The sequence below is a fragment of the Coregonus clupeaformis genome, chromosome 23 (genome assembly GCF_020615455.1).
Source record: "Coregonus clupeaformis isolate EN_2021a chromosome 23, ASM2061545v1, whole genome shotgun sequence".
Taxonomy (NCBI): Eukaryota; Metazoa; Chordata; class Actinopteri; order Salmoniformes; family Salmonidae; genus Coregonus; species Coregonus clupeaformis.
In genome coordinates this window covers 18,429,051-18,498,981 of record NC_059214.1, presented here as the reverse complement: position 1 = coordinate 18,498,981, position 69,931 = coordinate 18,429,051, and the positions used below count along the sequence as shown (strand labels likewise).

Below are 69,931 nucleotides of genomic sequence, written 5' to 3'. Positions count from 1 at the left end.
AATGAATTTATTTGCAAATTATGGTGGAAGTATTTGGTCAATAACAAAAGTTTCTCAATACTTTGTTATATACCCTTTGGCAATGACACAGGTCAAACGTTTTCTGTAAGTCTTCACAAGGTTTTCACACACTGTTGCTGGTATTTTGGCCCATTCCTCCATGCAGATCTCCTCTAGAGCAGTGATGTTTTGGGGCTGTCGCTGGGCAACACGGACTTTCAACTCCCTCCAAAGATTTTCTATGGGGTTGAGATCTGGAGACTGGCTAGGCCACTCCAGGACCTTGAAATGCTTCTTACGAAGCCACTCCTTCGTTGCCCAGGCGGTGTGTTTGGGATCATTTTCATGCTGAAAGACCCAGCCACGTTTCATCTTCAATGCCCTTGCTGATGGAAGGAGGTTTTCACTCAAAATCTCACGATACATGGCCCCATTCATTCTTTCCTTTACACGGATCAGTCGTCCTGGTCCCTTTGCAGAAAAACAGCCCCAAAGCATGATGTTTCCACCCCCCATGCTTCACAGTAGGTATGGTGTTCTTTGGATGCAACTCAGCATTCTTTGTCCTCCAAACACGACGAGTTGAGTTTTTACCAAAAAGTTCTATTTTGGTTTCATCTGACCATATGACATTCTCCCAATCCTCTTCTGGATCATCCAAATGCACTCTAGCAAACTTCAGACGGGCCTGGACATGTACTGGCTTAAGCAGGGGGACACGTCTGGCACTGCAGGATTTGAGTCCCTGGCGGCGTAGTGTGTTACTGATGGTAGGCTTTGTTACTTTGGTCCCAGCTCTCTGCAGGTCATTCACTAGGTCCCCCCGTGTGGTTCTGGGATTTTTGCTCACCGTTCTTGTGATCATTTTGACCCCACAGGGTGAGATCTTGCGTGGAGCCCCAGATCGAGGGAGATTATCAGTGGTCTTGTATGTCTTCCATTTCCTAATAATTGCTCCCACAGTTGATTTCTTCAAACCAAGCTGCTTACCTATTGCAGATTCAGTCTTCCCAGCCTGGTGCAGGTCTACAATTTTTGTTTCTGGTGTCCTTTGACAGCTCTTTGGTCTTGGCCATAGTGGAGTTTGGAGTGTGACTGTTTGAGGTTGTGGACAGGTGTCTTTTATACTGATAACAAGTTCAAACAGGTGCCATTAATACAGGTAACGAGTGGAGGACAGAGGAGCCTCTTAAAGAAGAAGTTACAGGTCTGTGAGAGCCAGAAATCTTGCTTGTTTGTAGGTGACCAAATACTTATTTTCCACCATAATTTGCAAATAAATTCATTAAAAATCCTACAATGTGATTTTCTGGAGAAAAAAATTCTAAATTTGTCTGTCATAGTTGACGTGTACCTATGATGAAAACTCTCATCTTTTTAAGTGGGAGAACTTGCACAATTGGTGGCTGACTAAATACTTTTTTCCCCCACTGTATGTGTACACAGTGGAGAATAAGATGTTCTTGGAAGGTATCAGTTAGACCGCATGAGGAGGTCATTGCGTTAAGTGGATGGCATTCAATACCTGTGGTATACTGCATGTCTATGGGCATTTAGGTATTGGCACTTCATGACTATAATGTTGGAAGACTGCTTGCAAAATTCTGGTAACTTTCCCAAAATTCACACCCTAGTCAAATAATCCTATAGGATTAGTGATTATTCTATTAGAATCTTATAGGATTTTGTATCCCCTCTATCAGAATCCTATTGGAATGCAATTGGACTACTTTTTTCCCTAGTGGAAATCAAAAGTAATCCTATTGGACCCTATATAATTCTCGCAATTCTATAGGATTTTGTATCACCTCTATCAGAATCCTATTGGAACTGTTTTTCTTAATTGAACCCATTAAATTACAGTTTGTTGTCATTAGTTCCAGTACAATACTACAACATTAATTACAACATTTTCGTTGATCGGAAAAACAACAGTTATACATTAATTTCTGTTTTATTCACCTGTAAGAAAGCCTGTGAGTGACTGATGACATGCATGAGCTCGTAGTGTTAATTAGCCTCACTCAGCTCACCACCAGGCTGTGGCTGTGCAGAGAATCTCAGAACTGTGAGTACAGTATTTGTTTCCTGACGAAGTTGTCAATGTTTTAGTCATATTTTCATAATTGCACAGCATTTTATGCACTCATTTTTATGCTAGCTAAGAAACTACTGTTAGCCACACTTTGCATGTCAACTGACTAGCTAGCTAGCTAAGTTGTAGCCATTTGTAGCCGTTTTTTGAGTCACTGCATTGCTACAGCAGATGAGAAGGGTTATTATGTTTGTTATTGCTAAATATACACTGAGTATACAAAACATTAGGAACACCTTCCTAATATTGAGTTGCACCCCCTTTTGCCCTCAGAACATCCTCAATTCATCGGGGCATGGACTCTACAAGGTGTCGAAAGCGTTCCACAGGGATGCTGGCCCATGTTGACTCCAATGCTTCCCACAGTTGTGTCAAGTTGGCTGGCTGTCCTTTAGGTGGTGGACCATTCTTGATAAACACGGGGAACTGTTAAGCGTGAAAAACCCAGCAGCATTGCAGTTCTTGACACACTCAAACCGGTGCGCCTAGCACCTGCTACCATACCCAGTTCAAAGGCACTTAAATGTTTTGTCTTGCCCATTCACCCTCTGAATGGCACAGATACACAATCCATGTCTCAATTGTCTCACGGCTTAAAAATCCTTCTTTGAACACCTGCTCTTTCCAGTGACATCAATAAGGGATCATAGCTTTCAACTGGATTCACCTGGTCAGTCTATGTAATGGAAAGAGCAGGTGTTCCTAATGTTTTGTACACTCGGTGTATGTGCCTTATTATAGGCAAGTCAACCTAGTTTTCATGATGATCATCAAAATAAATCACATCACATTTTTGGACTCAATCAGCAGTTTTACCTAATTAAGTAGAATATTATTGGAAATGAATGTTGAAAGTTCCATTTATATTCCTAAAATATAAGTAAAAAAATGATGCTGTTGCTGCTTCCCGTTGACAATAACCTTTGATAAATAGCCCACTGTCAAAACACAGTTTTGAAATGTCCAAATCAATAATCAATTGATAGTTTGGGATATATTGAAAACATAAACATAAAAACTACCTACACATACATGTGCCACCATAGAAATCATATTACTACTTAAACAAGCACCTTATGAATTGCATAAGCACCAAAAACCCTGTTCTTTTGACAAGTGGCAATTAATCACTCATATTGATTAGGTGGGAAATCAGGTTGTATGCGCTGTTGAAACTAACACAACTCAAAAACCACATGGAAATTGGAAATATTGTTTATCACTCGTCAGAGGGTAACCTGCTGAAGACAACCAGCTACATTTTGGAGTGATGCATTTTGATTTGGGGGTTGACAAAACGGAAAGGTAAATGCAACACTGTTTTGTTAATCACTCATATCGATATCAATTTGAAATCCATAGAGTGGCGGACAAATGTTTGGGGTGTATGTACTGTTTAAACTAAACTATTCAAGGGCCACACTGAAGGTGAGAATAATTCTCATATCACTGGTTAGAAGAGAATTTGCTGAAGACAGTCATCTAAATTCTAGAATCAACTAATCACAACCCGCCATAGAATATCAACAGTGACAAGGGTTGGCTGTTATTTGAGTTATAGTTTGACTCTTAAATCTATGTATAGGTGTGTGGCCAGTGACTTTTATATAGAGAGCACCCTGAATTTTCCCTGCCATTTGAGTTTGAAAATGATAATAGAATAGTAGAAATAAAAGTCCTAAGACTGCCAGCGTGTATGACAAAATCAATGGTACAAAACCAATGATATTGATCTGTTTTAAGCAATCGATTTTGTGTTTGTACTAGCACCACTAATCTGAGGTAAAAATGATGTGTAATTACCCTCAATTCGATATGGTCAAAACGTGGGGTTGTGTAATGTAGTAACACATTCTGTCCACATACAGGAAATTAGCGCAATATAAAATAGAATATGTACAAATAAATCAACGTACACATTTTGGGATGATAGTGTACATATTTCTCACTAGTTTAAACATTTACAGAGTTAAAAAATGCTCTTATGCACAATTGGATTCCTATGAGATTCTATCCTATAATATTGAATCATAGAATCCTATGGGATTCCAATACAAGAATTCAATTAGAAAAATCCTATCAGATTTTGGAACCAGTCCTATTGGACTCCTATAGGATAAAATCCTATAGAAGAGTTTCCAAAATCTGATTTGGATTTTCGATTGGATTTAAAAAAATTGGAATCCTATAACAAAGGCAGGTTTTCCTGAAATCCTGTTCGGAGAATTTCAGATTTCTTGCTTATTCCCTCCGGATTCTGGGAATCTTCCAGCCAGGATTTCTAAAAAACCTTAGAAATTTGGGAAAGTTACCGTATTTTGCAAAACTACTGTATGTATGGACATTAATTTGACCTTTTTTATGTTTTTTATGAGAGAAAGATCTCCTCGATGACCATTGGGCTCCCGAGTGGTGCTTGAGGCGTCACTACAGAACCCCTGGTTCGATTCCAGGCTGTATCACAACCGGCCGTGATTGGGAGTCCCAAAGGGCGGTGCACAATTGGCACAGCGTTGTCTGGGTTTGGCCGGTATAGGCCGTCATTGTAAATAAGAATTTGTTCTTAGCTGACTTGCCTAGTTGAATAAAGGTAAAATAAATAAAATTCCCTCTCTCACTGAGTTATCTAACTGGCACTACACAAGCTATGTTTGTCTCGCCAGATAGCTTGATCAATATTCTTGTTAGCTGGCCACATTAGAATCAGTCACTGGACCACAATGTATACACAAATATAGTGGAGGAGACACTCCTGTTCCTGTTGAAACAGATACATGTTTCTGTTAGAATGAGGGAATACAGAACATTTTGTAAAAAATACAGACATAAGATTATTAATTTTTATTCTCATTGATTGTACTGATAAAGTGACTCAATAAAAACAATTGTTCACAAAAAAGAAATACAACTGTTGCAGTTCGATACTGGTTAATTTACCAGCATCATTTATTCAAATGAATACTTATTGCTGAAAGCAGTCGCTTCCTTCAGCAACTCAATTTATATTCCATTGCTAATGTCACAAGGAAGACAAAACGTCACCCAACTGCATAAGTACAACAATTGACCGTCCAACCATCCGAATAAAAGAGTAAATCCAATTCATACATCAAGTATCCTCATGTGCTGGAGTTGGCAGTAGAGGAATGGATAAGCCCTCCCACATACTATGTCTTGAGAATATCACTGTTGTCGTGCTTTTGAGGAGTTAGCATTGCATAATACCCGCATGGCTGGTGAGAAACAATCTGTAGATTAAAGCCCAACAGAAGTATGTATTATAACTCCCTACATTTAACCCTTACATTTCCCATCAATGTATTATAAAAACAATTCCCTAATAACGTGAGCTTTATTAATACCAATGAAAAGAACAACAACCATGGTCTCAGTGAATTGGTCTCATGCTCTCTAGTCAACTTTCAAAGTGGATTAATTAAGAATTGACAGTTAGAGATGTAACTCTTTGAAACTGCCCTCATAAACAATTGTCGTACTAGTGGCAAACACATGAAATCTTTACTTTAACAGTGTGCATGAGAAAATAATTGCTTTATTTATAGTTACTGTGAAATTAAGCACGCTTAAAAGCCAGGGAGAGTATGGTTTAATCAGCTCTGTTGATTCATGCTCTCAATTCGCACTGGATGTGAAAGCAAGGCACATTAAATACATTCCCTTATTACTCTATAAATGCAAGTGGCTTACCAGACAAACCACAAGTAATAAATTAAGTCATAAAAACACCAAGTGCACAGACAGATACAGAAATTAAAAGCCAGCATCAAATACAACACTTAATCCCATTCAGCATAATAAAATCATGCAAGACAATAACGTTTCCAGGAAACAATCACATCTACCTACTGTGGAATATTTAAACATGCTTACTGTTTATTTGTTTCAGATTTGATGTCGACTAAATTAATATAATACAAATCTAGCATTTAGAGTCCATTTGAAGGGATAAAATATAGATGTAAATGGCAGTAAAATGCTATCATTTTCCAATTAAGCCTTGCATTGAATTGAACACTTACATTACATAATGTAAACCATAGAATTTGACGAAAGTGCGGTCCAAAATTACAATATCCAGCATACACTATTTGTATAATTGCCTATCTTTTTGATTTTCAGTATCTAAAATGTATAAAAAGGCACGGTAGTACGCTACACAACAAAACTAAGTCGTCAACATACGTTGCACATTCCTTTGCATTGTATCCAACATTCAGTTGTGTGCCCTTGGAGAATGTTAAAAATAACAGTAAAAGCATACATTAGAAAACATTCACAAACGATGTCTAAATACTAAAATAAATCAATACATTGAAATAAATTAAATAATTTCATATCTCAATAAATAATTAAAATAACTATCAAGCATAACCGAAGCAGGTTTGTAAGATTCAAGGCGAAGCATCAAGTACATGTGTGTATCAGCAGAGAAACTGCAATGGAAGGGGTTCAGTGTCTTTGGGTTATGCAGGCCACCCTGGTCCCCAGGTCTGTATACTGCTATACAATATGTGCTTTAGCCAACTCTTCGGACTTCCGTTGTCATATCATACATTACACTTATGATATAATATGATCTGACATGTATGGCACGGCAACATACATGTCAGAGGGGTTCTTTAAAGCACATACAGATGTGGTGACGAGGCTGGAGCGTGGCTATGTGTATCAAGCATCTTAGAGTATGAGTGGTCTAGGGTGTGTGTGTGTGTGTGTGAGAGAGACGCTCTGAGTCATTATCATGCTAGAACATGTTCAGCTCGCCGGCCATCCTGGTTGTAATTGTAAGTCAGCTCATGCCTTAAGTGAGGAAGACCATGCCTACCCATAATACCACCATATCCAGAACCTTCAGCCTCTGGACTCCAATCCAACACTAGAAAACCAGGAAATAAATGGTTCTTCCACAAAAAAAGTACACTAATGAAGATCAAACTAGGTTCTTGGAGCCAATAAACAGTACAAATCATTTGGCCCAGGGGCTGTATGTATCAAGCGTCTGAGGAGGAAGGCTGATCCCCCTGTCCATATAATCGTATTCATTGTGATCGAAAAGGCCAAACTGATCCTAAATCAGCACTTATTTATGAATACGGGTATCTCCTTCTAAAGAGTTTTATTTTCTTTGATTCCAAGCACACAGCATGATCCTTACTAAATGATCATCCATTGATGGCATTGATGAGTTTCATATTTAGTATAACAGGCTAATGTAAAGATTTCCATTCTTTCTCCTAATTAGTTTCAGCAGAGAGTTCATATGATCTTAAGACGTCACGAAAAGTTCACACGTCTGACACATGGAACAAAGGGCTCCGACAAGTCATGCCACCTCAACCTCAAATGAAATCCTCCTTAATACACAGAGCAAAGTCAATGTGATGTATAGAGAACATGCAAATGCTTCCCTATCTCTGGTATGAGACAAACCCATTTTCTAAGAGCAATATGAACATTGGCCTGTATTCATTAAGGGGGAAATTCAGATCCGAGTTACGCATGTGCGAATGGAACTCCATTCCCTTTTTATGCACTTTTCTCTCTATCCGTATTCTGACCTTGAACTTACACGTGAAAAAGCCAAAGCCAGCAAGGTACTGGTTTGGGGTTGAGATCAAAGAAATGGAGGTGTGGCTACAGATGCGCCGTATTCTGACCTTGACTTAATGCCCTCATAATTACACCAACTTTAAGCGTGAGGAAACGATGAATAAGGTCGAGCAACCTGTAGGTTCCAAGTGGAAAAACTGACTTTTCCGATGAAATATAACCCTAATCTCTATGCACTGTAATTTATAAATTGATAAGAACTATTGATAAGAGCTAGGTAAATCAGTAATCCGTTTGGATAAGGGGATTGTAAATATAAATGACAATTGTTTTAGATCTATTCTATGATCGCTGGAGACAAATATTTCAGCAAACTGAAAAGCATGTCAACATGACAGGTATTTCGGCCTCTTTTCCACAGTGAAGTATACAGTAAATAGCTGTGTCGTTCTTCAGAATTGTAATTGTAAGCCTATGGCTTCATAATTTGTGGGGCTGAAATTTGGAGACCCAAGCCAAGGCTGTAGCCTATGGAAACTCGTGGGCACTGAAAGTAGCGCCGAACCTACCACGTTGATTTATGCACTCTAGAAGGTTTTAATTATATGCAGTGACTTTAATTTTTCTTTTTTTTAACCATTGTCAGAAATACCCACATTCATAACAACTCTCACTCTAATGCATTGACTGTTAGTTTCTTTCAATTTGTGGTCTACATTTTGCATCATTCCATTAGTTAGTTAGTGTCGCTAGCAATTTTTAAATGTTTTATTTAACCTTTATTTAACCAGGTAAGCCAGTTGAGAACAAGTTCTCATTTACAACTGCGACCTGGCCAAGATAAAGCAAAGCAGTGCGATAAAAACAACAACACAGAGTTACAATAGTGGATCATATTAGGCTAATGTATTACAAGTTGTGCAATAACTTTGGACATGTAGCCTTTTTGAATCATTGTGGAACGTAGACAATACATAGCAATTTCAACGTTGAGCCTGGCACACGGTTCACGACAACTGGACCATTGTCATCACAGTTCAATAATTAGTGAGGATTAGGGTAGATTTATAGGATTTTGTTCAAGCCATTTTGTACACATTTCTCACCTTCCAATATTTCATGGATTGAACAATTGAATATGGCAACTTTTGGCAAACATTGTATTTTTAGTTCACCAATATATTTAATGCGTAAAGGCTCTCCAACCCTGTTTATGTATGATTCATAAATACTTTCCTAACCCTAAATAATCTACAAAATCAGAATATTTAAATTTACCAATTGGTGCTGAAAAGGAGACGAATACGCGTGTATTTAGATGGCTTTCTTTCAGTCTGTCGAGAAAATTATAATTAAAGGTACACAGTATTTAAAGGGATGGCGTTAGATAAATGTACTGAAAACCCTACTGAATGAATATCAGTTTACAGCGGTTTAATTAAATGTATTCAGTGCGCACAAGGGAGCCACAGCTGCAATGCCTGTTATGCACCTGCATACGGTAAGTCTGAATGCCAACTACTGAGAAGTGCTTAAATCAAAACACATAAAAAGGAATAGATTTCCTAAATCTGAATCGGGGTCTAAGTGTGTAAGAGTAGGAGTGCTGATCTAGGATCAGTTTAGCCTTTAAATCATAATGAATAAGATGACATGGACAGAGGGAAGTTGATCCTAGACTAGCACTCCTACTCTGAGACACTTTGTGAATACGGAACATTGTTTCTAAGAGCAGAGTCCTCAGCGGTGGTAAGTGAACTTTCCATCCCAGACCCTAGTGGCAGAGGAAGACTGACCATGTTTAGGACTAACATAGGAGGAGGATCCCCATAACTGGCCTTCACAGCTCATCTCTTATCTCTTGAGGGACAATTACCATGCCCTTTGCCTTGATCTTGTTTGTTTAACTTGACACAGTGAAGAAAGGGCTGACATTGACCAGAATCCCCTGCATTAATGTGTCTCATGTTCTGCATTCATCATTGTCACCGAGCAGGAGAAGCCTGGCATTGTCAAGAGGAGAGGAGAGAATAGGGAGGGAGCACATCCGTGTGTGTGTGTGTGTGTGTGTGCACTTCACTCTCTCTCGAACAGACACACACGTATACACGTATACACGTATACATGCACGCACTTACGCACACACACATGGACGCGCGCATGCAGGCACACACATCTATTCAAACCATGAACTATTATACACTATAGAAAACCTCAATATATAGTTTTTTAGAGTGGACATCTTTTGGGATAGAGAGAAAATATATATATAGAGACCAAACATTTTTTTATTAGTTGCAGGGATTTGGGATTTAAGAGATTTTTAACACAAAACACCCAACACAGAAATTATTATAATCTGACAAAATTCATATACTGTACCTGCAAGAATTTGTTGAGGTCAACTTCATTGCGAATTTCATGGAGTGTGTCTGCATCTATGTATTTATTGATACTCTGAAACATAGTTTAGAACCGACATCAGTAAACTGGTGCAGTTGCTGTGTCTCCATCTCAAACACCAGAGCTATGAACCACATCGGTATGCATCCCAAATGGCACCCTTTTCCCTTTATAGTGCACTACTTTTGACCAAGGCCAATGGGGCTGAATAGGGTGCCATTTGGGACGCAACCATGGTCTCATCAAGTCACTTCAGCTACAGTAATATCCCGAGTGACACACATCCAGTATATTCATATCATATCTGAGATGAGGCTTCTTATGAATATGTCACCCCAGTATTTGCTCCCTAGCAATGAAACACATTTAATTTAGATATTGTGTTGACAGAAACTCCCACACAACCCCCACAGCCAACCTACTTCTCAATTAGTAGAGAGAAGAGTGGTCTCTTACAGAGGCCTGTCGCCAGATGAATCTTTGTGTACAGTTAATCCATACACTTTCAATGGAATGGATGTGAATAGGTTGGGATTAACAACAGGGGCCCACATTATATACTCTATAGTTATACCCCAGTGGGTTTCAAACCAAACACTACTTGAATGTTTTGCACTACATGCCGTTCAAACTGCAGGAGCTACTACTACTACCACAACGGCAATCAATGATAATCAACATCTGATAATTCACTTGTGCATGGCAAATGCTGCCATATCAACAAAATGAAATAGATTTGTTTTTATTATCACCATTCTATAGTTTTTTATTCCATTTGAAAGTTGTTTTGGGTCCAATGTGTACAATGGCACATTCCATTCCATATTTTACATTTACATTTTAGTCATTTAGTAGACGCTCTTATCCAGAGTGATTTACAGTTAGTGAGTGCATACATTTTTCATACTGGCCCCCCGTGGGAAACGAACCCACAACCCTGGCGTTGCAAGCGCCATGCTCTACCAACTGAGCTACAGGGGACAATGACCATTACCTTAAAGGGCCTGAATTATACTTCAAACATCATTTGACAGTACTATGTCAACTAATACTCATAGTTAGCCCACCTGCTCCTCATGTCTGAGATCAGTCGGAGGGAGCGCTGCTATCGTGTGACTGAGAGACGGAGTATCATGGTTACTGAGCTAAAAGAGGATTGTCAGAGCAGCGCTGCATGGCAGCCCACTACTAAACACACATACTTCAGAGGAGAGAACAAAGGGAAACACAAAATGAGGATCGTTCTTTACCTCTAATACCCGCTGAACATCCACAGTGTTGTGATGAAGCACTTATTTTCTTTGTGAAACTTGTGGAACCTTTTCATATACCTGTTGACAGAAGAAATTAAGTGTTGAGTGGCTATTGGCTCCTTAGCTGGTCTTTTTTTTCCTCATATAATTTCAGGCTTTATTTACACTTTAGTTACAAGGGAACCAGCACCAGCACTACTGACACATATTAGCACACATTCATCACATAGCAGACACTCAGAAACTCACATATAAACAGGTAGCCTGAAATCTACCACGAATACTGTAGCTAGTAGCTACACCTGAATCCATAATTACAGTAAAAACGGGTCAGTTATCCATAGTGGTGAATTAATACTTTCACATTCAATACCGGTTGGCTTTTTGTTTGACTTGGTCATGGATTGGTGAAGGTGCTCTAAGGAATGCAGACAACAATTACTCCACAACTGGGCTAAAGGTTCAGTGGTCCTACTGTAGGAGTAGAATTAGAGGAAGGGTGAGGCCCAATCTGAATCCATGAGAATCAAACAGTATCCAAGCTCTAGTTAGGTATTTCTCTATTAATAGCCTGATACAAACAAAACCTAGACTGGAATAGAAATATCAAAACAATACCTATTTTGTGGATACACAAGTAGTGAATGGCTTTTGTTAGATGCATATGATTACAGTGTGAATGTAGTAACAGCACAGAACAAATCTCAGTAATTAACCTATGGTAATGACCAAAGCCAATTTATGGCCTTTTAAAGATCAAACGTATCCGGGTTAATGTGAGGTTGATCAAATGCATGTGCGGGAATATGAGCGGGAATATCAGTGACTGAATGGGAGAGAGATACTGGGAATGGCACCAGTCAATAGGATTTTTTTTTTTTACATATCAATTGTACAGTAAATTGTAAGAAGGGGTTTAGAAGGAAAGATGTGGTGGTTTGAGTGGAGTGTTGTCTGTGAGATAGGGATGCAAAATTCCAGTAACATTCCCTAAAAAAAAGTAATCTTTGTAAATTATATCCTAAATAGGACTGGTGGAGTTATGTCACACATGCAGCTAACAAAAATATGTTGCTTAGTCCATACATGTTCTTAATGCACCTCTGGTCATTCACTGTTCTGCTCTGTTGATTTGAAGTTAACTCTGGTAATGTTTCCTAAATTCCCAGGTTTTCCAGAAAACCTGGATGGAAATTTTGGGAAAGTTACCGGGATTATGCAACCCTAGATATGATATACATATAAACCTCACTCTCAATGTATAGGAATTCAGATAGAAGGTGCTTGCCCAAGATGGGCCATCCCTTGCCAGTGACATGGGCCATTTTGGCGACCTCGTAGGCCCTCCCTCTGTAGGTAGAGGCCTAACCTAACATAGCAGGCGTAAAAGAAATCGCCTGAGCGGAGTTCCTACATCCGGTTTTCAGCTGAAAAGGAAGCTAGGTTGAATTAGCTGAAAACCGGCTGCATCCGGTTGTTGGCAACTCCGCTAAGCCTAGTAGAGGCCAGATGTTGGGCCACCTGGACACCACAGACACATTTGCAATTCAGTTCAAATCCAAACAGAATGGGCCAATGGTCCCTGGGAAATCTGTTGTATTTAAATAGCACCTTTTGATATTAGATCAATACGATGTATTAACAGTCGAGTCACTCATGGTGGAGATGGCTGCAGAGGAGACAGCATGCTTTGACTATGATACATTATGTGCCAGAACTAAACAAAGAAGAAGTTATTTCAATTCAACCGGTTTTGCTACTTTTTAACTAAAGGTCACACGCTGTGAAAAAATATCAGCATATTGACCTTTTTAAACATTCTGGCAACATCAGGATCATAGATGATGCTTTCTCCCCTCTTCCTCGCTAACGAAGGGTTAAAACTCATTCACACTAAGTCACAGGGGGCTGCAACTCTCTCGGCTTGTCATTTGCAGGTCATTGTACAGTTCATTTGAAGTCTAACATGGCCTGGACTGTCCAGATGTGAGTGTATTGTCAGGTGTACAGAGCCGGAGTGATGCAGTGACAGAGAGAGCGCAAGCTGCACTGTTAGCACTTCTAATCCACTGTGATGAAAGCACCACTGTTTAATTCACTCATTGGGCAAGATTAACACATGTAGCTCATCATTAGGATGTCAGGGTACTGATGGCATCATTTTCATTTGACACCAGCTTCTGGGATTGTCTGGACTCATGTATTTATTAGGGAGCCATGCAATTTAGCTTTACAAATGGGCCTGACTATTCATTAGTATAGTGCTACATATTGATGTCATACAATTATGTCAGACCGTACTTTTGTACTTCAGACCGTAAGTTGGCACCTCAATTAATCATTTCAACTACTTAAGGTTGCCAATTACGGTAAGCAAAATTCCCAGGTTTTCCAGAAATCTTGGTTGTAGGATTCTGGATTTTCTGCTTATTCCTTCCTGATATCGGGCATCTTCCATACAGGATTTATGGAACACCTGGACATTTTAGGAAGTTACCGGAATTTTGCAACCATGCAGCTACTAGTTGTTGTGTCCACCTCCACCTTCATCCCGTAGTCCTGTACATGGTAGGACTCCAGTCTTTAGCTCCCTCTAGCATCAGCCCCACTGTCTTACTGGGGCCAGCAGAAAGGTTATGGGCCTTGACTGCAGCATCCAGGGTCTCCTCCACCATGGAGCGATATGTTGTCCATTTCCCACCTAGACAAGGATTCCAATGGTATTATTACCACACTACCTGTAATAGACTTGTGTTAATATTGTGTTATTACCACTCTACCTGTAATAGACTTGTGTTAATATTGTGTTATTACCACACTACCTGTAATAGACTTGTGTTAAAGGTTGTATCTGAAACAAGGGGTCAGGGAGAAGGAAACCCTTCACCAGGCACCATATTATTGTTATTCCGTGTATTTATTAACATTTGATCACAAAAAAATATACAATATTAATTTTAAACCAACAGTTGAATGTTCTGGACGTTTGGCGTTCTGAAACAATGGACTTGGACGTCACTCTGGGAACCAGTAAATCAACTGCAGCATATTACTATAGCAGAGGCCATAGAAATATCCAGAAAAAGGATGAATATTTTTCATGAAATCGATAGGACATTGCCTAATACCAGAATTTAAGATGGAATTGCCTATTCATTCACATAGGTTTCTGATTCTAGAAATAAATATACATCTCTATTATGAGCATCCACATATGTGACATGCCTGTATGATCAATGGCTTGTGCTTCACATTTGCAACATTGATCATGCAATGCATGTATGCACAGTTGGGAGCTAAATTGGTGGATAAGCTTATCTACTTTGTTGGATAATAATCACAGTTTAAAAATTCATCGTAAACTCATTTAGGCCTACTGGAACACGACAGGCAGCCAAAGGTGGACTACCTGTTTTTGAACTAGTTATTGATAGATTGAAATGACCATAGCATTTATGTTGTCAATACTGCGACCACAATACAGTAGCCTAGAGACGAGGGAGCTCAAGTCTATTACAAGCGGCACCCGGCCCTTCAATCATTTAAACGGCACATTTGATTTTCACAGTTTCTGAAATCAACATATCTGCATCTAGCTATTCATTACAGTAGCTAGCTAGCTAGTTAGCTAAACTAGCGAGTGCTTTGTTAATTTTATTAGAAGTAGCCTACGTTTTGAGAGGTGGAAATGCACGCACATATAGCCCCAGTGCCCAGTGGTCCTGTGGGCTTCCAACTCCTCTATCTCTCTGCCTTGTTCGTGCGCTGTGCTCTCCCTCCAAAAATGGCTTGAATAATAGTCCGAGGAGTTTTCTAGGCAGAGACCATGGCGTGTTTTCTAAGATGAAATCTTGTTAGCTAGCATTCAGACCTTATGACTGTACACTCCCAGTCAGTAGCCTTTTGCCCAAGCGGCAAAAAAGTGTATTTTAATATATTACAAGTATGCTGAAGTATACTTAAATATAAAACAAATACAAATAATATACTTCAAATATGAGATGTACTTTTCTAATATATCTTAAGTATACCATAAATATACTATCATTACACTTCAACATACTTATTAAAAGTGTACTTAAAATTAATAGTTTTTCAGTCTAAGTATAGTACAGTGGGGGGAAAAAGTATTTAGTCTGCCACCAATTGTGCAAGTTCTCCCACTTAAAAAGATGAAAGGCCTGTAATTTTCATCATAGGTACACGTCAACTATTACAGACAAAATGAAAAAAAAATCCAGAAAATCACATTGTAGGATTTTTAATGAATTTATTTGCAAATTATGGTGGAAAATAAGTATTTGGTCAATAACAAAAGTTTCTCAATACTTTGTTATATACCCTTTGTTGGCAATGACACAGGTCAAACGTTTTCTGTAAGTCTTCACAAGGTTTTCACACACTGTTGCTGGTATTTTGGCCCATTCCTCCATGCAGATCTCCTCTAGAGCAGTGATGTTTTGGGGCTGTCGCTGGGCAACACAGACTTTCAACTCCCTCCAAAGATTTTCTATGGGGTTGAGATCTGGAGACTGGCTAGGCCACTCCAGGACCTTGAAATGCTTCTTCACGAAGCCACTCCTTCGTTGCCCGGGCGGTGTGTTTGGGATCATTGTCATGCTGAAAGACCCAGCCACGTTTCATCTTCAATGCCCTTGCTGATGGAAGGAGGTTTTCACTCAAAATCTCACGATACATGGCCCCATTCATTCTTTCCTTTACACGGATCAGTCGTCCTGGTCCCTTTGCAGAAAAACAGCCCCAAAGCATGATGTTTCCACCCCCATGCTTCACAGTAGGTATGGTGTTCTTTGGATGCAACTCAGCATTCTTTGTCCTCCAAACACGACGAGTTGAGTTTTTACCAAAAAGTTATATTTTGGTTTCATCTGACCATATGACATTCTCCCAATCCTCTTCTGGATCATCCAAATGCACTCTAGCAAACTTCAGACAGGCCTGGACATGTACTGGCTTAAGCATGGCACTGCAGGATTTGAGTCCCTGGCGGCGTAGTGTGTTACTGATGGTAGGCTTTGTTACTTTGGTCCCAGCTCTCTGCAGGTCATTCACTAGGTCCCCCCGTATGGTTCTGGGATTTTTGCTCACCGTTCTTGTGATCATTTTGACCCCACGGGGTGAGATCTTGCGTGGAGCCCCAGATCAAGGGAGATTATCAGTGGTCTTGTATGTCTTCCATTTCCTAATAATTGCTCCCACTGTTGATTTCTTCAAACCAAGCTGCTTACCTATTGCAAATGCAGTCTTCCCAGCCTGGTGCAGGTCTACAATTTTGTTTCTGGTGTCCTTTGACAGCTCTTTGGTCTTGGCCATAGTGGAGTTTGGAGTGTGACTGTTTGAGGTTGTGGACAGGTGTCTTTTATACTGATAACAAGTTCAAACAGGTGCCATTAATACAGGTAACGAGTGGAGGACAGAGGAGCCTCTTAAAGAAGAAGTTACAGGTCTGTGAGAGCCAGAAATCTTGCTTGTTTGTAGGTGACCAAATACTTATTTTCCACCATAATTTGCAAATAAAATCATTAAAAATCCTACAATGTGATTTTCTGGTTTTCTTTTTCTCATTTTTTCTGTCATAGTTGACGTGTACCTATGATGAAAATTACAGGCCTCTCTCATCTTTTTAAGTGGGGGAACTTGCACAATTGGTGGCTGACTAAATACTTTTTTCCCCCCACTGTATCTAGGAGATGTAAAAAAATAAAAACTCAGGAAATATATATATATATATTTTTTTTTTTTTTTCTTTACACATTTGACCCTTTTTTGGGGTTGGCACAAAACTACCTTCATACTTCCATTCGTTTTTTTTAAACCACTACCGATGACCTTCAGACGAGTCCCGTGAAAATTGTGGGGGTCGTAGAGCAAAACAGAGAACACCATCGTGTTGGTGAGAATCTCCTCTTTGGTCATAATAGTTTATAGGCCAAACCATTCGGATGCTACAGACGTTGACGTGAGAAGACCGGGATATCTCATGGTCAGACAAACACCGCTCTAGCTCTGCCACCTTTCACCGCAGATGTGGAAGTGCAAAAATAACGATATCTTTAGCTTAAACTGACAGATTTTGATGGGGATTTTTTTGTTACGTAACTTAGATTGACGCACCGGTGCATCAATTGACTCTAGGGGTTTTCAATATGGTGTTATTACCACACTATCCGCAATGGACTAGTTAGTGCTGCAATTCAAGTATAGGCCTATATTATCTCACACAGAGTAAGTGATATGTATAGCATGATTAGCATTGAAACGGTTGAATGTCCAGACTAACCAGCGATGGTGACCAGTCCACTGCCACTGATGTGGACAATATGATTATGTAACTTATGATTCCTGCAGATGGAGTGTCCTTGGAGTTGGGGTCTGTGACCAGCGGACAAATACCACTCCAGGCTGCCAAGACATCTCCTCTCCTCACTGCACAGGACAAAGAGACCAGACAGTAAGACCACACACACACAGACAGACACACACGTATGCACGTACCCACTCGCATGCACGGACACACACAGACATACGTGACACACACTCACCATATGTTTTACTATCCTTGTGGGGACCTAAAATTAATTTCCATTCAAAATCCTATTTTCCCTAACCCTACCTCTTATTCTAACCCTAAACCTAACCCCTAAGCTTAAAATAGCCTTTGTCCTCGTGGGGACGTGGAAAATCCCCACGAGGGAGAGTTTTTCTTGTTTTACTATCCTTGGGGTGACTTTTGGGGATTTCCGATACCCATAAGAATAGTAATACAAGCCCACACACATGTTAGGCTACACACGGCAGGAGAAACACAGCTATGAGAGTGATGGCTATGAGAGTGATGGCTATGAGAGTGATGGCTATGAGAGTGATGGCTATGAGAGTGATGGCTATGAGAGTGATGGCTATGAGAGTGATGGCTATGAGAGTGATGGCTATGAGAGTGATGGCTATGAGAGTGATGGCTATGAGAGTGATGGCTATGAGAGTGATGGATAGCTAGTGAAATCATTGCATGCTGCTACTGCAATCTAGAGGCCTTGCTCTTTCTCTATTCCACCACATCACAGCCCCAGCTAAAGCCTAAATAGCACCTCACTCCTCTACTGCTAGAAAATAAATGAGTTCCAGCTCCTCCCCGACAAAATCTACTCTCTTTATATCGCAGTGCCATATAAATAATTAAATATTAATACGCTGTTGTGTATCGATTGAAAAAAAAATGATGCCACTATAATGGGCTGGTTGATATTTCGGAATAAAAAAATGACAAAGTCGTTATCAAAGGGCATTTTTTAAAAATTTATGACAGCTGAGTAGCTCTGGCGCTGAAGGCCTCACATGGGCAGTAAAAAGGGAGCAGATGAATACAATGCACATTTGTAGCGGCGGTGCAAAGGGAGATCTATGCATGATAAACAACATCTCTGTCTGCATCCCAAATGGCATCTTACTCCCTATTTAGTACACTACTTTAGACCAGGGCCCACAGAACTCTGGTCAAAAGTAGTGCACTATATAGGGAATATGGTGGTATTTGGGACGCAGTCTCTGTCTCCATCTCTGCCTGTATTAACCATGGGGGACCTGCTGGCTGCATTAGAGTTCACCGGCTCAGTCTGACTTAAACTTTGTGGGTATACAGTAAGACTTTTTGGTCCATACCCCAAAGTCTTTCAACTCACACTGAAAACATATACATTTACCCTTCTTCAAAAAATATGACCGTGAACAAAGGAAATATTATTCCACACCAAAATGTGGGTTGTCTGGGATGTGAAGGATACAATATGAAAAAGAGTGCCATTTTTAAATATGAGAGACCATATGAGTTGAACTGATGGGTCTTTTGTTGGGATGAGTCATTATCAGGGAATGGTGTGGAAACATTCCACCAGGCCAGAGAGTCCAGTCAGTCAGTCGGAGAACAAAGCTGGTCCAGTGCTTCAGCTGCAGCAGCAGGCCAGTGGTGTGCTACTGGTACAGAACTGTTACAGTTAGACTTGGTTTCAAATATTGTTTGAAACCTTAAAATACTAGAAGCAATTGCTTTAGCCTGCCTGGAGAGCCAGATGGGCGGCGTTTGCAGCTTTTTGACTATTCTATTGGTTCTATTGTGCCATGCAATCTCAATCATGCCCAGCTAACATATTTTAAATGGTTTCAAATAGTATTTGAACCCAGGTCTGGTGCCAGTAGGGATCTGGAGCTGTCTGCTGGGTGTCACTCAGAGTTGGTGTGACTGTGAGAAGCCATGGAGACCACTCCCTTACGGGAAGGACTGAGGAGACACTGCCTGTCCACTCCAGGCCACTGTGTCTCCACCGAGGTGACACTGCCGCGCAATGTGACAAATCCCCCCTGGAACGATCCACCTCTCCTTTCCTCTGCTGTTCGGATGACTGGAGACTCCCCGTCTGGAGCCACAGCGCGTCCACAGGCAAGGACGGAGAGATGTGACGGAGAAGAGGAGTCGGCTGCCTCATGGCCTCCCGCTCCATCACTTCACACTTGTGTTTTTTCTTACTCAGGCTGCAGGGCCTTCTGCTCCGACTGTGACCACAGGACTTGGGGAGACAGGGTCTCGCCCAGACATACGCCACATGTCAGCCCGGCCGGCCGTCCAGAGCTCAGAGCACGCTGGCTGCAGCCTGGAGCCGCCCGGACGCTGGTCTGAGACCTGAGCCACCATGACACATAGTCCTCCTCCATATAGACAGAGCTACAGTACTGTACAGGTGCCACCTCTCCACTGTCTCGAGGTCTCGGTAGACGTAAAGGAAAGCTGGGCAGCTAATGTGTAGGAAATGTGAAAAAAGCCTTTTGGGCTAATCTTATGCTGGATATAGCAAATGATGATAAATTCAAAATAATGATGGAGAATGCAGTGCTTTGGGATTACTGTGCAATTAGATTGGCTGGCCAAGAGAGGATGTGGAAGCAGACTAGAATCAAGCTAATCAATCAAATAATCTCAACAACCCCTTGTCCACTGAAAACAATTAGACCACTTCTCCAAAATCAATAGCACTTCATTCTGTTTAGATACCCACCAGTCCTTCATTTAATAAAGTCTCCCTGGGTTTTGATAAACCAGTCAGTCGGCAAAGCCATCAGAGGCCCCAAATAAAAATCGCAAATCGAAAACAATATAATTTAATGCGATATTGGTTATTTTTCACTTATTCATTAACAAACCTCCCATGTGGAGGTACAGTATAGGGGAGTAGAAAACAGATAATCTATTTTGTTCCTAAGTGTTTAGGGAAACAACAGGGCAGCAAAGCATTATACTGTAGCTGAAGGAAACAAAATAACCATGGAAGAAATCAAATAGGGTTTCATAAAGTTCCTATAAGAAATCCTCAAAGTGGTGTTGGTTGGTGTCTCCTGTTTCTCGACTGCAGGTCCCATACATAATTAAAGCAGGAATTTGTATCTGTCTGTACTCTGTGCCCTCCTGATGAATTAATATCTGGTGGAAGTCCTACACTGTGCTACACTGCCATCACATTAGCCCATTTGTATCAGTCAGCTGCTTGCTCCATCAGCTATTTGCAAATCTAGAGAGGGAAAAAAATACTGTGAGATTGTCGGACGTGTATTTATTATCATAAATGTATTTTATGAATTAGGTATGATTCTAATGTCAGGGCTATAATGCCGTAAGTGTAAATGTAGAGCACACTGGTGATTCATGGCTTGTGAAGGAAACATGTTTTGACATTGCCAAGCTATAGATTTAGCATGATGATGTATAGAATATGATTTAAATGATCCAGACTTCTGATATCACTGGAGATATAGGCTAATCAAGTTATTTAAGTGATAATGCCCGAGAAGCGAGTGTTTGGAGGATATATTGGCACGGGTGTTGTTAAACTGTGCCAATATATCCTCCCAACACCGGCTTCGAGGGCATTATCACTTTTATACGGGTTACCAACATATTCAAATAATGATTGACATATTTTCATTAAAAACGTTATTAATACTATTTAATCCTTCCACAAGATATAGCCATGACACAAATCTAGGGTTGCTACCCAAGCCGGCTGGTCGTTCGTTCTATCGTTTCGGTTGCCAGAGACGTGACCCAGTCGTTCAGTCTTTTTGTTCTGTATCTATGGACGCCACCCAGTAGTTTGTTCTATATGTTCCATTGCCATACTGGGAACGTTCTTATCCCTTGCTTGCTAGCTAGCCAACTACGGCTAACTTACTCACGTCAAACAGTGCAGCCAGAATAACAACAAAGTAGTTGCATTTGTTTAAGCTGTTTTCTAGTGACATTTATTTGGATACATCCATAACAATGAGCTAATGAGGCACGATTTCGCCTGGCAAAGAAAATGTGCACTCTCGTCAGGACACTGTTGTTCAGAGGAGCTAGCCAACAACACAGCTAACACAATCACATCAAACTGAAGCTGGATAGACAGCAAACTAGTTGCTCTTTGTTTCGTTTTACCTTATTGCAATTGACATTTCTTTGTATATATCCATAAAATTTATGCCAGCTGATTCATGATTTCGACTGGTTGAGAAACGCTGCCTGCCTGTCTGTCTCGTCCCGACACGTTCATTACTATGGGACAGCTGGAGATCGAATTTGAATATTGAAACAATGTTTCAAATGTCGGAGAGACAGACAGCAAGGTTTATACAAATCTCCGCTGTTGAAAGCTAAATGTTTGTCTAAAAGAAATTTGAGATAATATCTAGATGCTTTTTATAGTGGAGATCAAGTTTATAAATTGCCTGGTTGGGCTGATGAGACAGTGGATTGCGCAGTCAGATGGAACAGAGTAAATAATCATTTTAACGTCTTAGATTTAGCCGGTGGTAACTTGTGGAATAGCATTCAGGATTAGACCCACCCGTTGTATAATATATAGATAACCAACATGTGGCATTATTAAACGTTTGTAAAAAAAAAATAGTTATAAATAATAATTATATCGATAGAGATGTTCTATTCCTACCCTGTGAATCCCTCTGAGAAACCATAAGCAGGTGCGTGTAGGGTTGCAAAATCCTAGGTGTTCCAGAAATCTGGAAGATTCCCGGTATCAGGAAGAAATAAGCAGGACATCTAGAATCCTCCAACCAGGACATCTGGGGCTGAGGTAGTGTCACCTTTGACATCGGGGCTGAGGTAGTGTCCGTGGTTCCGGTGATGGTTATCTTCTCCCAGGGCAGGAAGAAGATGACGTGTCCGTCGCTGGTGGCTGGGTCCAGAAGCCACATGTTGTCTGGACTGAAGGTAGGGTGCAGGGGTGTGGTGGACGGGGGTGGTGGTGGAGGTAGAGGGGAGGAAGCAAACAAGAAGACTGCATTAACCTTTGGTCTGCTGGGGGGCGTGAGAGGGCCGACTGGGGGACACCCCATAATCAGGCTCCTGTCAACTCTCTTTCCAGGAGATTAATTCTGCTGGTTTCAATTCCAGCTACGCCGCGGCTCCCGTATAGTTCCAGCCACACCATAGCCCACATATTGTTCTGTTCAAAACACATGCACATGTACTGACTCAATTTAATACAGGAAACGGGAGGGGTAGAGGTGGTAGGAAGGGGGGTAGCTTTGTTCCCCAGCGAACACAAATAACAAGCATCAACAAGAAAACCAGCACTGAGTAGGGAGGAATCCAATCAGAAAGTCAATTTGCAACAGCATCACAGGAAAGTCTGGTTGAGTAGGCCAAAAGCTCTCTTCAAAAATCTGAATGAATCTGGAGATAAACGGCATACAATGCCATCTGTTTGCTTGATTTCACTCATCGAAATGGGCTCTTCGACCTAACAGGAAGTGTGAAGGTACACAAAAGGACCTGATGCTCCTGAACAGAGCCCCTCAGCAGTAAGTACCTGTTCTGAACCATCCATGCAAGAGCTTCTTGTATCTTAAAGAGTCCCTATGTTTTGTCCTGGCTGTCCCCGTCTCCGTGGCTCAGCCGAAGGTGCTAATGAATTGATCAGGCAGGCGCTAGTGATGCAGGAGGGGATGTGACAGAGACAGAAGGGGGCGTCGTTTGTTACCTGTAATAGCCCGGGATGACTATGTGCACCCCAGCACTGGGCTTATAGATGTTGGGGTTCTTCTGATTATCCATTTTCCGCAGTGCGTTGGTAAAAGGTCCTGTGGCATTGATAACACATTTGGCTCTGACATCAAATTCCTGCCCTATGAAAGAAAACAGCATCAATCATCAGGGGCCATTCATCTGTACCCAGTGACAACCGGGATTATTAATTTATCAGCCGTCACCCCTTCCGTAATAGAGTGGCTCGCGTGTGTCCATGGGAGACTTCAGAGGATTGTAATTAATAGGAAACAGACACACCTAATTTCCCTCTCGCCTCTTTGTGTCAAAGTGCAGCCCAAGAGGCAGTGTGTGAGGGAGTGCTTTTAATGCGCACAGGGAAATGTACGTGTCCCAAATGGCATCCTTTCCCCTATTTAGTTAAGTACTTTTGATCAGAAGTAGTGCACTATATATGGATAAGGGTACCATTTGGGATGCAGCCAATGTTTGTTAATATGCTGCCTGATGTTGACAATCCTTTATAATCCATATCAAAGGTAGCATGATGATACTAAATGATCTGTTTTGACAACTTGAATGATGGACTACCCTCCTAATTTGACGTGTCACAGTGTCAAAATGAAAGCAGAGAAATGTTTTACTCGGACATAAAAATGACATTTTATTAGAATTTCAGCTTATAATTCTAACACTTGACACATTATTATTGTAAAAACAAATAGGAATACAATTAACTGAATTCAAGCTAAATACTGAGTCAATGTATTCTTAGTAGCACATTCCTTGAGGTCTCTCTCTCATAAAAGAAAGTGAGACGTTTTTTCTTCAGAAAGAAAGAAAGAAAAGCACACTTCTATCTTTCAAAACATCAGGGGGCAGTCATGTATTGAGATCCTCAAATCTTGGTTACTCATGAAACCCATCTGTTCCCCTTACAGCTTTATTCTTCCAAAGCCACTCCTATGCATGACATTTAAAAGGTAAGTAAGGCCATTTGGAGAACGCTCATTCCGTATTACATTGCTAGCAGATCTGAAAGAGCCCTCTACATCATAAAACCCTTATAAAATATTAAAGCCCCACATTAGATGTGCTATGACTATGTGCAAAATAGCACTGATTAACAGGGGTCCCTAACAGGCAGGCTCTGAGCGTTAGCGCCTCGTGGTGAGTGCTAGGGAACAGAGAGGGAGGCAGTTTTACCTGTGATCACGTCCCTGCAACGCGCTCCACAGACCCTCTCCGTGCCCATCTGAGGATCTGCCCTCTTCAGTAGGTGCACCACTTCAGTGTAATTGGCTATGGCAGCCCTATACCTGGCAGCAGTGAGGGCGATGGCGAGGTTCATTCGAGCATTGTTGTGTTGTCCTGCAGCGGGGGGACAGGAACAAGGGAGAGGATGTGAGTCACCCCCAGCCTGTGACTGGTGGTATGGAAGTGTGTCGGAACCGATATGTCACATCTGTCCCTGTCACTTTGTATCAGTGGGATGGCTGCTCTGGCCACACAAGGAGCACACTTAAAGCCACAGTGGCCATTTGGCCTGTATGTGTGGTGGAGTACGCAGGCCCCGACCTCTCCAACCCCCCTTCCCCTGCACTGGGCTGGGGGGCTCCACAAGAAGAGCAGCGGGCTGGGCTCAAAGTGTTAAACCCACCAAGTCGAGGGCTAGGAGTTTACTAACCTGTTCTTTGATAGCCCATGCCTATTTCTATATACACACCACATGCATGAGACCGCAAGTGTGCCGTCACTGTCTGCAAGCATGACACTAATTTTGTTACATGAAAGATCACTATAATGGGTGTGCTTCATACACATTGTTCAGATTTAATAGGCAGCTCAGTTAGGATACACAGGGGACTAGGTCAAGTGAGGATAGACTCAACTTAAAATCAATCAATAATACTGTTCCTTTTCAAAATGGGTGTAAAACGGGGAAATGATAATGGTAGTGATAATTTCAAATAATAATTTGCAATGTCCCTGGTAGCCATGCTGTCCAATACATCACCATGCCTCCTCAGAATCCTTTAATAAAGAGAGGAATCTGGTATGAAGATTTATGGATTAATCCCTCTCTGGCTTGAGAATATACCCAGATCTATATTCAAGAGTCAGGAGGTCATACTTTTTGTCATTTAAATGAAAGGGTCTAAAAGGTGACAAATGAACAAAGCCTGGTTTCATTAGGAAGAGTTTCTTATGTACATCTTTGAAGATTTATCGCTGGAAAATCCTTTGGTTTAAAGTAGAGAAGAGAATAGAGATGATTAATCACTTTTAATGTTGGTGTCTTGGGCGACTTTCTTTCTATTTGTTATTGCCAGGCGGGGTTCAAGTCCTCATTGTTGGCCTTGAGGGGAAGAGAAGGTTGCTACTTTGCAGGAATGAGCAGGTTCTTTTGTGCCCTGATTTATTTGTGGTTTGAACGACTAGAGGCTAGGTAACTCGTAGGCTCCGCTGGTTAATGCTACCGCATGCTCCGAGCCATTCCAACACTAAGAAAAATAAATACATTGAAAACAAAAAGTAAAACACAAGAAAACAGCAGATTTAAAGGCCACATTTTAGAATGAATTACATACAAGAGTATGCACCCAGCCATGATGTATTAGAAAGACCATAGAATCCACTTCCTCATCTCTGTGGACTGAATATGACCATTAGAGTGTATGGTTGGCTAACGTGCGCTGTGCTGTGGGTGTACACAGCAAATCACATACTTAGGGGCTAGAGTCAGTGTGTCTAATCCTGGATGATTGTTGAGCCCCCTGCTGACCTCTAACCTCATGATTCACAGCTCTCCGCTATGTGCCTGGCTATGCTGCCTGTCACACGTTTGCAGCGCTCAGATTACAGCTACAACATTCACAATGTTAAAATAATCTGATTACAGCTACATTTATCACAATGTTAAATGTGATCTAATTCCAGTTTAAATCAGCTCGTGTAACAAGGGATTATTACTATGGCATACTAATAATAATGGTAATATATTCTTATAATCTGCTAATAAGGATGCTTATAATGATAATACATCAAACAAAAAAATCGGAGAATTAAAGCACAAGCCATCAATAGTGAGCATAGGGAGGCGAGCGTCATGTCTCCCTTGAGGAGCAGCCAGTTGAGTGGAGGCCCAGCCCCCTCCCCTAAAGCGCCTACCTCCTCCTCCGCTATAATCCGCGCCTCCTGGAGGTACAAAACTCAGTGGAGTGAGAGGAACTCCACGACTGGACAAAATGCTGCAAAATGACAGGGACAATCATGACAATGAATTTCATGTCTCCCAGTCATGAGAGAGAGATGCTTGGCTGGGCTGACTTGTCCAATTAAATTGTTGCAGGTACAGCGGGGGGCAGTTATTATCCCAGACGCTTCTGTGAATTACTCCTCTGGCTAAAGGAGAGGAGGGCAACGAAGGGAGGAGAGATAAATACACACAAAGAGACTGTATTTTCTCCAAAAATGCATATGAAAATGATGAAGTGTAATAATTGTCATATATCACCTTATCACAGCTATACTGTAATATTGCATAGGATAGTACTATTCACTGCATCAAATTTGAAATAGATCCATTTCAGTTTGAATATTTTGATCTGTAGCTCATCGTGTGTATGTGTTGTTTCAGAATCTATTTAGTCATTTCTGACTATATCGTATATATTTGTCATGACTCCATAATCTAAGGCTAAGGCATGTGTACATATTGAAACTGCGTGAATATGATGGCTTGAGGAATCCTGAGGAGATGGACTGAAGCAATCAAAGACCAAACCCCAATAAGGAAGGTCAGCTTTGAAAATGTAATTCCCATAATTGTCCCCCAATTGAATAATGGATTTTTTTTTAATGATAGCTTGAGGGGAAAAGTGTATAGCCTAACACATACAATACAACATAATATTTCAATCAAAGTCTTTGTGGCTTTTAATTTTCAGTCTTTTACCAAAACAATCTGATATTTAGAGAACTTTTTGTTTTTAAAAATATATAAAATCATATTAGCTATTTTGCCATTGAAAAAAAACTATTGAAAAGTGTTCTTATAAAACAAATATAAATAGCTTGAGCATAATGCCCCCTCTCCCACTTACTTCTGCTAAATGAGTAAGGTTGACAGATCACTGCTCAGATCGCAGCCACATTCCCTTAGAAATATGTTGCCTTTTTGCAGTACATGGGAATCCACATATCCTCAAATGTTAAATGAAGTCTGACAGATAGCCTGGAGACACCAAGTTGGGAGTTTGAGGCTACAGAGGAGACCTTGAGTAAACAGGACATGCTATGTACACCCTGGCTAACAATCAACATATGCTTTGTTTTTCTGATGCCAACACGAGGCACGTATAGCCTGGAGAAAGATGGGTCCTGGGACTGGTTGGAACTAACAAGGGAATGCCTACTGGCTATTTTCTGCTTTAAACCATGTTATTTCTCATTTGTTTCCGCTCACATAGCCAGGCCAGTAATTACATTGCTGTGCATGAAAAGGGTTATTTCTACGAGGGAACCTAAAAGGCCAAATATTAGGGAGGGTAGATGATAATAAAGATAAAATAATATATAATATGCTCTATATGGGACTATATCATATATGTTAGCGTGACAGAGATATCACTTACAAAACCGGATTCTTAGTGAAAAAGGGGACCTTAAAGGTGCAGGGCTTTTTTTTGCACATAGGACTGATTGGACGACTGAGGTGAAATGGTTTGCAGCATAGTAGACAATGGCGCCCAGAAGTTTGTCTCTCTTCAACATAGGAAAGAGCTCCAGAGCCTTGGTCTTGCTGAGGATATAGCTGCTCTTCAAGCACTGGGCTCTAGCCACCAGGTCGGACATCTTGATCCCTGCCCAGCAGTAGGGAAGCTGCCACCACCTTTCACATTCAGTGGAAAAGGTACAATTAAAGGGGAAATAAACCATTTTAACCTGTTATTCATTATCTCCATCACCATACACTCTTAGAAAAAAGGGTTCCAAAAGGGTTCTTCGACTGTCCCCATAGGAGAACCCTTTTTGGTTCCAGGTAGAACACTTTTGGATTCCATGTAGAATCCTCTGTGGAAAGGGTTCTACACTGAACCCAAAAGGGTTCTACCTGGAACCAAAAGGGTTGTACCTGGAACCAAAAAGGGTTCTTCAAATTCTACACATTTTGCCATGGGGCAAAGAGAATTGCAGTTTTGTAGGTTATCTAATGTTATCATACACATTTTGCCATGAGACTGAGAGAAAATTTTACATTTTTAAAGCTAATTAAAGCTAAAATGTGCGTATGCTGACTGTGATAAAGGCACTGGATTATTGCTAAATGAAGAAATGAAGTAGGCAGTGGCATGGTGCATATGGCTATAGAAACACAGACATATGCCTCAATGCGGTCATATTCATGGCTTATTGGGGGTGTGGCTTTCAGTTAGTTGTTTTTGTTCACCCATCCCATGAGAGTGAATGTCATTTCAGTTCATCTGAATGTCATTCCAGTAAACTGCTTGCTATGAATTCTCTCTCATGGTGTTTTGCATGTTTTTGCTCAATCTGATTGGGTGCCTAACCGGCTGGTACTACATATGTGAAAAAGGCGCATTTCTACTTTCTGTAATCAAAAAGATCATTACAAAAGGTCATAAGAAAGTGGCACTTGATGATGTCATCAAATTCAGATGATTTACTATTAATCAATTAGGTATCACTCTGTACATGGATTTTTGCGTCACACTAAATCAACAATGAATAATACATAATGAGCTTTATGGATTACAATGGAACTAGGAAGGTAGGTTGGTGTAAGATGTGCACTCCTGAGTGTGATGGATATAGGGTCTGTGTTGGCATGATGACTTACACAATACATGGCAGAGTACTGGAAGCCAATCAAGATTTTCCACACCCTTCAGTAATGAGGCACACCTGTACACTCCTTTAAATACCAGAGAAGGATCTTAAATGTCATGTGCAATTAACGCTCATGATACCAGGCAGCACCAATCAAATCAAGCCCCTAAGTTCACACAAGGCTCAGCGAGCCGGGGTGAGATAGTGAGCAGGAACGGTGGACCATCAGCCATTTTACCCTCACCCACGATGGACCTCTCAGCCCCGGGTGATTCTCTTAAGTTCAGCTGAATGACAATAAACTTTATCTCCATCTTCAAAACTTCATGTTTTTACCAAGGGAAAGGTTTACTGCTTCATGTGGTATTTTCGGTGGTGTATGTAGTGAAATTGATCTAAGATGCTGAGATGGGAGGGTGTTCTTACTTGTATAGGGGAGCTTTATGGGTAAAAGTGCAGACATATTGGGCCGATATCCAGGAGGTTGGAATGCTAATGTAGTGCTTCCTTCACCATCATATACTGGAGGAGACATGAAGATCAAAATATATCCAGGGAAAAAAAATCATAGTACAAGCTCAATCGTATCCACATAGCCCTTTCTGAAGACTGGTCATATTTTTTTTCTCTCAACGCCTACTACAATAGTACTGAGGTAACCTTAGAAAAAATACTAAAATACACTGACTGCTATCAGAGTAGCTTATAAAACCATGAAGTGTGAATAAATAACAATTTAATACATTTATGCTAGTGGAGTCCTGTGAAATAACATCAGGTCAATGTATTTCTTTAGAACAACAGATATAAATAAATGGGTCATGTCTTGTTAGGTCAGGGATTGAAATAGTATAATGGTGATTAATCGTTTATTAGTAGAAACATGTAAAAGTTACTGTTGTCATGGATGACCAAAGTTGCCGGCCCAAAACAAATACAGAATGGCATTGCCTTAGTTTGCTTTCCGTTCCCTCCCTGGCATGTAGAGTAGGTGAGAAGCCTGTACTTTGCTGCACTGCTGCTGACTTTGCAGTTACGTTTCCTGCAATCACACTAATTGGCCCCTTCTCCAGCTCACCTCCAAGACCTCAGCATGTTCATACAGATAGGAAAATAAGACTTCCAAAGAAAACACAGGCCTAAAATAATGAGATTCTTCAAGTCCTCTGAAATGTAACAGAAAACTGTGACATTTGAGTTTGAACCTGGGTGACTCTTCTTAACAATACATTGACAAAAGAAGACCCAAATGCTTTATTCCTCCCATTACTTTTCCTGTATTAGCCTAATTCCCATCTTGATAATGACAGGGGCACTAGTTACTCCTTCTCTCTTTCCAAGTTGTAGGAATTCTTTGAAATAACTTCAAAAATCACAGGCACTAACTCAAAGTGAGCATGTCAAGACTTCTTCCGAATGAAAAATGAATCCAGAGGGTAAATAAAGCAATATGACCAGACGGACCAGGAATTCACCGGATAAGTGTCAGCTGCAGAGAAAAAATGAAGCATTTACCTGTTTGTAATCTAATTTCACGATGGCTTTCTGTAGATATCGGACTCCTCCGTGGATGAGCTTGGTGCTCTGGCTGCTGGTCCCAGATGAGAAATCGTCTCGCTCCACCAGGGCAGTTTTAAGATCTGACAGAAGGAAGGGAACCAAGGCAACAGATCAACAGCAAGCTGATATTTGGCTACTTATTGTCCCAAATGTTTAGAATACATCACACATTATTTTCATATGCATGTCCTTCTGCTGTAATAATGCATGATGGGAGAAATATTGTGCAGGCATACATATTCCACTGGGTAAAAACGGCAAGCATTTTCATTAGACTTGACTTTGTGAACCACAAAAACGAGTCAAAATGTTTGGATAATAATTCAAGGACCCAACAAGTAAAGAAGAAAAATAAAAAAAGAATATACACACTTTACTTTGTCATGTTTTTGTCAATATATTGTTATCTAAAAGGAAAGTAGGTCTATATTGCAGGAGAAATTGTCTGACTTCCATAAAATGATTTAACATTGAATCTGCTCGTCACTCCCACCATTGGAGGCTTGTGTTCTGTCCCTGACGGATAGACACAGTAAATCCCAATTTTGAAAAGAAGAAAGGGAAAATAAATGTGGATTAGGAAAGGGGGATGAGGCGGGGGTTTCCAAAACCCCCACTATTTCACCATTAGACAGTCAAAATGGATAAAGGAGAAAAACAGCTTAAAGAAACCTCTAACCAGCAGCATAGATAATTGATTTAGGATGTAATGGTAACTGCAAGAGGAACCCTCATCAGGGGGAACAAAATAGACATCTTTACATTTTTGGTGATTGGACTTTGCCCCCTGGTCTTTTCCAGCGATTCTGCAATTCCATCCTCCGGAGCTGGCCTCTGAAGGGCCTTACAGGCTGAGCCCCAGGGAGACGGCTTGGAGGCAGCTTCAGCACAATGACTAGGAGGTTATGCAACATCAGGATGGAGAATATCCCTCCACCCGATGCTGTGAGGGGGGACTGGAACAAAAGTGTGCCGCCACTCAAAATCCCTGCAAAATGCAGTTAACAACTGCAGCTGCTGTGCTAGCTGAATAAATGGGATTAATCAGAATTTAGAGAGAGAAAATGTGAGACTAATCAAAATAGTTTTGCCTTAATAGTTTGTGTACTAGTAGAGTAATCAGACAATTTCACTATGTTTCTTAGAGGTTATCTTACAATGATCAGTCAAATCATGAGCCCAGAATATTGCCAATGTTGATGATACCCTAAAAGATTATGTATACAGTGCATTTGGAAAGTATTCAGACCCCTTGACGTTACAGCCTTATTCTAAAATGTATTAAATTGTTTTTTTCCCCTCATCAATCTATACACAATACCCCATAATGACAAAGCAAAAACAGGTTTTGCAAATGTATTAAAAATAAAAAAGGAAATATCACATTTACATTAGTATTCAGACCCTTTACTCAGTACTTTGTTGAAGCACCTTTGGCAGCGATTACAGTCTCGAGTCTTCTTGGGTATGACGCTTCAAGCTTGGTTTTCATCAACGATCTCTCTGTACTTTGCTCTGTTCATCTTTCCCTCGATCCTGACTAGTCTCCCAGTCCCTGCTGCTGAAAAACCTCCCCACAGCATGATGCTGCCACCACCATGCTTCAACGTGGGGATTGTGCCAGGTTTCCTCCAGATGTGACCCTTGGCATTCAGGCCAAAGAGTTCAATCTTCGTTTCATCAGACCAGAGAATCTTGTGGTCAGAGAGTCCTTTAGGTGCCTTTTGGCAAACTCCAAGCGGGCTGTCATGTGCCTTATTGAGGAGTGGTTTCCGTCTGGCCACTCTACCATAAAGGCCTGATTGGTGGAGTGCTGCAGAGATGGTTGTCCTTCTGGAAGGTTCTGCCATCTCCACAGAGGAACTCTGGAGCTTTATCAGAGTGACCATCGGGTTCTTGGTCACCTCCCTGACGAAGGCCCTTCTCCCCCGATTGCTCAGTTTGGCCGGGGGCCAGCTCTAGGAAGAGTCTTGGTGGTTCCAAACTTCTTCCATTTAAGAATGATGGAGGCCACTGTGTTCTTGGGGACCTTCAATGTAGCAGAATTGTTTTGGTTCTCTTCCCCAGATTTGTGCCTCAACACAATCCTGTCTCGGCGCTCTACGGACAATTCCTTTGACCTCATGGCTTGGTTTTTGCTCTGACATGCACTGTCAACTGTGGGACCTTATATAGACAGCTGTGTGCCTTTCCAAATCATGTCCAATCAATTGAATTTACCACAGGTGGACTCCAATCAAGTTGTAGAAACATCTCAAGGATGATCAATGGAAAACAGGATGCACCTGAGCTCAATTTCGAGTCTCATTGCAAATGGTCTGAGTACTTATGTAAATAAGATATTTCTGTTTCTTATTTTTTATACATTTGCAAAAATGTCTAAAAACCTGTTTTCGCTTTGTCCTTGTGTGTAGATTGATGAGGGGAAACATTTATTTTATAAATTTTATAATAAGGCTGTAATGTAACAAAATGTGGAAAAAGTCCAGGGGTCTGAATACTTTCCGAATGTACTGTATACACTGAGTGTAAAAAACATTAGGAGCACCTTCCTAATATTGAGGTTGCACCACCCACTTTTGCCATCAGAACTGCCTCAATTCGTCGGGGCATGAACTCTACAAGGCGTCGAACGTGTTCCACAGTGATGCTGGCCCATGTTGACTCCAATGCTTCTCACAGTTGTGTAGAGTTGGCTGGTAGTGGGTCTCTACTCCAAATAGCTCGTTCCATCTCATCCCCACAGATGCTCAATTGGATTGAGATCTAGTGACTGGGCAGGCCACTGTAGTAAGCTGAATTCACTTTCATGTTCGTGGAACCATTCCTGGACAATCCTAGCCTTGTGGCATGGGGCATTATCCTGCTGAAAAAACGATTTGTAGATGGATACACTGCTGCGATGAAGGGATGCACCTGATTGTCAATGATGTTCAGATATCCTGTGTCATTCAAATATTGCTCCACTTTTAACAAGGGGCTTAATGTGTGCCATGAAAACACACCCCACACAATCACACCACCACCACCGGCCTGCAATGTTGACACATGGCATGATGGATGCATGTACTCATGTGGTTTTCTCCATACCCTAGTCCTCCCATCAGCGTAAAACAGCAGGAATCGGGATTCATCAGACCAGGCAATGTTTTTCCAATTCTCCACTGTCCAGTGTTTTCATTCCTTAGCCCACTGCAACCGCAGTTTCTTGTTTTTTTGCTGAAAGAAGTGGAACTCTCTAAGGTCGTTGTCTGCCATATTCCGTTCATGTTGAGGTACGATGAGATGTGCATTCTTTTATGGGTCTTTGGGCACCAATGTTGTACTAGACTGTCAGTTGACTAACTGTAGCTCGTCTGTAGTTCTGCACAATTCGTGTCAGCCTCCTTTGTCCTCTTTCATCAATGACCCGTTTTCGACCACTGGCCTGCCGTTGGCTGAGCGTGAAAAATCCAGCAGCATTGCAGTTATTGACACACGCAAACTGGTGCGCCTGTCACCTACTTCCATACCCCATTCAAAGGCACTTAAATATCTTGTCTTGCCCATTCACACTCTGAATGGCACACATACACAATCCATGTCTCAATTGTCTCAAAGCTTTAAAATCCTCCCCTTCATCTTCACTGATTCACCTGGTCAGTCTACACTATATATACAAAAGTATGTCGACACCCCTTGAAATGAGTGGATTCGGCTATTTCAGCCACACCCGTTGCTGACAGGTGTATAAAATCGAGCACACAGCCATAGAATCTCCATAGACAAAGATTGGCAGTAGAATGGCCTGACTGAAGAGCTCAGTGACTTTCAACGTGGCTCCGTCATAGGATGCCACCTTTCCAACAAGTCAGTTCGTCAAATTTCTGCCCTGCTAGAGCTGCCCCGGTCATATGAGGTACATACTGAAATGGTTTGTCGAGATCGGTGTGGGATGAATAGGACTCACCGACTGCGAGCCAGGCCTAATCGCCAAACTTCAGTGCTCGACCTCATTAATGCTCTTGCGGCTGAATGGAAGCAAGTCCCCGCAGCAATGTTCCAACATCTAGTGTAAAGCCTTCCCAGAAGAGTGCATGCTGTTATAGCAGCATAAGGGGGACCAACTTCATATTAATACCCATGATTTTGGAATGAGATGTTCGACGACTAAGTGTCCACATACATTTGGTCATGTAGTGTATGTCATGGAAAGAGCAGATGTTCCTAATGTTCTGTACACTCAGTGTAAATTCTGGCCTTGCTTCAAGCCAGCAGTTGGCCTATCCTGTGTGTTGCAAATAAATGATCCACATGCAAAAGAAATGCAGGGGAATGGACAGTTAAAGCATTAGGAACAACTGGTAGACTGCAAGTGACAAAGACTGCAAAAGGCAGTTTACTCCGTGTCACGGCGTCTAAGGCACAATCTGAGCACGTGGCTCCTCCCCCTACAATGAGCACATCAAACTCCTGGGTGTTGTGTAAGGCTGTTAGCTGGGCTTGTCTGGACGGGAGCTTGTCTTGGAAGGCCATGTTCATCTGTTCAACCGCCTCCACGTGCGATATCGGGCCTAGACCATCCGCATAAACAAACCAGTCATCCATTTTATTGTCATATGACTCCAGGGGACAGTGCACATTAATACATGTGTTTCATTATTATGCATATGTCTTCACATTTTTTATGATTGATTTTGTAAAAAAGAAACCATGCATTATCTGTAGAAAAAAATGGCAGCCACCACTAAGTAATAAAAAATAATAAATCACATGCTAATTCATAATAAACCCTATACCCCACCTCATTTTCAAATATTGTCAATTTAGATTAATGACAAAATCTACATGCCACATGCATACAGTGCATTCGGAAGGTATTCAGACCCCTTGACTTTTCCCACATTTTGTTAAGTTACAGACTTATTCTAAAATGGATTAAATAAAAAAAATCCCTCATCAATCTACACAAAATACCCCATAATGACAAAGCGAAAACAGGTTGTTAGAAATGTTTGCTAACTTATGAAAAATAAAAAACCTTATTTACATAAGTATTCAGACCATTTGCTATGAGACTCGAAATTGAACTCAGATGCATCCTGTTTCCATTGATCATTCTTGAGATGTTTCTACAACTTGATTGGAGTCCACCTGTGGTAAATTCAATTGATTGGATAAGATTTAGAAAGGCACACACCTGTCTATATAAGGTCCCACAGTTGACAGTGTATGTCAAAGCAAAAACCAAGCCATGAGGTCGAAGGAATTGTATGTAGAGCTCCGAGACAGGATTGTGTCGAGGCACAGATCTGGGGAAGGGTACCAAAAAATGTCTGAAGCATTGAAGGTCTCCAAGAACACAGTGGCCTCCATCATTCATAAATGGAAGAAGTTTGGAACCACCAAGACTCTTCCTAGAGCTGGCCGCCCGGCCAAACTGAGCAATCGGGGGAGAAGGGCTTTGGTCAGGGAGGTGGCCAAGAACCCGATGGTCACCCTGACAGAGCTCCAGAGTTCCTCCGTGGAGATGGGAGAACATTCCAGAAGGACAACCATCTCCGCAGCACTCCACCAATCAGGTTTTATGGTAGAGTGGCCAGACGGAAGCCAATCCTCAGTAAAAGGCACATGACAGCCCGCTTGAGTTTGCCAAAAGGCACCTAAAGGACTCTCAGACCATGAGAAACAAGATTCTCTGGTCTGATGAAACCAAGATTGAACTCTTTGGCCTGAATGCCAAGTGTCTGGAGGAAACCTGGCACCATCCCTAATGTGAAGCATGGTGGTGGCAGCTGTGGGGATGTTTTTCAGTGGCAGGGACTGGGAGACTAGTCAGGATCGAGGGAAAGATGAACGGAGCAAAGTACAGAGAGATCCTTGATGAAAACCTCCTCCAGAGCGCTCAGGACCTCAGAGTGGAGTGAAGGTTCACCTTCCAACAGGACAACGACCCTAAGCACACAGCCAAGACAACGCAGGAGTGGCTTCGGGACAAGTCTCTGAATGTCCTTGAGTGGTCCAGCCAGAGCCCGGACTTGAACCCGATCGAACATCTTTGGAGAGAACAGAAAATAGCTGTGCAGCGATGCGCCCCATCCATCCTGACAGAGCTTGAGAGGATCTGCAGAGAAGAATGGGAGAAACTCCCCAAATACAGGTGTGCCACGCTTGTAACGTCATACCCAAGAAGACTCGAGGCTGTAATTGCTGCCAAAGGTGCTTCCACAAAGTACTGAGTAAAGGGTCTGAATCCTTATGTAAATGTGATATTTCCGTTTTTTAAGAACCTGTTTTTGCTTTGTCATTATGGGTTATTGTGTGTAGATTGATGAGGGAAAAAAACAATTTAATCCATTTTAGAATAAGGCTGTAACGTAACAAAATGTGGAAAAAGTCAAGGGGTCTGAATACTTTCCGAATGCACTGTATGTGTTAAGATAACATTGCACAGTACAAAAAATATATTGCAGAGAAACTAATAAAGAAAAGCTAATACAAAAGCCTAAATAAACAAAAAGTATTCATAGTATAGTACAGTAACAGTAACTATAGAGTATGACCTGATTATCTACAACAAAACAAACAGACAAAAAACTGCAGAAGAGTTCACTCAAAGGTCATCAGTAAGGAGATGTGAAGAACTAGCCTAATTTCTTAGCAGCATGCATAATGAGTGACATTGTATATCACTGCTTCGAAGTTGCTTACCCATTAATGCTTTGGGATGATGACAAGGAGCAAAATGGTATTATAACAAATAAAGAATAAGCAAACCATCTTCTGATATCTCATCATTTCTAAATATAAACGGTATAGGCCTAATACATCAAGACATTTAAATTGAGGTCTACAAGGCCAAATATTACCAAGGTCACCAAAAAGTAACCAAGGTCTCTAAGCCTAGTTGGTTTCTGCACATATTTGACTTGGCTGACATGCAGTTTTCAAGTTTCACTGTAGCATTTCAACAATGTGGACGCTAGAGGCTCACCTGTTTTTCTCTATTTCCGGTCTGCTGTGTAAGGCCATAAAAGGCTACCAAGCCTCAACTTGCTATGACAGCAGTTCCTTTGACTGCCTTTCAGAACGCCATGCTTCCTGCAAGACAAAATAGAACTTTCACTGAGAAGAAAAAAGACAAATACACATAATAATAGACCTAGCCTATCATCATAATAATCTGTCTTTGAAAGCAGTTACAATTAGCCTACCCCTTTTTCTTTGCTTGTTCAGTTTGCTGAATGTTTAGGAAGTTGCTCTCAAGGGCGCTAGTGTTGTGGTCGCTCTTCTACCCTGACCAACAGTGGTGGTTTGGTGTGCGACTTTTTCCTGCTTTCATCGATTTCAACCAGAGCCTGGCCTTTTCAACTGCTGCCAGGACAGCCTCCTCATCAGCACCACAAGTTGGAGTGTGCAGCAGGCACAAGGCGAGAAAATCCTGCCATCCAGCTGCTCAAGGAGAAAGCCATGCAGCTTATGCAAAGCTTGAGCCAATTCCCTCATCCATTCTAGGAGACTTTAGAAGGACCGAAATGGAAACACAGCAAATTATGAAGCAACAGTAAATAGTGGTAGTGGCTCAGAGTCAGACACAATGTTGCCTGATGATTTCATCTATTTCTGGTTCTAATATACAGTGGGGGAAAAAAAGTATTTAGTCAGCCACCAATTGTGCAAGTTCTCCCACTTAAAAAGATGAGAGAGGCCTGTAATTTTCATCATAGGTACACGTCAACTATGACAGACAAAATGAAAAAGAAAATCCAGAAAATCACATTGTAGGATTTTTTATGAATGTATTAGCAAATTATGGTGGAAAATAAGTATTTGGTCAATAACTAAAGTTTCTCAATACTTTGTTATATACCCTTTGTTGACAATGACACAGGTCAAACGTTTTCTGTAAGTCTTCACAAGGTTTTCACACACTGTTGCTGGTATTTTGGCCCATTCCTCCATGCAGATCTCTTCTAGAGCAGTGATGTTTTGGGGCTGTCGCTGGGCAACACAGACTTTCAACTCCCTCCAAAGATTTTCTATGGGGTTGAGATCTGGAGACTGGCTAGGCCACTCCAGGACCTTGAAATGCTTCTTACGAAGCCACTCCTTCGTTGCCCGGGCGGTGTGTTTGGGATCATTGTCATGCTGAAAGACCCAGCCACGTTTCATCTTCAATGCCCTTGCTGATGGAAGGAGGTTTTCACTCAAAATCTCACGATACATGGCCCCATTCATTCTTTCCTTTACACGGATCAGTTGTCCTGGTCCCTTTGCAGAAAAACAGCCCCAAAGCATGATGTTTCCACCCCCATGCTTCACAGTAGGTATGGTGTTCTTTGGATGCAACTCAGCATTCTTTGTCCTCCAAACACGACGAGTTGAGTTTTTACCAAAAAGTTATATTTTGGTTTCATCTGACCATATGACATTCTCCCAATCCTCTTCTGGATCATCCAAATGCACTCTAGCAAACTTCAGACGGGCCTGGACATGTACTGGCTTAAGCAGGGGGACACGTCTGGCACTGCAGGATTTGAGTCCCTGGCGGCGTAGTGTGTTACTGATGGTAGGCTTTGTTACTTTGGTCCCAGCTCTCTGCAGGTCATTCACTAGGTCCCCCGTGTGGTTCTGGGATTTTTGCTCACCGTTCTTGTGATCATTTTGACCCCACGGGGTGAGATCTTGCGTGGAGCCCCAGATCGAGGGAGATTATCAGTGGTCTTGTATGTCTTCCATTTCCTAATAATTGTTCCCACAGTTGATTTCTTCAAACCAAGCTGCTTACCTGTTGCAGATTCAGTCTTCCCAGCCTGGTGCAGGTCTACAATTTTGTTTCTGGTGTCCTTTGACAGCTCTTTGGTCTTGGCCATAGTGGAGTTTGGAGTGTGACTGTTTGAGGTTGTGGACAGGTGACTTTTATACTGATAACAAGTTCAAACAGGTGCCATTAATATAGGTAACGAGTGGAGGACAGAGGAGCCTCTTAAAGAAGAAGTTACAGGTCTGTGAGAGCCAGAAATCTTGCTTGTTTGTAGGTGACCAAATACTTATTTTCCACCATAATATGCATAAATTCATAAAAAATCCTACAATGTGATTTTCTGGATTTCTTTTCCTCATTTTGTCTGTCATAGTTGACGTGTACCTATGATGAAAATTACAGGCCTCTCTCATCTTTTTAAGTGGGAGAACTTGCACAATTGGTGGCTGACTAAATACTTTTTTTCCCCCACTGTAGATCAACTAGAATTAGCCTAGTTAATTGAATAACAGAGACATGATTTGTGAGTAAGACGTAATCGCATCTAATCAAAGCCTGTCAATTTGAAATAGGCCTACAAGTAAATAAACTGTCCTAAACAGGCTAGACCTAAATTCATACAAAGCCTTACAGTGAGAATGAGGCCTAAATGTGCCTGTTTAGATCCCCTTGTCTTCCACAATGATTAGCTAGCTAGATTATTCATCAACAAAAAGATTTACAAAGAAACTATTGGTTTCCCTGATTTTCAATCCAACAGGCAATTGATTGTGGCATCAAGGCCACCTGCAGCTTCAGAATACATTTGAGGGAAAAAACAGCCCAACTAGGAAATATTGCCCCACGACATGAATATGCAGGAACTCGATACCAGCAGTGTCATTACTAATGTTGCTGCCAATTACAGAGCGTGTCATGACACTGTGATTCATGAATATTCATCAGAGACTGATATAGAGGCAGTGCTATGCAAAGGCCTCTATCCCCATTTTACTGTCTCATTGTGAATGGTGAACAGGTACCTCCATCATACCATGGTGGTGCCTTCCAGCTGTACGACAAGCTGTTCCATAAGGCATTGCTAGTTAACAGTATGTTATTTAAAGGTGTATTAAAGTGATGAAGTGCTCCTTGGCTCTAAAGAGCAAGCATTAAAGAATATTAAGTAGACATTTAAGATTGTAACGTGGGAATGTAGAAATGGAAAGAAGACATAGGGCAATGGAATGCCTTTAGGGTGAGACTGCTCGGAAAGTTAAGATTCCATCCAGTCCGTGTCATACAGTTTGTCAGTTCTATCAACAAATATATCAAATAGGCTACTGTGGAAAATGTTTTACCCTGAGCTACTAAACTAGCCTAAATTCATGTATCAGTATGCAACAAAATCCTTTATCTTATTTAAAACTGAGTGACCTGAAACATTGCATTGTAGTAACAATGGCAGATACTGGATAATACTGCCAGTGACGGTTATTACATCAATCGATTACCTGGGTCATTCCATGAAAAGAGTGCCTTTTGTGTCCCTTTGATATTTTAAGTATAAATTGTGCACCAATATTGCATTTTATAAATCCTGTTATATTAAATGAAGTGCCCTTTAATATAGACCACATGGAGAATTCAATCAATCTGATTTTCAATATGAATAAACATTTGCTAAAGTGTAGAAATTCAGCATTTTGACATATCCCTCAGTGCACCCTCTGTGACTTCTAGAAAGATTTTAACCCACTAAATGCCAACATTTCTCCAAGTTTTTTTTTACCGTCATTATAAAGCCCTAGTTATTTTGTTGCTTTTACGAAGTCATTTTTCGAAGATAATTATTTATTTAATGTGATTAGTTGATTAGTATATATTTTTTATTTAAAATAATATGTGCTCTTTATGACAGAATGTTAAAATTAGGTGAAATCAAAAGTTTTTTTGACCACTTCTCAAATGGCACCGAATTGGTGGAACGCACCTACTCATGAGTTGCATGAGCAAGTTACAACTTGTGTACCCTAAAGACGATTTCAATATAATTATGGCTAGCCTACATCTCCCCTCACCCTGACCTGTGTATAATTCTGGGTGGACACTGGGAAAGGCGGCTCACGGCCTGTCGGCAGGGTGACCGTTCGGTGGTGGACTACTCCATGGAGTTCCCGGACGCGGGCTCGAGAGGCAGGATGGGAGGAGGCCGCCCTGGTCGTCCTTTACGCGTAGGGGCTATCAGGGAGGGGATGGAGGACGAACTCTCCTTCAGGGAGCTGCCTGAGCGACTGGACGGCCTCGTCGACCTCTCGGTGTGGGTAGACAATCGGCGTCATGAGAGGGCGCATGAGAGAGGGATGACGCAAGGCACTCTTGTCCAGGATGGAGAAGCAGAGACGTCTGTGCCAGGGACGTTGCCTGTACTGCGGCCAGGCAGGTTACCACTGCGACTCATGCCCGGAGAACCCGGGAAACGGGAGGGCTCGCTAATATCGGGAGGGGTGCTAGCGAGCCGGAACCAAAACCCCAACCCCAGAGACTCCTGGACTTTACTCCCCGTCAGGGTTCAGTGGGCCCGCGCTGCGCGTTGGGCTCATGCACTGGTGGATTCGGGGGCCGCGGGAAACCTGATGGAAGCGGGGCTGGCCCAAGGGTGGAGCGTTCTGTTACTCTCCCTCTCCGAGCCGGTTCTGGTCATGGGCCTGGACGGCCGGCCGGCCGTTGGGGTTGGGCTTCATCACCCGGCGCACTGTCCCCGTGCGTGTCCGGGTGGCAGGGGAGCTATGGGAGGATATCCAGTTTTTCATTGTGGACTCTCAGGAGTGTCCCCTCGTCCTCGGGCACCCCTGGCTGGTCACCCACAAACCCTGGATAGACTGGTCCACGGGGCGGTCCATCCTGTTCCGGTCTCCACCGACCACTCATCAGCCCAATCCACCGTCCCAGACCACCTACCTGTCCTCACCTCTTCCCCAGGTCCTGCACTCTGAACCGCCTACCGCCCTAGCGGCGGTTGCCACCGGGAGGACGGCGGGTACAGACTCTGTAACCGGCTCAGACCTGGCAGGCGTTTCCCGGGAGTATTGGGATCTGGGGGAGGTGTTTAGTAAGAGGCGTGCCAAGGGCCTACCTCCTCAAAGGCCATTCGACTGTGCTATCGATCTCCTGCCGGGCGCCATGCCCACACGAGGGCGATTGTTTTCCTTGTCCCGGCCGGAGACGCTGGCCATGAGGGAGTATATCGACGAGGCACCCGTCCCTCTACCTCTCCCGCGGGTGCAGGCTTCTTCTTCGTGGGGAAAAAGGACGGTGGGCAGCGGCCGTGCATTGATTACCGGCCGCTCAACGACCTCACGGTTAAGAACCGCTACCACTCCCCCTGATAGGCTTGGCCTATCCCCAAGCGCCCCTGGTCCCACATCTCGCTGGATTTCATTTCCGCCCTACCCTCCTCTGATGGATACACAGTCATCCTGGTCGTTTTGGACCGGTTTTCAAAGGCTGCCCACTTCATTCCCCTTCTCAAACTCCCATCGGCCCGGGAGACGGCTAAGTTGGTGGTGCAGCACGTTTTCCGGGTCCGCGGCCTTCCCCAAGACGTGGTGTCGGATCGGGGTCCTCAGTTCGCCTCCAGGTTCTGTCAGCTTGTCTTCCGGCTTCCATCCCCAGTCGAACGGGCAGATGGAGCACACAATACCCTTCTCTGCTCGTCCACCGGCCTGTCCCCCTTTCAGTGCCAATATGGGTACCAATCCACCCTATTCCCGAGCAAGAGGAGGAGGCGGCGGTCCCGTCGGTCCAGGCCCACATCAGTCGCTGTCGCCGCACCTGGAGGCAGGTACGGGCGGCGCTTAAGCGGGCCTCGGTCAGGTCTCAACATCAGGCAAACCACAGGCGTCGCCCAGCCCCGTTTTTTTGCCCGGGACAGAGGGTGTGGTTCTCCATGCGGGATCTTCCCCTCTGCATGGAGTCCAGGAAGCTGTCAGTCAGTGTCCGTCCCTTTCCCCGGCTGTTGCAGGAGGGGGTCACAGTTCCGGAGCGACCCACTAGGTGTCATCCTCCGACAACCTTAGGCACCTCCTCACCCACAGTCTGGACTAATGATTATCTTATTGGTGTCACCTGTGTCTACCTGTTCACGTGTGTATTTATGCCCACACTTCCCTGTGTTCCCTTGCTCCGTTTTCTCTGCTAGTTCTCGATGCCAAACAGTACTAATCAGTGTCTGATCGCAAGACTTATGTACATGTACTTTAGAAGTGTTCTCCCTGTTTCATTGTTGTTTTCAGTCATAGTTAGTATTTCATATGTTTCCTGTAAGGCTGTTTTTGGAGACCAATTTGCTCCTCCTTTATTTTTTTGTGACAAGTCCGTTATTTTGTATCCTGGTTTTGGGACCACCAGTAAAGATCAATGTTTCACCATCTCTGCCTACTACCTACTGTCTATCCTGCACCGCACCTGGGTCACACCTCACACCAACCCTTACACATTTCCATACTAGCTAGGAAATGTACTATAGAAAAGCAATTATGTATCATCATTATCCATTTAGCTAGCTTTGGTCCATGGATAGTGGCTGGTTAGTTAGGCTACTAGCTAGCTAGCCATAATAAACAACTGGTTTATCTAGCTATTATTTACCACTGACACTGACATGGTTGTTATGACAGGGCAGGGCAGCTTCTGTAGCGCATAACTGTAAGTCGCTTTGGATAAAAGCGTCTGCTAAATGGCATATTATATTATATTATATATATTTATACTTTGCTAATAAATACTGTACAGTGTTGCTAGCTAACGTTAGCAGTAAGTGCAATGACATCTTGACCGACATAGTCAAAAGTTGTCACCTCGTATATGTATATGCCATGGGGGATCTTGTGCTAAGAATGAATGAACTTACAGTTCTTCCGATGTCTCTGGCAGCTATCAACCTGCACAGACCCCAGGATCAATGACTGCAAAGCGTGAAAACAGCAACTTGACAGCCTGTTAGGTGACCGGTTGCTAGCAACACCCTCTTGGCAGTCGAACCAGGAAGTAGATCAATTTGATGAGCATCCCAGTAAACCAATCAAACAGAGATTAGAGAGGGTTGTCCAATCATGATCGATCCTATTTTATCTTCGAGCGTGACTGCGCACCGCTTACCTCAGACCGACCCTCTATGTGTGCAGGTAGACTACTGTGTAGTAAGACCATGTCCATGCGCGGTGGTCTATTTGTGTCAGAGGCCGGTTTAACAGATGCTGACCTTGTCAGGGCCAGTGTGCATATAAGCAGTGATGATGGTTCTTGGACAGCATTTGTTTCAGCACCATGGACAGATCACCTTTTTTTTTTACTGTGCATGACAACGCACACTGTTTTCAGCACCATGGACAGCAACTTTTTGTTTTTACAGTCTGTCTATGGACAGAACACACGCATGCGTGCACGCTCGCACACACACACACAGACACAAACACACACACACGGCACAATTGTCATCTAATGAGTTCTAATATACTCCTGGGTCAACAAAAGACACGGTGCAACACGCACGCACGCACGCACGCACACATTTGACCATGATTAGTAATGTCAGTCTAAATTCCATCCACCACAGATAAATAGCTATCATTTTTAGAAAATATATTTGCTCTGATTTGATTATATATGATTAGCTCCCCATGTCCAAATGATTGTCAATTAATTGTGCATATAAATGAGGTACTTAGTTATTCTACAGTAAAATGAGCAATTAAATTGCTAATTGTATTTTCATTTTAAACTTTAATTGGTAACCGGATAACAGTAGATTAAGGAATAGCAGTAGGCTAATAATGTACAGTAACAACTGAGACTTTCAGGATAAAGTTGTTTGACTTTACTGCTCATCCCTGTTAGAAAAATACAACATGCTTGTTGTTATAACATAATGGTGTAGACTAATAAACTACGTTGCATTGGGTAAAAGAGGACATTTTTTCCTTGATTTTAAAAAATAACAATGCATAATAATATGGGAGTATCTGTAGGTATATGCAAAACCTGAAATGCTCCCATTTTGTATGGTCCCACTATCTATAGGATGCCAAGCCTATGATAATTTGAGAAACTTTGCAATTGACTCACCATACAAGAAAACCTTTAATTCACTGTAACTGATGCACTTTAGGCCTACAACAAAGATAGAAGGTGGCATTTTCTTATTCTGTTTTGAACACATATTATGGCTATCAACCTTTTTAGAGGGTAGATTGAATAAGAGGTAGACACCATCTAGTTTTTTCAAGCACTTCCTGCAAATACAATACTGTTTAAAAACAATTTACTTGAGTAACCTAGTCTCATATAGGATCTAGGCCTAGGCTAACAACTTCTGAAATTCCACTGAGCAGGAATACAGCAAAGTCTGCATTTACAAAACATTAGATTTTCCATGTCAGTATAGGTGATTTTATATGCTCCTAAAGTGTACTGTTGTAGCCTTAGTTCATTCAAGTCAGAGGTAAATAGGGATTGGATGATCTATGGGTGATGAACAATAGTGTCCTCTAGAGGTGAGTGCAACCATGAAGTGTTGTTAGGGTTCTCCCCCCACTGTCCATTAGTTATAACTATGTTATGACTATAACAGAGTTCACTGATCATGGACTATGTGTGTTCATAATTCCATGGAAATATTGACTTAGATTAGCAAATAGGTTATGTGTTAGTAAGTATAAGACAATTGAATTGTTGGCCTAGGCCTACTAATTTCCCTCCCAAAGCTGCATAAATTTGTCCCAGAATATCCACCCCCTATCATCATTAGCCTCTGTGGCTGATCCATGCTACTAAAATAAACAGCTGTGGAGTAGGCCTACACTCTTAGAAAAAAGGGTTCTATGCTTGCTTCATATATGGCACCCCTTAAGGTTATTCTATTCCATAAAGAAAGGGTTCTATATATAAACTTTAGGGGGGCTATATATGAAGCAAGAAATATAACCCTTGGTTATATCCTGAACCTTTTTTGCTAAGAGTGTGTAGTGGATACACGTGCATGTAGGTGTAAACTAAAGACCAGCAATACTGTTACAGCACAAGAACAATAGGGACAGGACTATTTCTGGAGGTCTGTTGACTGCGTCAAAGCCTTCGTTTTCTGCATCACTCTCCATTCTGTGATCTCCCTATCGCGTTTCCCTTTCTCGATTAAATGGGCTCACCCATGACAACTGGCTCTGCACACTTAATAATGAGCCCTGCCCACCGTTCTATTGTCTGCTCGTGAGCAGCAGAAAACATGACTGGCGGCTTGTGAAAAAGGTAGGCCACACACCCACGCGATTATGGATTGGTTGGAGTCCAACTGAAATCTACTAGTTGAGTTTAAAGATAGCCAGGAATAATATTGACCCACCGTCCATTAGCCTATAAACAAAGTGGTGAACCGCTCTGGAGACCACCACTAGGGTGATTATGACATGCATGGATAAACAAATCACGGCCACTAAAACATTATCGAATGTTGAGCAAATATTCCACTTGACAAAAAATAAGGCATACGCTATTCATGTTCAAAAACTGCTTATACACATACTGACACATTGCAACAGAGCTTTACCTGTACAATTCGTGTAAATCTATGTGACCTGCTGTGCTTCTTTCCTAGGCTATTTTGAATACCTGGCTGCTGCTACGAAATACCTAAGATGAGACACCTGGTTGGTTGAAGCTAATGATGAGAATGATGTGCAGCACAAACAGGTGATAAACTCAGTCTAAACAGAATGACACAGTAAAGCTTTACATGAATCTATATAGATATTCACATTTTTGTTCATTAACCCTGTTTCCATATGTCAATAATGTTTTCCTATACTTTTTATTGTATACAATCCCTAAGGAGAGCCGTCTCAGGTGCACATATACACAGGCAATGCAACGGACTCAGCGTCTTGACTGGACCATGTTCCAAAAGAGATTGGTGCAGGTCACTGGCGACGCAGATGACGTTGTGATGTGAAACACGTGGGCTGTGGTGCCCAGAGCTCACATAAACAAAGGCACATTGGCAGACAGGGTAGTCGATGGTTGTATCGCGCGCAGTGCTCTGAGGAAGTCGTATAGATTGCTTGGTATTGTAGGCTGTACTCTCCCTCACGCATTGGAGCTTTTTACAGAATTGAAGAAGACTATCTACATGCTTTATGCATGGATTGACAACCACGTTTCTGATGTGAAAGAAGGTAGGTTGGTTTATTTCCATAAGCGTTATGTTTACTTTAATAAGCGGTTTGTGTCTGAATTTTAGTTGTGAGATCTGGCTTCATAATATTGATTGGGAGGCATCGAAACAGTTTTTCTGTAACAGTTTATTTCTCACGTATTGTGTCATGTTGAGAATTGTTACATTTTACATTGACTGTTCAACGTTACTTTGGAAAGGAGAAGTTGCGAAAGTCATTGATGTCAATGCCGTGGAGGGTGGATGTTCAGCGACAACCTTCAAAATTCTTCATTCAAAATGTAATGCTTGTGCATATAACGGGAAACTGCGAAGCAGTGTGTGATTTCAAAGCTCATCTATGCAGTTTTATTATTTAACCTTTATCAATTAGGCTATAGCCTAGGCTATGAGGCTCGCATAAGTAAAATCATAGTGAAAATGTCGGGATATTGTGCTTAATTGCCTAACTTGTTTCTCATGGATTCTTGGAATATACATTGACTTCTCTGATGGCATTGCGTTTTCTAAATGAATATAAGTAAAAGTGATTATTTCTTTAGGGGAAGATTCCAGAAAAGAGACGCTTTCTTGAATCCTGACCCCATAGACCTCCACACAACATTATCCATTTCAAGTGTCACCGAAAAACAGTGCCAAGACGAAAGGTATGAGAGCTTATTCTACAGTATATAATAAATAATGATTATGAATAAATCCCATGTATTCCGAAATTGTCCCGTTTAAAACAATGCGATTGAAATAAGTTATCTGAACATAAGATCAGATCCGCATCAAAATGGTTTCTAATTATTGTTACTTTGTAGATGATATGGCATGTCTATAGTTTGTAGCTTGTAAATTGATTTTAACATCAACATTTTGTCACTTTCGTTTTCAGCCATGCCCTGCGTTCAGGCTCAGTATGGGTCATCACCGCAAGGAGCCAGCCCCGCTTCGCAGAGCTACAGCTACCACACCGCTGGAGAATACAACTGCGACTTCTTAACACCTGAGTTTGTTAAGTTTAGTATGGACCTGACCAACACTGAGATCACAGCTACTACTTCTCTCCCTAGTTTCAGCACATTCATTGACAACTATAGCACCAGCTACGACGTTAAACCGCCCTGTCTATATCAAATGCCCCATTCTGGAGAGCAGTCCTCCATCAAAGTCGAGGACATCCAGATGCACAACTATCATCAGCAGAGCCATTTGCCACCTCAGTCGGAAGAGATGATGGCCCACTCCGGCTCAATTTACTTCAAACCCTCCTCACCTCACGCCCCTACCACACCAAACTTCCAGGTTCAGCCAAATCACATGTGGGAGGACCCTGGGTCCCTCCACAGTTTCCACCAGAACTATGTGGCAGCGACCTCTCATATGATAGACCAGTGCAAAAACCCGGTGTCAAGGCTGTCACTATTTTCCTTCAAACAGTCCCCTCCTGGTACCCCTGTGTCGAGTTGCCAGATGCGATTCGATGGTTCACTGCACGTCTCCATGAACCACGACAACCCAGGGGCACACCGAGGCTTAGACAGCCAGAGCTTCGCGGTACCCAGTGCTCTAAGGAAACAGGCTGGCTTAGCCTTCCCTCACTCCCTTCAGCTCGGCCATGGACACCAGTTGATGGACAGCCAAGTTCATTCGCCCCCGTCCCGAGGATCACCGTCAAACGAGGGTCTGTGCGCAGTGTGTGGGGACAACGCTGCTTGCCAGCATTATGGAGTGAGAACCTGCGAGGGTTGCAAAGGATTTTTTAAGGTATGCTTTTGTTGATTGTGAATTATGCAATTCAATTATTACAAATATTAATTGTATTATTGTTAGGCCTGTTGTTTTTTGTCAGACAATTGTCGTATTGTTATTTTAATATTCCCCTTATTATTGGTGGTGGGAGTAGGCCTAGTAAACAATTATGCTTAGTAAACAATTATGACAATTGTTATAACATTTGGATATAATTTTCATAAAGTCATTAAAAACTCTCAGTGTTGTGAGCTCTTTTTGTGATATGACAGTCTTGTCTGGAGTAGGAAGTGTCACAATATTCCAGATGGTAAAATTGAATGGTCACTTTATTTCGAACCCCGGTTCAATAGCCTCATCTTACCTCTATAAATAGAGGTGGTCTCAGAGGGCCGTAAAAATATGAATGCCCACGGATTTGTATTTACTGAATGTCTACCTCTTCGGTTCCTCGCATATATAACAGCCCAAAACTGGAAGGATGAATGTGCTGTTACAATATCAATCATCCTATATAGCGCAGCTCAATGAGTGCCATCTTTGTATTCATTGTACAGGCGCTGATGTCCATGCTAAAAGCCTGTTGTCTTCACCTTTGCAGCGCACTGTTCAGAAAAATGCCAAATACGTGTGTTTAGCGAACAAAAACTGTCCTGTCGATAAACGCCGAAGAAACCGTTGCCAATACTGCCGTTTCCAGAAGTGCATGGTTGTCGGAATGGTCAAAGAGGGTAAGGACATATTGTGGTCACTTTGATTGTCCGTGTCCGTGCATGGCCATAAAACACCTGCGGTCCTGCGCATAAAGTTTGCGTGTAAAGCAAGTTGAACCTTTACGCACAACAATCAAAGTTAAATACAAGTCTATATTGTCTCTTGTCTTCCTTTCAACACAGTTGTCCGGACTGCTAATCTAAAGGGTCGAAGGGGCCGTCTTCCCTCCAAACCTAAAAGTCCCCAAGACCCCTCACCACCCTCGCCGCCTGTCAGTCTCATAAGTGCCCTTGTTCGGTCCCATGTCGACTCCAACCCGTCCATGTCTGGCTTGGACTATTCAAGGGTGAGTTTACCATTTAATTCCCTTTAAGAAATTGTGTATGAACATAAACACTATGTTGCTGATTTATAGTGTAATTAGAGTGAAAATACAACGTTTGTACAAACCATGTCTGAATGTATTTGATCATGTTTGGATGTGCATTTGTCACACAATTTATGGACTTCAAAAGTTTTGTGCAAGACAGGTCTGGATTCTAAACTTTGTCAGTCTTTTAAGGTGGCATATTTTACCTAAGTAAATCGCTTTGAAACGGAGAACTCAATAAAAAGAAGACATTAATTTAATAGTAAGAAAGCACTCCCCTCCTAGAAATAGGCTTTGCAATTTCACGGGTTATATATTTTAAAGGACCTCATTAAGCCCTGTTGAAATTAAATTCCAGTTTCAGTCTAACCCTGACTACCAAATGACTGGAGACGACACCCAGCACATCCAGCAGTTCTATGATCTCCTGACGGGTTCCATGGAGATTATCCGAGGTTGGGCTGAGAAGATCCCTGGGTTTTCTGATCTTCTGAAGCAGGATCAAGATCTCCTCTTCGAATCAGCCTTCCTGGAACTTTTTGTTCTGCGGCTGGCATACAGGTAAGCCTCTTCCTCTTCGTAATTATGAAATAACCTCGACTATAATTAAGATCAGCCCCCTTCAAGCTCCGTTGCTTTGGCTTTTATTAGCTCCCCAATAATTAGGAGCCTCTTAAATCCCCATTTATTGCGCAAAGTAATTAATTACACTTTGTTATTAATTGCAGGTCCAACCCAGTGGAAGGCAAACTCATTTTTTGCAACGGGGTGGTCTTGCACAGGCTGCAGTGCGTCCGAGGATTTGGGGAATGGATAGACTCGATTGTGGAGTTCTCCTCTAACCTGCAAAGCATGAACATCGACATATCAGCATTCTCCTGCATCGCCGCTCTTGCCATGGTAACAGGTGCGCAGATATATGATATACTTCAATTTAATAATTCTCCCAAATGTTAGACTGTTTAAATGCATTTCTTATATTCACATTTAGGTAATTATGTTGTATTATTTTCATATTACAGAGAGGCATGGGCTTAAGGAACCCAAGAGGGTTGAAGAACTTCAAAACAAGATAGTGAACTGCCTCAAAGACCAAGTGACATTCAATGGCGGAGGCTTGAATCGTCCGAACTACTTGTCAAAACTTTTGGGAAAGCTCCCTGAACTTCGCACGCTATGTACACAAGGTCTGCAGCGTATCTTCTACTTAAAACTCGAAGACTTGGTTCCTCCGCCAGCAATAATTGACAAACTTTTCCTCGACACTCTACCTTTTTAAATGGACTTTAAAACGGACTTTTAATGAGACCTCAAAGAACTTCCACAGACTCTGTTTGAGTCAGCCTAACACATTTTAAAGATTTTATCTCTGAATATTTCCAAGCTCCCTAGTACAATCCCCTAAATTCTGATCAAGGATCCATGAAATGGATACAAAGAAGAGTGAGAAAATTGGTCTCAGAAAACCCGCTGATGTTCGATTTTTTTAAATAGGTCTAATCCCCAGTATAGCCATTCGGGGAAAAGTCTCCAAGGCTTCACTTGACTTAATGTGGCCAATTCTCGACCAAGTTAAAAACTTTCTTGCAACTCTTAGCCTATTCCTTATTGTTGACCAAACATCTGCTCCATTGATAACGCATACTAATATGTAATATATTTCATTTATATATATGCACATATATGATAGATTATGTGATGCGTCCAATGCGTCTATTTATAACACGTGTAAAAAGTTCGTTAATGACACAATTTCATTTTTCTTTTATGACTTGTGCCTATATGTGTTTCTGTCAGGATCCCAGAGGTATGAAAGTATTTCGAAAAGACAACGCATGTTGTAGGTTTTATAGGCACTTGCTGTCGAGGAGATGTCTATATTATATACCGGACACTATGTAGTCTGCTAGATTTTATAAAGATTCGTAGTACTGGCACACCTTTTATGTATGACGCATATGTGAAAAAGTATCTCCATCTGTATAGATAAAGAGGGACCCATGGTGTTTGTAAAACTGTCAGACATTCCTTGTTTGTATGTGTTGTAAGTATTGTTGCTGTTGAATATAAACGTTTCTATATTTATTATTTGATTGCCAAAAGCTACATTAAGCATGGAGCAGTTTAAATGATTTCAAACCATCATAATTCATGCTGAGCACGTTGTCTATGTTTTATGTCTTATAGACGTCTAGATAGTTATAATTTCACACATTTGAAAATGAACAATTGGTCCTATATAAAATATAAATAAGTGTGCGGTACATCCTTTGCCTTCATGGTGTATTTGAGTAGGCTATTGCAATGCATTCGGTGCCGAATTCCAAACGTTTAGAGAGAAAGAGATATTTAATGTTTACAAATAAAACTTTTAAATCATTTTTCTTGCGAAACAGTTTCTCATAACTGATTTTTCTTGACAAATAGTCTATAGGTGCATCTAATGCAATGATTTAATTCAAAATTAATTGAGTGAATTATTGCTTTCCTGTAAATATAGTGTACATTCTCGGTATGTCTTATGGAATATTTTGTTTGTTTGTTCAAGCTAAGCAGAAATAAGGTGTTACTAATTAGGCTGTGATTACAGTGAATGTTTGATTACAGTGAAATAACGTACAATTTACATTAATGCAAAAAATCGTTTATCAAAAATAGTTCACCCTCAGTAATTGGCATGAATGCTTGAAAGGTATATGGTTCATGCTAGTGTTTCATTGTGGTAGGAGATGTATGATTCAATGTATTTGGTATTTATTTGCAAGAAAGAGGGGAACACATTAGCAGTTTGCTAAAAGAAGTCGGAACAGTCTTGGACTCAAAATAATTGGACAAAACGTTTAATTACATTGTTCATTAATTTCTCAAATGGTGACTGCGTAATTTGTAGCCTATAATCCTACATAACCAAAATACATGTTCAACAAGTATTGGGGACATTGACATTTCAAGAGAAGTGGCATGTTGACATTGCGTCCATAAGGTCCATAGCCTACTTTTAAATTAATAGAATAAGTGACAGCCGAGAACTTAACAAAATGAGATTTCCCTGTCTTTATGTAAGCAATCACTTACAATTTGGAACATGAAAGGATACGCCAGAAGGACGAGGCTGCTATCAAACCAAATAAGTAAAACAGTCCCAAAACAGTTGGATGGACACGGTACATTTTGTATAATTTCTAACAGCTTTTGATATTTGATAACCAACAGTAGGCTATCTGTCAAAAAACATAGTCATCCTAAATCTGATTTATCCTGGACAAAATAATGGACAATATAATTGATCAAATTTAGGAGCTTTCTTGGAACGAAATTAACAGACAAACAGGAGTAATTCAAGTTTTGAAAGGTGTATTAGGGTATCTACTTTGGATTTATAGCGCATATGATTTAGTAAAATAACTAAATAAAGTATCCTTATTTCAATTTAATCAGTCTCATTAATTTGAAGATAAACTATGACTGGCCTATATAATTACTGAAACATTTTAGTTTAAGCTATAGTAGACTATTGCTTACTTGATGTCAGAGGCGCGTAAATGAGTTATTACTTATGCATTGAAATAGGTCTGTCATTTTTTAACTTAAGTTGTTTTGTCAGTTCCAAAGGTGTGCAAACAAACTTCAGAGCAGTAGCCTATGTCGGTGGGCTATAGCCTATATACCAAACAAGAAAACTGCTAAAATTGAAAAGTGATAGCATCAAGTTAATTCATTAGGGCATTACTCTGAACAATATGAACGCTGTTTGTGCTCAGTACCATGAGTTGTATCATAGAGCACCTTTACGGCCAACTAACATTTGCTCGTAGCTACATACTGTATGGGGTGAGTAAAGGCTCGTATCCCTCTGCTGATAGGGGATATGGATCTAGACCTAGCCAAATAAATTACGAAGATGAGTTTAATCTCTATAGTTTTGCCTGTTGTCTCGATTTGTTGCAAAATCAGCCCCAATTGGTATAGGGAAACTTCAATAGGGCAGATATTTGGGGTTTATGTCGTTCTGACTACTTAAATAGATATTGGACTATGATCAACTAATGTATTAATCTGTCATCTCCAAATCTCAGAAAGGACCTACAAAGGTGTCATATAGCCTATTCTAATCGTTTAATATCACTTTGAATCTATGTAATGAGCGTTTTTCAATTGGCCATGTCTTGTGATATCAGATGGATATTTGATATCAGGCAAATGCATTTCTCATCAAGTAAATATGTCTTACTGTATGTAATAATATTCCCCGCAGGGAATTGAACTGTTAATTCTTGACCGCTGCGGTATCCTATTTCGAAGACTTCACAGGTTTTTCTTTATTCTGTCTCAAAGCCACAAACACAGCACAGGACCGACCACACGTTGCACTAAACCCGTCTTTTTCATATTTGCAATTATTTATTGTTTGCACATGAACGCACTGGATTATATATACCTTCATACATAGGCCTACACATAGCCTATACATTGTCACATAAAAGTAGTTGAGATCGTGTTCACCATTGTAACGCTACATTACGGATGCAATTAAGAAACCACTGGCAAAAACCCAAACAGGCAATTTAACTATACTGTCATTGCTGGTCACATCACTCTCTCCTAAAAGAAAAGTGATGTGAGGCTCTAAGGCGATGTCTGGGTCTTATCCACAATGATACAATATTTATCACATGATCAACATGGCAGCAGTATAGCTCCTCTTGAAAGTTCTTAGCAGAAGGCTATAAATTGTCTAAATAATTAGATCTTTACTGCAAAGTGCTAATTCCAAGTCTAATTGTGATTACATTCAGAACCGGTTTGGTGACATTTAACAGATCGGCTGAAAAGGGTGCTTGCCATGTCTCAAGTTCATTTCTGTTGACGCCAACTGCCGTTTGGTTGGGAGATGTCTTTCTCTGCGCAATGAAATATGATATTTGTATGTGGCAAAACACTTTTGACAGTGGCTGTGCATGAATGCATATGTAACTCCCATTTAGCTTAATTACCAGCATACTTAACATCAATACAAGGTTTTGACTGTACATTCTTACTGAAAAACGCTATACATTGATTGTGTAATCCAATATGATTTATCATCATGTGGTCTCAATATTAAGCTTATAGCATTATAGCACCTTTACAGGGTTATGCAAGTGCATGGTCTGTAAAGGGAAGAAAGAGAAAGTGCCAGAAATAGCATGGTCTCCATAAGAGATGGAACAGATCCCAAATGTCCTCTGCTAAGTGCTTGCACTGGCACTGAAAAAGCCTCTAAATTATAAGGGTACATCTCATCCTCTGAGAGTGCTGCTAGTTCACTGGGCTACTGTTATTCCTGCAGACCTATGCCAGTTAAATGCTGTTTTTTTTCCTTCTTCCATGTATTCCCTCATCCTCCCACAATTTATTCAGTGTCCTTGACCAGAATGTGCTGCAACACAGGTGAAATGCTATCATGTAATAGTCAAAAACCTCACCTGATCATGAATTATATATTTTGAAAATCTATACAGTTTTACAGAAATTAGACTAACCTGTCTTATAAAATCTAGAACAGACATTATCTTAACTTTTATGACATCATACAGTATAATCTATTTCCCCCAGGAAGTATTACGCCTCTGCTGCCAATAACTAACATTAGATGATGTTAGAAAATATGCCAATAGAATGTTGTTATGATGTTCTGCTTGGCTTATGGACGTCTGGTATTTTGGTTTGGTTTAGTCACACGAATCCTTCCTGCAAAGCAAAATACTTATAAGGACTAAATGTGGATTTGGATAAGGCAGTTTTATGAAGTACCACAATGAGTGTATTTTGGTCTCTTATTTATGTGACAAGACCAATATATAGATTTCAAATTTTAATTTGACAAAATAAGAGCTCCACTTGACCAAGTAAGTGTTCTAAACAACCCTTGTCAAGACTCATTCTCAACCTTTGACCTTTGGTGACCTTGAGAAAAGATGTGGGTCAAGGGCCTGCTCTTGACTGTGAGTGAGCTGAGTTAGGAGAACAAGGCCAGGCAGTCTCTTTACTTCATAGCACTTCAGAACACTTCATAACACTTCATAACACTTTATAACACTTTATAACACTTCATAGCACTTCATAACACTTCATAGCACTTCATAACACTTCACAACACTTCATAACACTTTATAACACTTCATAGCACTTCATAACACTTCATAGCACTTCATAGCACTTCATGTTCTTCTTATGTTTTTCCATGTCACACTTCCCTTCAGCTCTCGACTCTAGCCAACAGACTCTACGGTCTACTTACAGTTCCGTGAGGGAAGCTGCCCTCTCCCACCTCCTGCATGTGATGATTAGGAGCCGCATGTATCCCAGAGTAGGAGCAGGAGTAGGAGATTTAGCATCAGTTTGGCCTTTTCGATCATAATTAATAAAATGACATGGACTGGGGGGAGCTGATCCTAGACCAGCACTCCTACTCTGAGAAGCTTGGTACATGCGGCCCCTAACATAATCATCCAGAAGGATACTCTGAAAAACAATAACACAAATATTTCTCTCCTTGCAAGGATCTAGCGAATGGACGCTCGGCCCGGTGTCTGCTACGGCTGCTTGGTGGAATGAACTTGTGAGTGCTGTCAGTACAAAACAAAGATGAAAATGTATGCTCTGGATAAGAGCGTCTGCTAAATGACTAAAATGTCAAACAAATTACAAATGTAAGAACATCAGAGTTGAACGAGTCTCTTCTGCTACAGCCCACAGGCCCACCATGTTGTTATACTGTGTTTGATTGCCCTGACCCCTTGCAAATAGTTATCCCTTCAATCCTATACTGGGAGCTTACTTGGACATTTATTTTGGTAGTATTTGGAATTGTATGTGTTTTAATGATTATTGAGGCACTGTGGATAAGCACATCTATTGCTAAAATGTATTGTCACATACTGAGGAAGAGTTCACATGTTTCTCAATGATATTGAGTAAAGTTTGTGTTAAACATCTAGCACAAAAACGGGTGCGATCCTGCTTTCCAAAAAACAGAGTGAAGACAAAATACGCCTTGCACAGAAGGGGATGGAGCCTCTGGAGGCCTTGGCTCACCCTAACACACAGCGGCTTTATCATTCATAGGACTAAACAGACAATCAATTCAGCAGCCATGTATGGTGAATGAAGGGAAGTGACAAGCTGTGAATGATGAGGAGCCAAAAATCAAAGTCCTCTTCCTCCTCAACTCTAATGGCCATCAGCAAGCGAGACAGGACCAGTAAAATGAGGTTAATCATTTGCAAAGATCCTTTTAAAGAGATTGACTGGACTTGATGCCCAGTCAGATCACTCATAAATATTTACTTCCTATTAACAGCTGTGGGTAGTCTGTTATTGCACATTGATTTCTGATGGATTTCTGATGGATGTTGTTAAAGGGATAGTTCACCCAAATTACAAAATTACAGATTGTTTTCCTTACCCTGTAAGCAGTCTATGGACAAGGTATGACAGCATTTCATGTTTTGGTTTAGTTTCCCTGGCACTGTTTCCACGTGCTAACGTTTTAGCATGTGTGGCACAAATCCCATTCAAGTCATGAGACCGATGTTAGCATTTTCCGCGTATCATGTTAAAATCATCTATAAGTGACTTTGTTGAGCTTTGTTGAGTACATGCTGCATGAAAAATGCTAATATCGGTCCCATGACTTGAATGGAATTTGTGCCACAAATGCTAAAACGTTAGCATGTTTAAACCAAAGCATGGATTTCTGTCATACTTTGTCCATAGACTGCTAACAGGGTATGGAAACCAATGTGTCATTTTGTGATTTGGGTGATTTATCCCTTTAAATTATTATTTCAAGTGTGGTCAGCACACAGAAGAAATCCATTCATGAAATACTTGAACTGGAATTATTAATGCAATGAGATTGATAGAATTATCTGCCTGGAGGTGGTTCCCAAATGTTTTTCAGATGGCTATTTATACGAATAACATGGATATCATAGTTATTTCGGATAAAGATGTCATAATTACTAAATATAACAGCTATCACAAACATAATCAAGAAAAAACATTACAATTGTCTTATTTTCAAGTTTTAGAAGCAACATACAGCCGTATTGAACATTTGAACCTCGTCCTTTGACCTTATTGACTAAATAAAAGTGGACATTTCCTTTATGGAAAGAGTTAATGTTTCCTAAGGCAGACATGTTTCCGATTCAATTAGTTTTAATGAACCCACTGCTCACTGGTTACTGAAGTAGAAAGCACAGCCATAAATGCTGAATGGTAAAAGAGGAGATATTAAGGAGGAAGGGATCGGATGCAGAATGTGTATTTCTAAGTGGCGAAAAAATGCTTAAATCCGGCTGGTAGAAGTCAGTGGCTGAAGAGGCAGTGGATTGTATAACCATCAAATGATGCACTAGATCTCTAGGGCAAAGCTTGAGGGAAAAAAACCCAGATAGAGGACAAGACTGTAAACGTGCCGATTTGTGAAGGGCCCATTTCTAATGAATGAGCAAAATAGATCTGTGATATTAGGCTTGAAATCAGGAAATCAATGTGTAATCCAAATCTTAGTATATATAAATAGAATGTTTGTGAGACGTCAATTATTTTAAAAAAAGGAGACCACTCATTTACACCTCAGCACATTTAGATGATTAGATTGAATGCATGGCTGCAAACTATCACTCTGTCTGATGTCATCATGCAAAATGTCAACATGCTCAGATGCATTGGCTTGCTACCAACAAGACTTTACCCTGAACCTGTGAACTGATTTTTTTCCCCTTCTGCTTCACCATGTGTAGTGAATGTCTCAAACACATCCATGCACATGTAATCTGCTCATGTTTGTCAAGTAAATTGTGCATGATTTTATTTCATAAGCTTCTCAGTCCAAGGCAGAGGGATAAACGCCACTGGCTAGGATAATCTCTGCTTTAAGATAACTTTTGAAATGTGGACGATATTAGCAATAATACAATTTGAGTGTGACTGACCTAGCTATTAGTGTTTTTCTTGTTCTAACTCATATTGCTATCGTCAACGTCATCTTGTGGATACAGGGTGAAGCAAATCTCGAAAAACATTTACAGATTCGGTATTCAAGCTTAAGCTCAGAGGGCATATGACACCGGTCAGTTGTCAGAATACAGCTGAAGTTCTGTGCTTTTTTGGGACAAAAGCAGAACCATGCCCCACAGATATTGCCTCAACTTTGTCAAGTGGCACATTCAAATGCAAGGCCTATGGCTAAATCTAAAGAAAACAGATGAAATATCTTTGCCTGTTTTGACATGACCGTTTTTGAAAGTTCAAGCAGAAAACCAATTATAATGAGCAGTGCAAAGCCTGAAGCCCATCCATGCCACTCATAGATAATAAAACAAGAGGAGAGAGAAAATAAAACTTGCAGTAAGCCAGTGCTTATAGCTGGTGGAGCTATCCACCCAACACTGGAGATCATATAAATAGTGTCTGTTTGCTGTTGAGTTTCCAAGCAGCTGCATTCTAGTACAGATCAAATCAAGTCAGGATTAGAAAGTAAAAGAGCATGGTTTAAGGTAATCTATCCCACAGGAGCCCTGGTCCAATTCATCAAACAAAGCTTACAACTACACCCCCAAGTGTTTTCGCCACTGCATGGCTAGAGGCACATATGCTTGAAATTATTTATAAAATACATCCATAGATTTTGCATGAGTGGAGGGTTCTCCCCTCCCACTAGTTTGATTGTTTTGCGTATGTGTATTGCAGTGCCTGACTGTGCGTGCGCACTTGAGTGCGTAAGTATGAAGATAACATTTGTTATGCAAACACTAGTGTATTATATGATGCACGCTGTGTTGGACACAGGCTTCCACATTGTATATATAGCTATGTTCATGTCTCAACTAAGGATGATACTATTGAGTGTTCAGCTTCTGTTTTGGCTGCTCTTCTGCCTGATCCTTTGTGGAGGGCCCCATTGAGCCCTCTCAGGGTTGAGGGTCGAGGGGGGCAGGGGAGCGCGTGTCACGGCAGACAGGGGAGATCCAGCGCAGGCTTTACCAGAGCTTTGTCATATCACTAGGAGATTAAGGACAGACACATGTCAAACCCTGCAGAGCCTGCTGCAATAAAGCACCTGCCAACGGCCAACCTTCTGGATCCGCTCAACCCCAGCCCAGAACCACACACAGTCCTAAACCACAAGGCCTAACACTACAGCTTTACAATGGTTGTTCTGATATAAATAAGGTAACAAGGACACCACTGAGACTAGAGTCATCTTCAAGTAGGTCGCTCAGGGAAAAAATGTATGTGTCAAATATATAAGATGTCATTTATCTTGTGAATATGGTTAAAATGATTCCAAGACAAAAACAGATCACTTCAAATACTATGTGAGGTTGAGCGTATCTATTTACATATTAATTGAACTTAAAAATCCCATACAATAAATATCAAACATATGGAAAAGTAATGTGAGTTTTGAGGAAAACTGGATATTTGACATGAAAGCCGGTGAAGAGGGCTGACAAAAATGGTCAGCCTATGAACACACGTTCCCAAGCTTTGCTCTTTTTGAGCGGGTTCTTTTTAAATAAGAGGAGAATGAGGAGGAAGAGGTCTCAGAGTACAAACTACAAGCAGGATCAAGCTCAATCAACCTAGCTAATCTAGAAGGTCTTCAGAAATATGGACCAGAGGCTGGAGATATTTTCCCAACAAGAAGCCACAAGAAGTATGTAGAGAGAACACTAGAATCACTGACCTTCAAACAAGCTCTCCATCCATATAGAGTATGGGAGACATGCACAATCCATCAAAAATGCACATGAACTTTCCTCTTCAAATACTTCCTGCTTGAATAACAGTCAGTGGCTCAGCTGTGAATATTGCATAGACCTATGCAGCCAGCACTCATATTGTATTCACATAAAGTTGAAGAGCAATTGAATAATGTGAAAATGTATTTAAAAAAAAAGATATTTAAAAAATATGGCCTGTGGTTTATGGCTCTGTAAAAATATCTTCTTAAAAAAAATAATCTTCAATATTGTTACTTTGGGAGACTGATTTATACATATTTATCTTTTAAAAAATATATGTTTTTTATTATCTGTTTCATACGTGGTGTGAGTTACATACTTATAAGCTTCCCATTGTTTTTGGATTGTTTGGAAGAGGACCTTGCTTCTTCACCCCCTAGAGTCGATGTCCCACGGAAAAATCCCCATAGAAATCTGTCAGTTTAAGCTATTACATATATGTTTAAAGTAAATGTGTTGATATTAATCACTTTTGAATAGTCATGTTTAAAAATCTCTTTATTGTGAAACCAACAAAGGTGAAAAAAAGAACAGAATCAATCAAATATATATAATACATCTGGGTCCAGTATGGTAGCCATGAAATTGCCCTTCCCAATGTCCCCTTCCAGGAATGAAACGATCAGTGTTTATTTCCAGGCCCTCTTTGATTGGGTGAACCTGGCTCCGTCTCGCGCGGCATGGCTACCACAGGTCAGTGGCTGGTGCAGCGTACCATGAAACAAACAAATAGAAAAAGGCACCTTGTGGCACTCTACTTTCACCAGCGTGCGACTGCAAGCCTGCCAGGTCCCTGTGACGAAGACCTGTGCCTCAGAAACAACCGGAGAGAGGGAGAGAGAGAGTGGGAGAAGGAGGGGTAAGACAGAGAGGGGGGAGCAGAGGGAAAGAGAGGGGAGAGAAAAGAGGCAGAGTAGGAGTAGGGGGAAGGAAAGGGGGGACCAAACGAGAGAGAGATCGGGAGAGTAGGAGAGACAGGCCGATCATCCAGTGTGATAAGATGTGTAAAATAAGTCTGATTATCACAGAAGGCTGGAAGCAACAGTCAGTTGGGAGTCATCTCAAAACTCAGGAGGGAAGACGGAAGACAAGAGGTCACAATTATATCCCGTCCGCTCCTCTTCCCCTCCGTCTCATGAAGTGAGGTAATATATTCAGTTAGCTCCTGTATGGCGCTGAGGGGAAATTCTAATTAAGGGTGGAGGGAATTTTGACACATGTGAAGCAGAGATCAATATTTAGCATCGTAATCAGCAATTCCTGATGGCTTGACAGTGTCACTGTGGTGCTCTGGAACTCTCCATTACTCACTGGGAGAGTGGAGGCAGGCCTCGGCTAACCGACCGGCGGACTCCTCTCCCAGCCATCATGAATCACAGGAAGTGATGCTCCATTTTGTCTTGTTTTTATATTTTTAAAAGAGAGCTGATACATAGGAGCACAAAGAACACAAAGAAAACATTGCAAAATGCCTGGGCTGGGGTAGGTCATACAGCGACATCACAGCTTTACCACCTCTACACTGTTTTTTTTTCTCAGCCAGGTCACTCGTAATACAAGTCAGTATTCGATGTCCATCCATGTCTGAGGAAGTCGGGAGATGACGTGGAAACTAGCCACTAGGGGCATCAGTGAGCGCTGTTACCTTCATGTCTGTTTCGGTTTTGCTTAGAAATGTGACATTTGAGAAACATGGATGAACATCTAATTCTGACGTGAGACTGTGAGAGCTAGTTGGTAATTCTATTTAAGTTTCAGGAAACCCAATTGGGTTATCTGAAGAGGAGACCCAATTCAATGAACTAGAGGTTCTGTAAAAAGAGGGGGACAAATCAAATATGTAATTTAAAAAAATACATATGTGAAAATATAAGGTTCGAAATGGAGTTGTACCTCTCCATAAATAAAATAGAACATGTTTTCTCCTTGATAAAAAAACATGTTTTATAGTTTTCATTTCCAACGCATGCACAACGCTCGCTCGCACAAACACACGCACGCACACACGCGCGCACGGACGCATGCACACAAGCACACAAGCTTAAAATAGGCTTAAAATAGCCTTTGTCCTCATGGGAATGTGGGAAATGACCCCAAAAGGGAGAATTTTCCTTGTTTTACTATCCTTGTGGGGACTTTTGGGGATTTTAGACCACAATAATAGAAGAACCATCCCACACACATATATATTCACATACATGTAGTAAGTGCAACATTTACAACATGTGAACAGCACTCCAGAGCTGACACCATCACTGACCACACATGCAGAGCGTGTACCATGAACATGGTGTTGTTGCGCGAGGGAGGGCGAGAGGAGAGGGCGAGGGAGGCAACCAGGGTGTCCCCTGTCACCTCGTGTCAGCTCATCTCCCTGTTCCTGCATGTAGCTGACATGCACGTGGGTACTTACCACCCCAAGTTGCTCCAATTAAGGGCCGTCCCACTGTGCTGTCCATTGCTTAGAGTGCTTGGGCGGGTGACAAGAAATGGTCTGGGATCTGTCTCTCCGGTGACATAACGGAGGAATTTTAAGGGGGGATAGTGAGGCAAACACACACCACCGCATGCTGGGCCCTGATAGGTAGATAACAAAGAGTCCCTGTAAATGAGTGGCAGCGACCAAGGCATTGAGGATTCTCTAATTACTAGCCGCAATCTATCTAAGTCAGTGGCCTTCTAATTTGATTTATCAGAATGCATGAAACCCCTTGGAATAATGCCCTTATTAGAAGGACAGAATTGAAGGGGGGGACAAAAGGTCCACAGAGGGGAGGAGGGAATCTGGAATTTAAGCATCAATTACAGTCAAAGGGAGAATTAATAGTTATTAATCCACACAAACATGCCTGTCTTCCTTCCTCCTCCACCACTGCTTTTCCATTTGGAGGTACACACACACACACACACTTACACACACGCACATGTGCATGCGCACACACACACACACACACACACACACACACACACACACACACACACACACACACACACACACACACACACACACACACACACACACACACACACACACACACACACACACACACACACACACACACACACACACACACACAGACAGACAGACAGACAGACAGACAGACAGACAGACAGACAGACAGACAGACAGACAGACAGACACACACAGACAGACACAGACAGACACACACAGACACACGCACCAGTAAAAGTAATCAAAATGTACCTTGAAAAAGAGAATGCAGCAAATAACAAAGCAAAGAACCACAGAGAAAAGACATAAATATATTTTACTCTAGATAGTCCTATTATTTAGCAGAACCGCAGCTCAAAGGTCTTTAACTCTTTAACTGAATTCCTGTCTGCCAAATTAAATTGCTGTCAGTCTTCTAGGGCCCACAATGTAATATGTGCATTTTGATTTAATTTTGACCCAAAATACATATACATATTGTTTATTTGGTTATCGAGAGAAAAAAATCAATACTTACATCTGTACCTTGTCATTTCTAAATGCATCATGAGCTAGCAAAATAGCCCTCTAATTCCATTTGATCAAACCACATAGGTTGTTAATTCTGCACTATTAAAGTTTTCAACATTTACAATGTCTCTTTTGCCCATTGGTTACTGTTTGTCTCCCTGTAAGGAAAAATAACCTTTTATACATCTAGAAATTGAATGAAGGTCAAACTCTTAACAAATTACGATAAATCAAAGCTGCAACTTGCTTGCATCAATGCTTTGAGAAGAAATTCAAAGTACATATCGTAAAGTTTTCAAGAACTAATTTAGATGCAGTGCAGCATTAAAAGTAAGAATTAATGTTATAATTCCTATTATTAAGTCAATGTCTGTTACACCTCACCACAAGAACGTCCGTAATGGTGATTAACTCATAGCTTGCCATATTGTTTGAGAGATTGTGAATCATTGCTTTATAAACATAATTATGTACAGTATGCTCTGCCATTTAAAATGGGATTCAAGATGGTCTGGTCAGTGATAAAAAGCTGTGTTTTAAATGATAGTGCCATTTTGCGGTTGCCACACTGTCAGTCACACAGAAGCAGTATTTGGACAGGCAGTTGAGAGGTCTGCACTGCTGCCAACTCCTGCCTTTTAAACATCCCTTTCTCAGCGAGACAGCTATGTGTTTAGTGCCAGTCAAGTCTTTATCGTTGCCCCCTCCTCCTCCTCCCCCTCCTCCTCCTTCTCTCAAAGTGTCTGCACGGAGGAGAAATGATTCTAAGAAACATAGTGAGACCAAAAGGTACATTGTGATGGGTCTATCCCCCTTTTCGATAAAGAGGAAAGCCAATACGTGAACAAAAGCATCTGGACAGCAAATTCATCAGCATTACTTGAATGGAGGAACAAGCTCATGCAGCATTACATGGCTGACAGGGAAGATGAATCTAGCCACGGCGGCACATCACAAATCCTCATAGCCCCTCATGGCCCATGAAACAGACTGAAGTATGAGCGAATAGTGGAGAGGAGATACCCATCATACAGAGACTGTCTGTCTGGGCCCCCATATTGTGATCCTGTCCTGTCGAGTGTCTCAGATGATCATGCTTGCTGCCAAAGTTGGGCTGACACCTTTGACAAACCTCTGCCACGTGATGCCATCACTCACACTCCCACAGTGTGTCTGTCATCATGCTCAAACAATCATGCACTGACACCTTTTCACGTGAATGAAGATCCTTGAGTAAATGAAGAAAATAGAGGATTGGCCTTTAAGAAAACCAGCCAGAATAGCACCTCTCTGTATAAGGAGAGACTTATAATTTGCAATAATGGCACGCCAGTGGGATCTGAAATATCCTTTTAACTGGCAGAAACAGATCCATTGTAGACAGAAGTCTTGTTTACTTGGTAAAATGGCATCAATTAGGAGTGGAAGGCAAAATTAGCATATTCTCTTAATGGACTGGCCTTTCTTCTTCTGCTGGCTCCACAGTGATTGTGGAAGGGACATGTTAAGGGAGACTGAGAAAAGGTCATGTGTCTGCACCATTCAGGTGATCACATTTTTCACAAAACAGTTGTGCATTCTCAATGGCTATTGTCATGTCATATTGAAGCTGATAAGAACATTTCTTGGCAAAATTTTTTTACTCACTTTGACAATGCATTTTCTGACTATTTTATTTTCTAAGACAGCACATAAAAAATGAAATTGTGGTTGAGACAGACACTTACAGCTAGTTCATTCAATATTCTGAATACGCTCAAATGGTTAGGCACAAAACGTAGAAGTCATATCTGATGAACGTTCATGATTAAATACATTTGTAACAGGAAAACCTATGAGAAAATCGTTTTTAGTTATATCATATCACAACAACACAGTAATATTTGGAGACATATTTGGTTATCTAATACATACATGTAATATTCTGAAACAAATATTGTAAAAAATATAAAATGTGGAATAATGACAGTTCTTAAAAAACACATAAATACAGTGCAATTGAGTTTTGAGACTTAAACATGTTCTTTCTTCTTAAAATAAATGTAGTCACAAATTAGAGAAATTAACAGGCAATTTAGTGAAGTAGTCAATATCCTGACTGTAGGATTGAGCTAATCAATTTGAATGATTTGCCAATTCATTTTCATTATTGATAGCGACCACCACAGTGGAAGCTAATTAATTCCAAAAATGATATTTCATCATCAATATTGAAATAATTGTCTCAGGAAAGGGTCTGTTCCCTCCACACTAAAATGAGGCAGGATACGGTAGATTCCCCTCCCCCTCACCTCCTCCCCTCTCTCCCCCAGAAGCTCCACTCCCACCACCCCAAATTGACTGGTCTTGCACAGTTGCAGCTGAACAAGAAAGGAATTGCTAGTGTCAAGACGCAGTTTACAAATATGACATCTCCTCTGGCATGGCTGGTAATATGAAATATTGATTTATGTGCAGTAAAAGGTCTTATAAAAATGATCACATACACATGAGGGATTAATGTGCAGAAGATCAATATAAATTTCATTCTTGACGCTAGACTGTCACCTATGGTGAAATGCTAAAATAAAGAAATCAATATTATCTATGAAATGTCAAATTTATTATAATTATGTGGATGAAAGCTGGCCAAGTGGCTCCCAGGAGGTTGAGAAGGATAGGTTACCACACTCAAGCATCCCTCATGTCCCCAGTTCTCCCACTGCCAATTTGAGAGCAATATTGGTGTAAAGCGTTTTCAGCCTGTTATGTATGGCCGTTTTGTAACAAATTCTTCCTGGAATATTTAACTGTTGAGACTGACAATGGGCTGCAGAGACCATGGCAGTTCGTAGCCTGCAGGTTGTGTAGTTAACAGCTGTTAGCTTTGGCACTTCTGCCTCTTGCCCCCTGGATTGAAACCTGTCTATGTGGCAGCTGCCAGTGACAAGGAGAAGTGGAGAAGTCACAGACCACTAAAGTATAATATCCCCCAGCATGCATCCTGGATCAAAGGACAAGACATGTTCACATAGATAAAGCACTTTTATTGATTTGGATGCTATTATGGTACCAGTGCATTTATCGCTTTTTAAAAATCTAAACGGGGGGAATATGATTATGTAATGCAAAAAAAAATCTTAAACAAATATTGTGAAAAACATCAAATGTGGAACAATGACAGTTAGCAGGGATGTGGACAAATCATACAATACAATGCATTGCAGTTAAAAAGTTAGGGCAATTTGAATTGGAACAAAATATTGAAGTATTGTGTGAGTGAGACAATTAATATTCACGGGAGACTTGTGGCCTATCATTTCTATCCAAACATTACATCAATTAACTCTGTGGCTTATGTTTCCTTTCCATGGCTTGTTGTCTTGTATTTGCTACTGCTTTTCAAGTGAGTGGTACTTGTGTTCATTCAAATGTCTCGCATTACTAATTAATATCCTTTGCATGTGTTGGATCAATTTATGTAATCAATGTTGGGTACTGCCTCTCGCCACCAAAAGGTCACAGATATGGGATGGAAAATCATCTGAGGGGAACCACAGACGTGGACAAAGTTTATTTGGCTACAACAATCTTAGCATGTTAGCTAGATCACTGATTTTAGACAAACCAATCCAAATGTTAGCCAATTTTCTTTTCGCAGCAAAGGCCCTCTGTACACACAAGTGTGTAGCAGCTGCATAATCCCTTTTACAACGTCAGGGCTATTAAATGAGGCAACAGTACAGCTGCAAATATCCAATAAAGCTACCACAATATCATCCCTATTAAACATTCATCTCTGTAGGCTTAAGAAGTTCTCTGAAAACGGGAGGAAACCATAACAAAATGTAATCAAAGAAAACATATCTTTCTTCCACAACAGAAGGAGCCGAAGAATTTTCACAGTCGCCTCCATGAAAGCTGTAATAAACTAACAGGACCCAAACCTCAGAGAACTTTTCAGGCCTGCTCAGGTGACCACGGTATACCGGCTTATCGCAAATGTAGATGCACACGCCACAGAAATGTGCCTGTCAATCGAAGCAATTTACCGCCACAGATATTAAAAGAGAAAGGGACAGAGGAAAATAACAAATTGTGCAGTTACATTTAAAGTGACTAAATCGAATTCATAAGATCACAATTTGAGAGATAGAACCCAGTTTATTTCTCCCTCCTTTCACGGGCTTATGTCCTCTGTCAGATGAAAGCGGAAGAGAGAGCAGTGCTGATGGAGGATGGAGGGAGGCTTTGAGCTGGAGGAGGAGGAGGCAATTCTGCCTCTTGAAGAAGGAGGCTGAGGTGGTGATAACCGGGGAGGCCGCGGGAGCCCCTCTCCGCTAACTGAGGAAGGTGCTCCAACTTATCAGAGTCCACACGCCGGGAATGATTAGCCTCCTCTGGGCCGATTACCGCCAGCTCGTCGGGTCAAAAGCAGGCCAGGATGAAAGGGGAGAGCTGAAGCCTCCTATCCTGCCTCCAATCATCCATTACCACTCAGACAGAGGGGCTTGTCCCCCCCACTTCCCCACATCCCCTCCCATCTCTCTACATGGCATGTCAGTCTGGTACATATGAAAAGCAGAACCATAATCACAGGCAGCACTCTCTCTTAGACTGATGCCAGGACAGGACAGGACAGGGGCTGACTGCAGGTGATCTATGGATCTGACTCCTTGATATGTTATTTCTTAATTTGAGTTTGTTTAGGAACAACCCTCATCTAGCTGCAGGATGATGCAAAGTGTTCCGTCTGTTGACACTATTGCTGTAAGGATGCCAATCTTCAGTCACATGACTGACAATGTGAAGCAGCCCTCCAGATAGCCCAGTGACAGACACCAACAAACAAGCAATCAGCACACACCCATCAAAAGCACAAAGGTGTTTGCTGCTAATCAAAACATGTATTTCCTAGAATAACTTCACAGAGATGAAATGGTCAATTAATATGACCCATCAAAAGCAATAGCAGAAATTCATAAAATACAACTAGTTCAAACAGCTCCCACTCTACAGCATACGGTATTGTACATGTGCCCACTCCACATCTGCATCAGTCTCAATGAAATATCAACTTTTTGAGCAAAATTAAAGATCAACAGTCAAAATCCAAGGCTGAAACTA

At 41.3% G+C, this 69,931-nt stretch overlaps 1 protein-coding gene and 1 pseudogene across 2 annotated transcripts; one reads left to right on the top strand and one right to left on the bottom strand.

The window, feature by feature from the left end:
* Positions 1 to 12,536: 12,536 nt before the first annotated feature.
* LOC121536103 lies at positions 12,537 to 35,380 on the bottom strand (annotated as a pseudogene).
* An 11,817-nt stretch (positions 35,381 to 47,197) lies between these two features.
* LOC121536684 (nuclear receptor subfamily 4 group A member 2-like) lies at positions 47,198 to 52,943 on the top strand. 2 transcript variants are annotated; one of them, XM_041844120.2, is made up of 8 exons: positions 47,198 to 47,261; positions 48,285 to 48,389; positions 48,623 to 49,494; positions 50,081 to 50,210; positions 50,376 to 50,539; positions 50,922 to 51,124; positions 51,292 to 51,470; positions 51,586 to 52,943. In XM_041844120.2, exons 3-8 carry the CDS (start codon positions 48,625 to 48,627, stop codon positions 51,840 to 51,842), a joined length of 1,803 nt encoding a protein of 600 aa, XP_041700054.2. In that variant the 5' UTR covers positions 47,198 to 47,261; positions 48,285 to 48,389; positions 48,623 to 48,624; the 3' UTR covers positions 51,843 to 52,943. The 2 variants fall into 2 exon arrangements, with proteins under 2 accessions (XP_041700054.2, XP_041700053.2); XM_041844119.2 differs by lacking the exon at positions 47,198 to 47,261 and adding an exon at positions 47,575 to 47,743.
* Positions 52,944 to 69,931: the final 16,988 nt, after the last annotated feature.

Excerpts from the sequence above, each read along its gene's own strand:
- LOC121536684 (XM_041844120.2), top strand. The coding sequence starts at position 48,625 with ATGCCCTGCGTTCAGGCTCAGTATGGGTCATCACCGCAAGGAGCCAGC. Across the intron at positions 50,540-50,921 it reads CTGGCTTGGACTATTCAAGG|TTTCAGTCTAACCCTGACTA; the intron begins GTGAGTTTACCA and ends ATTAAATTCCAG. Across the intron at positions 51,125-51,291 it reads GTTCTGCGGCTGGCATACAG|GTCCAACCCAGTGGAAGGCA; the intron begins GTAAGCCTCTTC and ends TATTAATTGCAG.